The sequence below is a fragment of the Diospyros lotus genome, chromosome 1, assembly GCF_014633365.1.
Source record: "Diospyros lotus cultivar Yz01 chromosome 1, ASM1463336v1, whole genome shotgun sequence".
NCBI lineage: Eukaryota > Viridiplantae > Streptophyta > Magnoliopsida > Ericales > Ebenaceae > Diospyros > Diospyros lotus.
In genome coordinates this window covers 18,193,068-18,262,188 of record NC_068338.1, presented here as the reverse complement: position 1 = coordinate 18,262,188, position 69,121 = coordinate 18,193,068, and the positions used below count along the sequence as shown (strand labels likewise).

The following is a 69,121-nucleotide window of genomic DNA, read 5'->3' as shown; positions in this document are numbered from 1 at the left end:
ATTCAAAAATTAGGTTTAGCAATGTAATTAAAATAATAAAAAATTTATATTATCACACCAAAAAAAAAAATGTAAAAGTATTGGACCAAAAATATAGATTTCCTTTTTAAAGTTTTATTAAGTTGCTGCTTCTCTTTGGTTAAGAATATAATTTTTTTTATATATTTAGACAAATTTCTTAACTCATATTAAATAGATGGGAGGTAAATGTAATTTCAAAGACATTGGGTACATGTGACATAATAAAATTTGAAGGGTGTTGAGTGTAATGTATTCAGATTTAATTTATAAATCAAAATCTCCACATACACTAATATATTAATCAGTGTTCTAAAACACATTCAAGGCGATCGTCTAGGCGCTAGGCGGCCCTTGGTTGCCGTGATTAAGCCCTAATTGGCACCTTAGCCGCCAGCCCGATCAGTGCCTAGGCAGCCCATGCGGCGCCTAGCTGCCTGGGTCGAGCGTGGCATGGGCTGCCTACCTACCCGGGTCGCGCATGGTTTGGGCGCTGTGATTTGTAAGAGCCGTGTAGGATGAAGGTAAATGAAGTGTCCTCGCCTCTGAAGCTCAAGAACACGCCGTAACTGTCGTTGCTCCAAGAAGCGGAAAATAAGGAGGTGGGCTCTTTACCTTGTTTGGAAGTAGAGAATAATGGAACTCGTCTGGGACTAGGAGACGAGAGATTGAGGGGGAAAGAATGGAACTCTTCAGAGAGACGAGAGATTTAGAAGAATTGAACTCATCTGGGGGAGAGAGAGAGACCAAACATAAGTCAAAGTAGTGGTCAAAACATGGGCAACAACCAAAAAATTTGAGAGAAATTTGTGAAAAAAAAAAAGGTCAAGAAAAATACATTTTATGGGTTAAATTATTGTTAATATATAATTTAATTTGTGTGTAATTTATTATTAGATGAAAGCATAAAATAATGCAAGAAAACAACAAATGTTACAAAATAATACAAGTTTATGTGCTAAAAATAACAGTTTTTCTAGGCTCCGCCTAGGCACTAGGCTCCGGTCTGACACTTGACTAACACTTTTTAGAACATTGATATTAATATTTATAAAATTTATTTTAATAATAATTATAAAAAAACAAGTACAATCAAAATGGTCTTAACACTCTTTTTGAAAGAATGAACCTAAAATTTGAAATGAATTGAGAATTGAAGATTCATCTACTCTTTACTTTTTTTATAAGAGTAAATGTGAAAAATAAGTACCATTATGTTACATAAAATATACATATTAATTATTACTAAAATGTAATGGTACTGGTTTCCAAAATGGCATCCACCATTAAGATTTTAATAATAGACTTAACATAAGTCATAATCACTGTCAAATTAGGAGTCACAATCTCAGTCAAATTTGAATTCCGGGTCACAATTGTAACAAGTTCTACCTTAACATGAAATTCAAATATGGAATTATCTAAAATTCTTTCTTTCAACAAAAATCACAACTAATTAATCTCCTAATAAATACCAACCAAAACTGCACCACAGGAAATACCATCCAAATTCACACAAAGTTCACTGTAGTGGATATCTTCAGCCACACTTAAAGCATAGGCAGAGATTAGCCTCAACATATTTTTGTTGATCTTAATAACTCCGCATTTATCAATATAAATCCCCCTTGATAACTCCACTTTCATCTAAATTCATCCGTCTAAAATTGCATGCATCTTAATCTGCCATTGTGAGAATCAAATATTCTGATCCAATAATGGAATATCATACTTCATGATAGCCAGTATAAAGATTAAATAACCCCAAATAATGCAAGCAGTTCATAAAATAAATCCCAATTGAAAACGAACTAAAATACCAAATCTAGACATAAAAATAAAACTGGATTTGTTAATATAGCTGGTTGGATATGAAGCGGGTCGGATCCTAGCGAGTTGGGTTGACCCAGATCTGGGCTAAATCTAAGTGTGTTAGAACCTTGAAGCTTCCTGCAATGGGGAAAACCCAATCGGTAATGGTGGTTGTGTTGGCGGATGGCAAGCAACAAGGAAAACCGATGGTTGACGACAGAGGAGCAAGGTGGCAAAGGCTAACCGATGATCGATGGTGGAAGAGATAGCAGATCGGCAACAAAAAGCTTGACAACGACCGACGATGTTCCAATCGGCAAAGGTGCAAACAATAGGCAAAGACCGATGGTGAAGTTGGGGTCATCGGCGATGGAGGAGAAGGTGGTGGCGGGGGCTGAACGTGCTGGGCAACCTGAAACCAGCAGATGCAGATGATGATGATGCAGATCCAACTGTTGAGATCTACCAAACGTTGATAGTTTGATCCAACAGTTTTGATATCACTTTGTTACAAAATTAGATCAATAACAAACCACAATCAAATCAATCAACCATATAAGAACACATAATTTAACGTAAAAAACCCAAATTAAGAAAAACCACAGGCAGAAAGAACAAAATATCACTAATCAAATATTGGTAATACAAAAGTGATACAGTTGCAACTAATTCCAAAATATTAGACACCTATTTATAGACCTAAAATAATCTATAAATGAACACAGAAAATTATATCCTGATCAAAAAATGATGGATGAGGATATTCCTCCAGATGAGATAAATCTCATATAAAATCGAATTTGACAACATTATAATCACAGTCAAATTTGAAGTCATAATCACGATCAAATTAAGAGTTTCAATTTCAGTCAAATTTGAATTTTGGGTCACAATTGTAACAAGATAAACTTTCTTTTTATTCTCCTCCATACTGCAATAAAGATGCCCCTACTTTACAACCCTATCTTTTCTGTGTTTGTCACGGCTAGAGAAACTTTCAGACTTTCAACCATTGTTCCCACCCCCCACCATCTAAACTAGAAATTAAAATTGACCCAATCGTCATGCACAACCCAAACCATCTTTTTCTTATCCTCTCATTTCCTTTCCATGGTTCAATGTTTGGTCTGACAAAAATAAATCTTGATTAAAGATATGTATATTAAACAAAATCAATATAGTCAAATGTATTAGATCACTAATATTAAAAATAATCCCAAAAATTCCAAATTGTACAATTTTATTTCACGATTTACCACTTTTTTTTCCTTCTTGTTAGCAAAAAGTAGACATTCTAATTTATAATTGGGAGGGAGTGAGTAAATTGATCCTTCAAACAACTTTTATGTTGCATTTGGTATATGGAATGTGGCTCATATTCTTAAAAATTTAATTGATGAAAAAAGTGATTTTCACATTTGGCTAAATACAGACCGATGACATAGGGAATTAAAAGGCAAAATCTCAAAAAAATACACTATAGTTATCTAAGATGACCCAGGGAAAAGAACCATAAGTGGACCAAGATCAACCTCTGAAGAGATTGGGGGAACTGAAGAGTAGATAGGTGCATCCATATAACTTTCTGGATTAGATGAACCAACTGGTTCACCAAACACACCTAACCATTGGAACACTGATTATTGCGCTCAAACCAGATGTAGTAAACCATCCCTTGGAGAATAAGAAGATTTACCACCTGCCACAAACACTTGCCACTTTATCTTCTAAAGGCCCAACACATATCTCGATCCCAACAGCATGGAGGCTAACCAAATTTAGCTCATCTCTGGAAGAGGATTATGATCATGCTTCAAATATGGGCACTCAAATAACAGATAACTATGTCTTTCTGCACCTGTGTGATATAAGAAACATTGGTTTGAGAAAAACAAACACCTATTGAGGCAATCAAGAGTTTACAATCGCTCTTTGATAGCTAACCAAAGAATGAAGGGAAACGTTGGGATCCCTGAGCCATGCTAGACAAGATCACACCAAGGCACCTTATTTTTTTGAGGAGACATGGTCTTGAAAGCCTCTTTGACTGAGAAGATACCATTAATCGTCAGAAGCCATTGGAGGAGACCAAGCTGGTCCTTTGATAGCATTTAAGGAGTCATTGATTATAGGTGGTCATCTCCAATTCCTATTGTTAATAATCATAGACATCCAGGCTTTAGAAGATATTGCCACTTGCCGTGGAAGTTGACGCGAAAATTGATCCACCAAAATAAACAAAGGGCTCACCACCACCTATATAATAATTCATGGGAGTATTTGCCTAATATGCTCACTCAATTTCCTCAAGCTATCTTACTTCTCTCAATTTCTTGAGAATATGAAATTTTTAAGGGGGCGTAATTGTTAGGACCTTAATGTTGTATAGGGGGATTCCTTAATATTTTTGTTTGGTAATTAAGGAGTAGTTGTACTTAAGTAAGCTACTTGAGTTGTACTTTTTCATTGACGATCCAATTGGCGTCAACTAATTACCTGGATTAGTATAAAAACCTAATCCAGTTGAGGAGAAGGAATTGAAGTATTATTTAGTGAATTTCTAAATTTTCTCTCTCAATTTCTCTCTTTTGATTCTCCTTTTTCTCTCGCTTTCTTATGTTCTCTCTCTCTCTCTATCTCTCTTTCTCTCTCCCTCTCTATCTGAATTCTTCTCTCATTTCCTTAATGTTTATGAGAAACACCTACAAAGCATTACATTATTTGCTCCTTATAGGATCATATGATCCAAATAATGTCGAATGTAATGAATGGGACTTCTCAATACATGGTGAGCTAACTTGCTCCGTTCAACCTAATATTAGTTTTGATGATTAACAAAAACACATTTTATATTAAATATATTATTTGATGCCCCTAAATGTTATCTATTTTGAATTATGAGATATTATCTAAAGTCCTAGATATATGTTAAATTTAGTTTCTCAAATTATAGTAGTGTTATAAAGGTCGTATAATATTTTTCTTTAAGTGTTTCAAATTTCCTGGACCAAAAGTCGACTCCCATATAGGAGAAGTCGACTTCTCTAGTGCTAGTCGACTGGGACTTAGCCACAGTCGATATAGCCGAAGCTTGAGTTATATAGAGTCGACATAGTCGAGAGCTATGTTTTGACAATCGACTCCCTTCGGAGGGAAGTCGACTCTGGGTTTCCTTGGAGTCGACTCATTTCAAGTTATAGTTGACTATTGGATAGGACAGTCAATTGTCCTGATCCAACATTCAAATTTTTAACCCGATTTCTGCTCGTTTCTCTCACCATATATATATGCTCTGCAAGAGAAAACAAAGGTAGTGTATGTGTGTGCTCTATCAAGAACTATCTCTCAAAAGCAAGAAAGTGCTCAAAGTTCTAAATCCCAATCAAGAAGCACTCAAGCTCACTGATTTACTTTGTGTAACCATCTTCGGAGCTCTTGCAATCAAATAAACGAAAAGCTATATTGCAAATCCACTTGAAGGTTAACTGTATATTTGATTTAATTTGTGTACCTTGTATTTACAGTTGCTTCCATGTAATCTCTTGTGCTTTACTGGTTTTTTGTCCAACTGTAGACATTATTGTAAAATCTATAAACATTATCGGTGTATTCGTTGGTTGGTTTCGTAGAACCATTACAAAATCTAGGTGTAATAGTTTCCGAGGTAAACTACGGGTGAATCTCGGGGTGTTTAAGAATAGTGAAACCCTAAGTGTAGTTGATACCTTAGGAAGTGGATTAGGCATGGGATCGCCAAACCGCTATATGTCTTGTGTGCTTTGTTTTTATTTCTTGAGGATCTTGTGCAACTAATTCTCTATCTCAAAGTGATCAAAATATATGAATATATAACAAAGTATTTTTAAGTACAAAAATTAATAAAGAGGTTTCAAAGAAACTAAAAATTAGGTTAAAATTTTAGTAACTCAATTCACCCATTTCTTCAGTTGCTGATGTATTGCGTCAAGGACCAACAATTGGTATCAAAGCAGGATCCTTAAAATAGTTGAATCTTTCAATCTATAACAAAAGAAAAGATTCATTTAGAGTGGCATCTTTTACAACCCAACCCTTAACCGAAGGACCATCTACCTGTAGGCCATATTTCTTCGATGGATTGAATTATACTTATTGGAAGATGAGGATGGAGTCATACCTATTTTCAATAGACTATCAATTGTGGAAGATTGTCAGGGATGGAATTACAATGTCTAGTGAGAAAGAAGAAGAATTGACCAAAGATGACATTAGGAAGAAACAAATGGATCATAAGGCTAAGTACATAATATTTTGTTCAGTTCTCCGATGTGAATACGAAAAACTTTCCTCATGCTCAACCTCTCATGAAATTTGGAGAAAATTAGAAGTTGTATATGAGGGTACGAACCAAGTTAAGGACACTAAAATCAATCTTTTGATGACCCAATATAAGGAGTTTAAATTACTCAATAATGAAAGCATCGGTGATATGAATGGCCGTTTCCGAAAGATCATAAATGGTCTTAAGATACTAGGCAAGACAATTATTGAGGTAGATCAAGTTAAAAAGATTCTTAGGTCATTATCAATGGAGTGGCAACCACTAGTCACAGCCATGACACAAGCAAGGAATCTTAGAGAACTAAAAATGGAAGAGTTAATTGGAAATCTCCTAACACATGAATTGGTTCTAAATAAAATCAATGAAGATACTAAAGGGAAGAAGTCTTTAGTATTAAAAGTAAATGAAAAGAGTAGTTCTAACGAGGAGGTTGAAGATGATAAGACTGCTATGTTGTCTAGGACATTTGCGCAATTAATGAAGAAGAAGAGTAGATTTAGTAAAAGATGATCTCCTACATGTTTTAAATGCAAAAAGGTAGGTCATATGTAGTTTGATTGTCTTGAAGAGAAGAAGGACAAGAAAGAAAAGAAAGATAGGCGGGAAGGTAAGAAGAAATTTAAGAAACCAAAGAAGCAAGCCTTCACGACTTGGGATGCAGATGACTCTAATGAGTCCTCGCAATCCAAGGATGAGGTAGCCCATGTTTGTTTCATGACTCATGAACAAGAAGAAGAAGAAGAAGATAGTATGGAGATTGAGGAGTTTCAAGAAGCTTTTAAAGAGTTGTATAAGGAATACTAGAGAAATCTAAGATGGAAACCACAACCAAAGAGGCTAAATGAAATAAAAATGTGGGTTCCCAAAGGTGTAGCTTACACTATGAGGAGTCTAGAATCAAATAGGTCAAAACATTCCAATGATTATAATGCAAATGTGCTTTATGGTAATGATCATAGACCTAATGCATTGAAATTTAATGATGTTGGATTTAATGATGTTGGATTTAATGAAGCAAAAAACAAAGGACCCATCTATAGGTGGGTACCTAAAACAAAAACTTAATTTTTTATGTGCAGATGTGCGTCAGGACCACAATGGGCAATAAATGGTACATGGATAGTGGTTGCTCACGGCACATGACAGGAGAGAATGATCTTTTTATAGACCTCACTCCCAAAGATGGCGGATATGTCACATTTGGGGATAATGAGGTTGTTGGAATTGGTATGATTGGCCAGCCACAACTTACTACTATTAAAAATGTATTACTTGTTGATGGTCTTAAGCATAATCTTCTTGGTATTAGTTAATTTTGTGATGATGACTTTGAAGTGATCTTTAAGCAAGAACATTGTTTAGTTCTTGACTCAAATCTTAACATAATTATTTGTACTAATAGGAGAGGCAATGTCTATGTTGTCGATATAGAAGAAATTAATGCCAAATGCCTCGTGGTCAAAAATGATAATTATCTTTTATGGCATAGAAGGTTAGGTCATGTAAATCCTAAGCTAATCAAGAGGATAGCTAGGAAAGATCTAGTGATAAGCCTTCCTAAGATTAATTTTAGTGTGGACATGTTTTGTGATGCTTGTTGGCAAGGTAAGCAAACTAGAGTCTCATTTAAATCTAAGGATGAGATTTCTTCATCTAGGCCATTGCAACTATTACACATGGATCTCTTTGGTCCCACACAAACTAGAAGTTTGGGTGGTAAGCATTATGTGTATGTTGTAATAGATGATTTCTCAAGATTCTTATAGGTTATGTTTTTAGCATCTAAAGATGAAGCCTTTAAGTGTTTTATTAAACTAGCTAAGAGAATTCAAAGAGAAAAAGATGATAAAATAATTTCCATTAGAAGTGATCATGGAGGGAAATTTGAGAATAAATCTTTTATGGAATTTTGTGAAGAGAATGGAATCCTTTATCAATTTTTCACACCAAGAACCCCCCAACAAAATGGCGTAGTTGAGCACAAAAATAAAACTCTTCAAGAGATTGCTAGGACCATGCTTTTGGAGAATAATTTGTCTTCCTATTTTTGGGTGAAAATGGTTAATACCACTTGTTATATCCAAAATAGGTTCAATTTTAAAAAATGCATCAAGAAAATGCCATTTGAAATCTTCTATGGAAAAAGACCAAATGTGTCTTATTTTCGTGCTTTTGGATGCAAGTGTTAAATCCTAAACACCAAAGATAATCTAGGAAATTTTGATGCTAAAAGTGATCAAGCCATATTCCTAGGATATTCAAGCACGATGGCTTATCAAGTTTACAATCTTAGAATGAATTCCATGGAAGAATCTATCCATGTGAAGTTTAATGAATATCCCAAATCAAAAGAAATTAGAGAAGATGAAGAGGAAAAGATTTTAGAATCATTAAAAAGGCTAGAAAAGCTAGAAATTCAAGAAGATGTAGGAAAAGGGTCTTTAATGCCTCAATCTCAAAATCATGAAAACCACTTGACAAAGGTGATTTAGAGAAGCTTCCAAAGAGCTATAAGTTTATTCAAAACCATTCAAGTGAGCTAATCATAGGAGAACCAAGCTAAGGTATAAGGACTAGGGCATCCTTGCATCAATATATGAACAATGTAGCATTTATATCCAAAGTTGAGCCAACTTGTATAGAAGCAGCTTTAAAAGATAATTGTTGGATTAATGCCATGCAAGAGGAGTTAGACTAATTCAAAAGGAATGAAGTTTGGGAGTTTGTCCCAAGGCCAAGTGATAAATCTATAATTGGAACAAAGTGGGTGTTAAAAAATAAGCTAGATGAAAATAGCAATATTATTAGGAATAAAGCAAGATTAGTAGCCAAAGGATATTGTTAAGATGAGGGTATTGACTTTGAGGATTCATATGCTGCTGTGGCTAGATTAGAAGCCATCAGAATTCTTCTAACCTTTGCCTCTCACATGAAATTCATACTGTATCAGATGGATGTGAAGAGTGCTTTTCTAAATGGCTACATAAATGAAGAGGTGTATGTTGATCAACCTCTCGGCTTTGAGGATCCTCATTTTGAGGACTATGTTTTCAAGCTAAGAAAGGCCTTGTATGGTCTAAAACAAGCTCCTAGAGCTTGGTATGAAAGATTAAACAAATTTATCTTAGATGGAGGTTTTTCAAGAGGGAAAGTTGATTCTACACTTTTCATAAAGAAAGAAGAATAAAATATCCTCATAATTCAAATTTATGTAGATGATATAGTTTTTGGAGGATCAAGTGAAAAGTTGTGCAAAGAGTTTGCTAACGTAATGCAAAATGAGTTTGAAATGAGCCTAATGGGAGAATTAAATTATTTCTTAGGATTGCAAGTTAAACAGTCAAAAGAAGACATCTTTGTAAATCAGTTCAAATATCTAAAGGAGATACTAAAAAAATTTGGGATGGAAAATTCTAAAATTGTTGGCACATCTATGAGTTCTTCCACTAAGCTCAAGAAAGGTGATCAAGGCATTAGTGTGGATCAGAAGCTATATAGGAGCATGATAGGCTCTCTACTTTTCTAATGGCAAGTAGACCCGACATCATGTTTAGCGTTTGCCTATGTACTCATTTCCAATCAAATCCTAAGAAATCTCACTTGTTAGCTGTAAATAGAATTTTCAAATATCTAAGAGGATTTCAAAATGTAGGTCTTTGGCATTCAAGTGGGGATAATATTGATCTTATAGGGTATTTCGATGCTGACTTTGCCGGATGCAAATTGGATCGGAATAGTACTTCTGGCATTTGCCAACTCTTAGGAACCAAGCTAATCTCATGGTTTTCCAAGAAACAAAACTCTATTGCATTATCAACTGCCGAGGCTAAATACATCGCAGTCGATAGTTGTTGTGCACAAGTTTTGTGGATCCGTCAAGAGTTAAGTGATTTCAGGATTATGTTTGATACAACCCCCATTAGATGTGACAATATGAGTGCGATCAATCTATCAAAAAATCCAGTCTTGCACTCTAGAACGAAGCATATAGAAGTTTAGCACCATTTTCTTCGGGATTACGTGTAAAATCATGAGATTGCTTTTGAGTTTGTCTCAATGAAATTTCAATTGGCTGACATCTTCACAAAATCACTCCCAAAAGAGCATTTTAACTTTATTTGTAAGGAATTAGGAATCTTCACTCATCCATAATCTTCTCAAATAAATCTTCTTCATAATCTTCAATCATTCCGTGACAATATATCATCAAAATCAAAATATTTTTTTCATAAAAAACATTCAGTTGTTTCCAGTTTTGCAATCTCTAATCGACTCTCAATCAAGAGTAGTCGACTCCCTAATTGCAGTTGACTGACGGTTTCACGATCGAGTCCTTCTTCCAAGTCGACTAACTGTTCAGCATAGTCAACTCCTGAATATCAGTCTACTGACGGTCCATAACAGTCAACTTCCATTCAATCGACAATCGACTTCCCGACGTGAGTCAAGTTTAAACCCACAGTTTCTCTCATTTTCTCTCTTTGCTCCCTCATTCTCTCAAACCCTAGTGCTCGTCCTTTGCTCCATTTACGCTTTCAACACTTCATCAATCCTCCTAAGGTAATCATTCGTTATTGTTCTCTTTTTTGTTTCTATTTGTTTGTTTGTTTCCTTTTATACGGGTTCTTTAAATGGACTATATTTCATATTGCTAATAGTTTATGTTTTTATTTGCATTTATTATATTTGTTGATGTGGTGTTTTTGGCAATGTATTCGGTATATCAATATCTTCCATTCAAATATCTATATTTTTCGAAACATTTTCCCAACAGTCGACTTGTTCATCCCACAGTTGACTGTGTTCTTCCAGAAATCGACTTGCACTCATCTGAAGTCGATTCTTCTTTTTTTTCCAGATTATTCTCAAACATCCCAACCATATTTAAATATGTCATCTCATAAATGCCACCGCTCATCATCATCTTTCTCTCGTCAACCTCCCTCGGAACCACCAGCTCAACCTATCAACTTTCCATCTCAAAAACTCGAAGAATCTTTCAATAAGCTATTCCAAAAATGCCCAGTTCTCCATGGGAAAAACATTTATCGCCACTAGTTTGAAAATCGTGGGTTTGACTTTCTCCGTTGGTTTTATGAGGACCGGTCTTGATGTCCCTCATTGACATCCAATTCTCCGTGTACCATTTTCTTGTTCGCATCTTTAATTCAAACCCCGATGATGAATCCCACTCGTTCGTCAAGGGTGTTGACATTCTCGTCACTCCTGAGTTGTTTTCAAATCTTCTCAATCTTCATTTCGATGACGATACTTCTGACCAGTCCTATCACCAATCCCCTGGAAGACCGTGATGCAAGACATTACTGCTTAGGACAATTTGATTTTTGATGTTTCCCAATCCATTACTCTTCTCAAAGACATCAATCTTCATCTTGCCCATAATATTCTTTCTCACACTATTCTACTCCGTAAGGGACTTTAGATCAGTTCACTCCTTTTGAGGCCCGATTGCTCTAAGTATTCTTGCATCATCATCCTATTAACCTTCCCAGTATTATCGCCAATCACATCCACAGTGTTGCTACTCGCAGCTCCTCGTCGTTTCCCTATGAATGACTCCTCACTCTCCTCTTTACCAATCTCAACATTGAACTTTCTTCTAAATTCTCCGAGCCTTCCACTCGTTTCATGACAATAAATGAAGTTACAGTAAAAAGAATGGGATATAAACTTCAAAACAAGGTTTAGGTCTACCAAGTTAAAGCCCAACCTAGTGCTCCCTCGTCCATCCCATCAACATCAGATTCTGAGGATGATCTGACGCGGACTCCTGTCCATCGGCCTGGCAAATCTTTTGCTCCTCCTCCTTCTCCTCATGTCTCGTCTTGCTACATCATTCAGGGTATTAGAGAGTGTTTGGAGCTTGTTGTCGCCAATATAGAAAAGTTGAAGACTTCTATGTGGATCTTGCAGGATTAGTAGACAATCGAGTTTGCTCCCATTCGCAAGATGTTTCAGAGTCTCTTTCTGTCACCCGCTCAGCCCGAGATATCGCCACCATTTCCGGATCCGCCCTCTGAGTTACGCCCTAGGGATGCCTAGGGTTATCTGATGTATTTTGGACTACTATTTCATATACATTTTTTTTTTTTACAGCATCTACTATTTAGGTTGTTCATCTTTATCATTATGCTATCTTTTATACTTCATGCTTTGTTTCTTATACTCCTTGCTTCGTTATGCTGTCTCTTATACTTCATGCGTTGTTTCTTATCTCCACTTATTGTTTCCTTTTGATCATAACAAAAAAAAAGGGAAGGAAAAGAGCAAGCATCATGTAGGGAGCTATAGTATTGATGTAAGCACTCACGCCCGGATATCCCCAACCACCCAGACTACCCGAACGGGAGCGCCTATGGGAGGAGAAAAAGAATGAACACAAGACCAAAACTACCCTGGCATGCATACACGAAAGTAAGAATAGCGGAAGCAAAGCTAAAATTATGCATGCACTACGGGTGCCCCGCTAGCACAGCGGTCACATGATAAATAAATGAACACATACTTCTGTGCTGATATACACGAGACTCGAGGAAAGACTTGGCACAATACAAAATAATAGAGTAAATACTACTCAGACATCAAAGTTGATAGGGACTAACAGGACTGCCTGTACACTATATCGACTCTGCTGCTAGAAGTTGACTTCCTTGCCCTTGACTCACGCTGCTACTACCTGCAATGATGGAAAAACAAAGTGAGTCGAGAGACTCAGCAAGCATAAGAAAAGAAAGGCTAAAGGCTGCATAGAACTGATAAACTTCCCCCAGAACACCAACCCCCATGTGCACACAAGGCATGAGACGCTACAACACAATAGATTAGCATAATAAAAACACATATCGGTCCTTGGGGCCCACACAAGACACACAGCACCCAAGTCCCATACTAACCTGTCGATGCTCTGAAAGGCAACAAATATCTCCAGCAGCCTGTGTGCGCCATCCCGGGTCGGTACTCCTGCCACCCGTGTGTCCGTGTCGGTACTCCCGACACCCGAGCCATAGGCTCCCTTGGAACGGTCATCCTGTCCGAGAACTAATAAATACCAGTAACCATGCAATGCACATAGAAATGCAACGGCGTAGTGAGCATCAACGTGATACACTGACACCCATACATCCAGGCATCAGGCCATGCTCCACCCACATAGTAAACCACACGCGATGCATATGCCCGTGCTGGATGCAATCTAACCAAGCTAGAATGTCTGTGTCCAAGCATACTCAATAAATGAATATCCCAACATGCAACCCGTACCCATGTGCATATCAAATCATGAACAGTAATGTAATGAATCGAAACGTGCAGTAAATCACATACTGGTAGAACTAGTCAGTAGTGCCCGGCACCAGTCAACGACTAGTGACTAGGAGTGTCCACCCGACGGTCCACATCAAGGCCGTACAATAGTCTACCCCAACGTCACCAACAATCGACTCCTGCCCCACTGCTCAATAGCTCTAACCGATCCATAAATAAATCCGAGAAAAATCGTAAATAAACTCGCACGTCTAGGAACCTAGTCCCCAAGCTGGATTCGGCATCATTCCGAAAGGAATGGGGGCGATACAAACCCCCGTAGGCACTCAACAAATAAAACTCTAGAAGTCTCGAATTTAATTTAAATTAAAACAAATGAATAATAATTCAATAATTAATGCTAAGTGCCGAATTAGAGTAAGGGAGATGATAAAATCCAAGAAATCACGGGGTCTTTCACGGGAATTAAAGATCATGAGGAGAGGGTTAGAAGCTTGCCTTTACACGGCCATTTCTTGCCTTTCTTACACTCCCGCTGCGAAGTAAAGCATTTGCTGGCAATAAATTAAATTGCAGCTTTAATTAAATAAATTTACCGTGTAATATAAATAATTTAACCATCTAAAATCCTACGTAGACGCACCTTAAATAAAATTCCAATAAATCTCATATTTATTTTAAATTAAATAACGCCAATAATATCCTCCATTTATATATATAATTAATACGCGAAACCGAAACGAATTAAGGGAAGGCGAGGGGTTTACAAAATGGAAAGAAATCGCAAGGGTAGAGGAGAACTTGCCTCGTTTAAGCTGATTACAGCGTTTTCATGCTTAAACACTACCAAATTAATACACGCTATAAATTAATATACACTCCCAAAGTTAATAAAATTAGGACCAAAATGAAATTCTAACAGTACAGAATGTTTAATATCTAATTCTCTACTTACCTGGATAATTAAACAACGATTAAAACTCCTTTAATCTTGAAATTTTTCCCAAAAATTAACTCTACGCACTGCTCATCTTCTTCCATTTTTTCCTCTGTTCGTTGGTTCGAAATTGGCCTTTAAATTGAAGCAAAACGGAGGCTTCAAATGGCCGCCCCACAGCGCGCCATATGGCGCGCCCAGTAGCCACGCATGGTTGCCACCGCCTTACCCAAAACGACGCCGTTTTAGGCAAGGGTTTGGCTGAAAAATCAGCCAAAATCCTCCAACGCGCGTGCACACCTGCGGGGGCTCGAACCCGCGACCTCACCCAGCACACGCGCACTCGTGATCGCCCGCGCTAGCCAACTACTTTAACCATATAGTGCCTTCAATTAAATTTAAAGTGACTTTCAGTCACTTTCCAACTTTTGCACCAGCACCCTTAAACTTCCGAAAATTATCACATGCACCCGAACTTCCATTTCTCTCTTATTTCACTTATATCCTAACATTTCCAAAAATCCACCAATTGAATTTATTTTTGGTATATCATAAATACCCCCAATTAAATTAATTAAACCTAAATTTCCTATTTCCTCAAAATTACATAAATAAACATTTTTTTCCTTAACTCTCCAAATAATTTAATATTTCCTTTAAATTCCAAAACAAATAATTATTTCCTTGAAATAATAAATACTCAATAATCACCGAATAAAAAATTAAATCAATATCTCATTTAAATCCACAAATATTTGTTAATCTCCACAAACACAATAATTAATAATTAATCATTTTCAAATTTCGGGATATTACAATTGAACATTCATGTTTTTTTCTCTTGGCAGCTATGTTTGTATATATATATATTTTTTGGTAGTTGGCATATTGAGCTCTTATGGTGGTCTAATTTTTTTTTTTCAAAAATTACATTTCTAATTTATGTTATAAGTCTTTTAAATAGGGGGAGATTTTTTTTAAAAAAAATATTTTCTCTAATTCTTCTTATTAAAAATTTCAAATAATGTATCAGTGCAAAATTAATGGGGGATAATTTTTTAATATTTTAAAATTTTTGCCATCATAAAAAATGGAGAGAATGTTAAGCCAATTTGCTTCATTCAACCTAATATTAGTTTTGATGATTAACAAAAACACATTTTTATATTAAAAATATTACTTGATGCCTCTAAATGTTATCTATTTTAAATTATGAGATATTATCTAAAGTCTTAGATTAAAATTAGTTTCTCAAATTATAGTAGTATTATAAAGGTCGTATAATATTGTTCTTTTAAGTGTTTCACATTTTCTAGACCAAAAGTCGACTCCCGTATAGGAGAAGTCAACTTCTCTAATGCCAATCGACTGGGACTTAGCCACAATCAATATAGTCGAAGCTCAGGTTATACAACATCGACATAGCCGAGAGCTATGTTTCGACAATCAACTCCCTTTAGAGGGAAGTCGACTCATTTCAAGTTATAATCGACTGTTGGATAGGACAATCGATTGTCCTAATCCAACGCTCATATTTTTAACCTGATTTCTACTCGTTTCTCTCACCATATATATATGTTGTGTAAGAGAAAAGAAAGGTATTGTATGTGTGTGCTCTCTCAAGAATTATCTCTCTAAAAGCAAGAAAGTGCTCAAAGATCTAAATCCCAATCAAGAAGCACTCAAGCTCACGAATCTACTTTGTGCAACCATCTCTGGAGCTCTTGCAATCAAAGAAAAGAAAAGCTATCATGCAAATTCGCTTGAAGGTCAACTGTATATTTGATTAAATTTGTGTACCTTGTATTTATAGTTGCTTCCTTGTAATCTCTTGTGCTTTACTGTTTTTTTGTCCAACGGTAGACATTGTTGTAAAATCTATAAACATTATCGGTGTATTTGTTGGTTGGTTTCATAGAACCATTACAAAATCTAGATGTAATAGTTTTCGAGGTAAGATGTAACACCCATTGTTACTGGTGTTAGAAGAATGAGAAAGGAAGTGAGAAACTTCCAAAAATGCTTTTGAGAGGATGATGGATTATTGAGAATAAGGGCGCCCTATGAGATGAGCATTTTGGTAATTTGGATAATGAAATCCAATAAATGGTAATTTGGTAAATTGAAAATAATTCCTAGATGGAATTAAGTAAGAAAGTGAATTAATTTTTTATTTTTGTATTTATGTGGAGATAAATGGGATTAATAATTCACAAATGGCATTTTAGTGATTTTGAGTGAAATTCCATAAAGGAATTAAATTATGAAAAATGGGGGAAAATAGAGAAAATTCAATTATTTAAGAAAGCAATTGATTTTCCCTAAAATGGTAGATTAATGTGGTGAAGCCATATGGAGAGTGGAGATTTAAGCTTGGAGGCTAAGGCTTGTGTCTTTGAGGGACACATGGCATGTTCTCCTCCAAGAGAAAAATGGAATAAATTAATTCCCCAAAAAAAAGAAAAAATGGTCATGTGAGCATTAAATGGGAGATATGATTATGTAGGATTTAAATAAATTCAAAGAGAAAATAAATTAGTCTCTCATTAGTGTTGAAAATGTGAGATTTGAAATTAAAAGGGAATTGTGAGTGAAATTAGTCATTCATAGGTGATGGTTGGAAAATGGTCAAATTAAATAAATAGAAAAAAAAATCTATTTATGGAATGGAAGATAAGATCAAGGGTGGAGGAATTGTCCTGAATTTTCCAAGGGATGAGATTAAAAGTTAAATAGCACATATATTGTGCTTTCTTGAATGGTGGGGATTTGGTCTTAAAAAAGGGAAAGAAATCTAATGGTGGAGATTTAAGAAGACCAAATGGCATGGATTGTGCTATTTTTAATGGATGAGATTTACTCTCTTAAAGAAAATCCAATGGCTGGTATTGGATCTTGAAGTTATTAGATACAACAACAACAACATATCCAGCCTTTATCCCACTATGTGGGGTCGGCTACATGAATTCTAGACTTTCATGTATTTTTATCTTTTGTTATATCTTCATTGAGATCCATACACTTCATATCAAATTTTAATGTCTCCCTCAAAGTCTTCTTAGGTCTGCCTCTACCTCTTTTTTTGATTAATTGTTCCATTTCATCAACTCTCCTCATAGGAGCGTCTCTTGGTCTCCTTCTCACATGACCAAACCATCTTAGTCTAGTCTATCTCATATTCTCCTCTATTGGTACTACTCATATCTTATTATGAATAATTTCATTTCTAATTTTATCTTTTCTTATATGGCCGCACATCCATCTTAACATCCTCATCTTCGCTACACTCGTCTTTTGCTCATGTTGGTATTTGACTGCCCAACATTCTGAGCTGTACAACAAAATTGGTCTTATAGCTGTCCTATAGAATTTTTCTTTCAATTTTAATGGGATTTTATCATCACATAATACCCCCGATGCATTTCTGCATTTTAGCCAACCTGCCTTAATTCTATGTGTGACATCCTCGTGAATTTCTCCATCTTTTTGAATCACTGATCCCAAATATCGAAAATGGTCTTTTCTTTGTAAGATTTGATCTTCCAATTTTATTATAACATCCTCCATTCTTGCATTCTTACTAAATTTACATTCCATATATTCTGTTTTCTTTCTTCTTAATTTAAATCTCTTAGATTCTAGAGGTAAGCTCTTTTGTTTTGTAAAGAAAGTGAAGCCTTTTTGCTTCTTTAATCTTCTAGTCTTCTAAAATAAAAGTTTTAAGATCAAGGTTTAATATTTTTTTAAGGGAATGGAAGCAAGGGAGGTTTTGAAGATTAAAGTTTATTGAAGATCTTGAGGAGTCAAGGTAAGGGATGGCCCATGGGGAGGTGGCCTTGCAATGGGTTATAAATATGGTTCATAAATGTGTATGTTGTATTTTGCATGTTCTATTATGTACATAAGACTTATGGCCATATGGTAGATTGGGACATGGTCAGAATGGTGGATTGATACCACTAACCTTGGTGGGTTGTGAGGGCAAAGAGATCTAACCACACTTGCATGCATTTGGCATCATATATTCTTGTTATATTTATATTTATTTTGCATTGCACCCTTATTGAGCTTAATAGCTCATGGGGTTTTTACCCTCACATATAGGTGGTCAAAGCATGAGAAAAGTCAATGTAAAGATGGGATAGTATGTGGATGCATGAGAATGAAGATTCATGACCATTGTATGGCTTATGGAAGCCTATTTTTGTTATTTTTGGTTCATGTTGTAATAAGCACCATAAGTGGTTGTGATGAGTATTTTTTTTTTGTGTGTATGTTTTTTGTGGAAAAAAATGGGTATTTTGATGTATATATGGTGTGTATGAATTCTGGAAAATTTGGGTTAAAAAGCTCAAGAGAAAAAAAAAGAAAGAGAAGTAATGGAGGAAGGCAATGGCAGCAGCTAGGGCTACTAGGTAGCCCGCGGGGGCCTCAGCAGGCCGCAGGTGGGCGCAGGCGACAGGTTAGGCACGCGCGAGCACGTCCAGGCGCACGGCCGCGCGCAACATCACCAGCACACTACGAGGCCCCGTGCGTGCCCCAGGCGAGCCGGTAGGCCTTACCATCCAATTTTTTAAAAAAATTTCGAAAAAATGGAAATTTTTGGGCATTTCTTAATTGATTTTGGGTCCCGAAGGAATTTTCAAAATAAATGATTTTTTCAGGCACTTTTGGAGATAAATGCCGAATTTTTTGAAAAATGGAAATTTAGTATTTTTCCATGAATTTTGGAAAAACCAATGGGATGTTTGAAAATTTTAAATTATTTGGAGCCCGGTAGAATTCTTAGAAAGAAGAAGAATTGAAATATTAAAATGATGATTGAGCAAATTTAATGAAAATTAATTAGCCAAGTGTAGTATGGTTAAAGCCCAAGTTTGTTAGTCGATCCTGGGATTGAGGGAAGGGAATAACGAAGCCTAGTTCCCACCTAGGGCATTTCGTGTCGAAACATAGTTCGCCCTTCACAAATGGCCGGGCATGTGAGCAGTTCAGATGATTATCATTATTTTAAAAATCGGACCGGACCGGTCGGTCGGACCGGAAAAATCGGGAACCGGTGGCCTATCCAGTCCGGTTTGACATAAAAAACCAAATCTTCTTCAACCCGGTCAAAACCGGTCAAAATCCGGTCGAACCGGTGAACCGGGAACCGGATTGACCCCGATTTTTTTCACCCTGACACTTATTTTTAAATTTTTAATTCTTAATTAATTTTTAACAACATATATAACAATTATATATAAAATATTAGTTGTATATTAGTTAATAATAGCATTTCTCATGATAATATATAGAATATTAGTATTTCAAATATATATATTATTTAATTATAATATATATATATATATGACATCATCCGGTCGGACCACTCCGGTCTAACCGGTCGGACCAACTGACCCGTGACCCAATTAATAGACTGGTTCGCTCTCCGGTTCGATTTTTAAAACATTGATGATTATTCACGAGTGACACCGTAAGTGGGAGTGGGGTGTCACATAAGATATGGGAAAACCTCGAGGTGTTTAAAAATAGTGGAACCTTAAGTGTAGTTGATACCTTAGGAGAGTGGATTAGGCATCGGATTGTCGAATCACTATATCTCTTGTGTGCCTTGTTGTTTTTATTTCTTATGGATCTTTTGCAACTAAATCTCTATCTCAAAGTGATCAAAATATACAAATATATAACAAAGTATTTTTAAGTACAAAAATTAATAAAGAGGTTTCAAAGGAACTAAAAATTAGTTTAAAATGTTTAGTAACTCAATTCACCCCCCCTGTTGAGTTACCATTGTATTGCGTCAAGGGACCAACAGTATAATCTCTCGAACTTGTTTTTATTAATTATAGTTAAACCTAGGTGTCACTAGGAGTGCAACCACCCCCCTCAATAAAGAGGGTTAATGTCAACCAATTGGCTTCGGTGTACTCCCTTTCCTATAGCCTCCAATTGATGCTCTTCTTATTGAGTTGAAGATCTTAGTCTCTTAGGTTGCAATTGAGAATTTCAACTATCGGTCTTGCTCATTTGTTGACACCTGTCTTGGTCTCTATCATTTTTTTTTTTTTTTGTCATTTGCATTTTTCCATGGGCAACTCTTCTTGGTCATGCGATGCCCTAACATTATTTGTTTTTTATTATTGTTCCTACTTGTGTCATTCTCCATCTTATCATTGTTGTGGTTTACCTTATCATTGTTCTCGCTTTATAGGTTTTATTGATCCATCCACACTTGTACTATGCCTCTAAGAGTGTTTAGTTACTTAATTATCACGCAAGAGTTCCATTGAGTTATGTTTCTTCTTGATTAGTGGGGATGCCGTCCATTTCAATCATTCTTCATGGTCAATGAGGATAATTTCAATTCCCACAAATGACACCTATTGATATGGCACCAATTGATGACATTTGAAAATTGACTTGGATTGAAGCTATTAATATGAATGTTGATGTGGTTCCCCCGTACGAGACTTACACGAAAAAACATCGACTAGATTGCCATTAGGGGATTACAATGTTTTCCTCTTAGAGGTGGAATTTTAGAGATTATGAAAGAGGAAGAAGAAAAAAGAAACTTAAGATAATACTCTCTTTTTTTTACTTTTTCGAACTCTTCTTATTTTCTAAAAAGGGATGCACTACATATGTTGCCCTTTTGCTTTGCGAGGTAGAGGTGTCTTTTTGGGTATTGTTGCATGAAGCCTTTCATCATTAGAGAATTTTTTAGGATTGATTTATTTGTCCCTTTGTTCTTTTTTTGAATAGAGGTGATCACATATTTTTGAAATTGACACCTTTTTTTTGCGCGTGTGTATTCCTATCCCCAAACATCGTAACTAAATCATTTATTATGATGTGACATTCATTAACTATTTGCATTAATTACATAATAACGGTCACTAATGGCTGATTCTCGTCTTAGAGCCGTGGATTGACTAGGATGCCCCTAGGCCATCATCTTACGACATTCTTATCTTTTAAAAACTTTTTTTTGTTTTGGATTAATATAATACATGCAAATGTTATGATGTCAATGTATTATATCTCTTGACACAATAATATATACATATATATAGGTATTTTATTTTAAATATTTTAATCCTTTTCACACATTAATTTTCTTAAAATTATTATTATTTTAAATGATTACAAAATAAATAAAAATACTAATTTTTTCTAAACAGTCAGTTGGACTATATATAGGAAGTCATGAACCCAAACTTTAGGTGGTGTTCTCTTTGTGTTTCAGTTTTGAGTTTTCAATTCATTTTTAGTTTTGTGTTTTGAGTGTCCGTTTTGAAATTTTTGAAAACGTGTTCTTTTTGTTATTTTGAAAAACTGTTTCTTAAAACAAAAAATTAGAAAACGCGTTTGCTTTGAAAATTTGAAAAACATCATTTTATAATATTTTATTCAATAAATTTAATTTAAAATAAATTATAAACAATTATTAATAAATTATAAATTATTAAAAAAATTATATTACATATTCCTATTCAAATAAAACCAAACAAAACAAAAATCAAATCAAAAAAGAATTCAAAAGACAGAATGGATGGGGTCTCGCACGAAGGGAGGCGATGATGGTGGACGCGATGCAAGGGGAGTGACGGTGGGCAGTAGACGGCGGCTCACACTGCCGGTGGCGGGCGTGGTCGACGGCGGTGGTCGCGGTGGCAGTGGCTGATGCGGTCGACGGCGGTGGCAGAGGCGGTGCTGTGTGTTTTGGGTTTGTGATTTTTCGGTGTTTTGGAGAGAAGAGAGGAGAGAGAGAGAGAATGGATAGGGTATGCCAGATTTGGGGAGAGAGGGGTGGGTTGATGGCGGCTTTCGGCAGTGGTGGGCGAGGTCGACGGCGGCTCTGGTGGCGACGGAGATGGCGCGCAAGGTCGACGGCGGCTTTGGCAGCGACGGAGATGGTGCGCAAGGTCGACGACGACTCTGGCAACGACGGAGATGGCGTTCGCGATGTTTGGCTGAGGCGAGAGAGAGAGAGAGAAGATAGGAGAGAGAGAGGAGATTCGAGAATGGAGGCTGGGGTTGGGGTCGGGGCTGGGGGGAGCGTCTGCACTGCGTGAGAAGAAACGAATCTGTTTTCCGTGTTTTGATCTTTTACGCGTGTTTTGACTGAAAACAGCCAAAACGAATTTTTGTTGTTTTGGATTTTTTGTACAAAATTTTTACTTGTTTTTGAAGATGCGTTTTTGAAAATAATAAAGAGAACACGTTTTAAGTGTTTTGGAAAATTGAAAACAGAAAACGACCCGAAAACGAGAAAAAGAAGAGGCCCTTAGATTTCGAGACTTCTGCCTCATCATTGTACCAAGACTTCATTAACTAAGGTTCAAAGGTACATCATCAATTATTTTTTTTCCTTTTTTCCCATTATATTTTTTTTATTATATAATAATTAAACAACTTATTTTAGTGTTTTGAAGTTTTATCATTGATTTTTTTAAAATGTTTTAAATGATATGTCAGATTAATTATTATATTTTAAAAAATTATAATTTACTGTATTATCAAAATCGGATCATTTTAATTACAATTATATTTGACATCATCACATGACGATATCAAATTAATTATTATGCTTTAATTTTGAGGTAAATTAATTGTTATATTTTAAATGAAAATAAGTAATTTCTTTATAGAATTTATCTAAAAAATTTATGACATAAGTTGTCAAGAAAGTATCATTTGTGTGCGAGTTTTTGTTTAAATTATTTTAATTTAAAAATATTTAAATATTAAAATTTAACCCTTATAATAATATTTTATATATTTTATATTAATACAACACAAAATATAAAATATTTATACTCTGCTCTAAAGATTAAAAAATAAATAAAAGAAATAAAAGTGGTTGGCTGGCAAGAATACCTGCCCTAATTCAATTGAATTCTATGCAATCACTGCAGCAGATTTCTTTTTATTGATTTCCCAATCAAATCACATTTTTCCATTCCATTGCCAATTTTCTCCATTTCTGTGACCAAGCAAACGGGACTCATTTCTCTCTCCCCTTTTTCTTTTAGTTGTAAGTGCTTCTCTCTCCTTCCTTCTTCAAGCTTCCAGCCGCCGGAGGGTGAAACCCATAAGCTGAAAGCTGCAGAAAATGGAGTTGACACAATCTCAGAGGGTTGACTTCATGGTGGGCGTGACCGTGGCTCTGGTTGCCGTTGGGGCTGGCACTGCCTATTATTTCTATCTCTCCAATAGGAAACCCAAAGGTCTTGCTTTCATCCTTCGCCTTCTCATACTTCCTATTTCTGTATGTACGTGTTTACGTTCGGGTTACTGTGGATATGTTTGTTTCAAGGTAAATCGAAGCTCGACAGTCGTTTTTCGTGAGGGTTTTATTTTGTTGGTCATTGTTCTTTTGGTTGGGTTATTTGCCGCTTGGTCTTTCTTTGTTTTTTTTTTTTTTTTTGTACGTGTAAATTTTATGTTTGTCGATCTGAAGTTTAGATCTTATGTTTCTCGTTTTGTTCGTGCATTTGGGAAATGTGTAATGGGTGGTTGTCGCTTCACGGTGTTGAGATCATCCGTTCACATGTCAGAGGGGAGGCAAGCTCTTATCATATTCAAGAGTTCGTTTTTAGCCAGAAACATTGTCTGAATAGAAGGACGATGTTATATTATGTTTTTTCACCATAACATGAAATGATATTGCTCCTGGGTATTTGTGTAAAGTGGTGTCCGATGCAATATTTTGAACTTGTTTAAGAGATATATTTGGTTAGCCACTGATTTGATATGTAAAGTTCAAGGATTGTTCTCAAGACAGAACAGAGATGAAAACTGGAGATGGAAAACAGGAAACATTCTCCACAAGTAAACAGATCCTAAATGATTTCCTAGGTTGTGCTGGAACTCACTGTCGGCAATATGGCTTTCTTGTTTCTTGTTTCTTGTTTCTCTCTTTTTTTTTAAAGGAAACGGTTTTGTACTGTCAGGAATTTTCACAACCAGGTGAGATATCCCTTGCTTCCAAGTGTTATGGAGTTCGTTGAGTTGTTGAATATAGGAATTTACAATTTGTCGACATTTTAAACAATTACAATACAAGTGCGATGTTGCCTTGGTTTCAGCTAAAATCAGTGCTTGCTCAAGATCCAGCTAGGGAGTAGGCAAACAAGTTGAGTTTGATCATGATACTATTGACATTTGACATCTTGTAACATTTCTTCAATTTCTTTGTAGGATCTAGTTGAGGAGAAGGCATATGAGTTTAGCGTGATCAAGATAGTATTGGCGTTTTAAGTTTTTTAACATGTCTTCAAATGTCTTGTTGTATTTATTGTACACTTCTTATTCAACATTGATTGACTAAATTATGTTTGACTTCCTCTTCTCGTATGATACTTGAGTCTTTTTTCATGAAAGCAGAAGTGAAGGAATATTCCAGTTTCTATATCTAAATGTATTTGTATAGTTGTGCTATTTAATACGCTCCATTTACCTTCTCACACGCTTTAAAAATTTATTTATACACAAGTGGTTATCTTATCAGCAATTCTGGTTGTAATGTATGAAAGATTGTTCACTTTGGGTGATATGTTGACTTGTGTCCAGAGCTTGTTTGGAATAAATTCACTCGTGAGTGGTCATGGAATAAATTCCAGTTTCTTTGCAAAAGGAATAAATTCACTCGTGTTAAAAATTATTTGTCTTGTATTATGACCTATTTTCAGGTCTTTTTACAGTTCGTGTTTTGATAGCTAGTTTGGCTAACAAGTTAAAGTTTCATTTACAAATTTGGATAGGATTTTTACTCCAAATGAGCATGGTGGTGTGGTCATTTAGGTATTAGAAAGTTAAGGGGCTTTAGTAAAGCACTTCTAGGTGAGTGGTCATGGATGTTTTTGGTTGAGAGGGAGTCCTTTTGGAAGAGGGTTTGATGATAAACATGGTCTTCAAGGGCATTTGTAGTCTTTGAGTCCTGTTAGGTTTTTGTATGGTATTGGGCTTTTGGAAGGTATTATCAGGATTTGGGTAAGTTATTAGGTTTATGTCATTTTGGTTGGTAATGGTTATAGAGTTAGCTTTTGGATAGATAGTTGGTGTTGGGATTGGCAATTATATGATGTTCTCAGTTTATTTTAATTTAATTTATTATTTTATTTCATTTTATTTTTTTGGTTTAGCTAGTAACAGAGAACTGCGGTTATGGAGTGTTTTATGCTCATCACTTGCTCTTTGGTTACAATTTAGACTCCACCTTCTTCCTTGGAAATTGGATTCTGCTTCAACTTTATCTGATATCCTTAATACTTACTCATCAGTTGGGCTGGGGAAGGCAGATAGGTGCAGTTTTGGTCAAGTATGAGTTTTCTGTTTACTCCTTTGAGATTGTGTGTGAAAAAGGTAGAGTGGTGTTTCTTTCAAAATTTTTGTTGAGGTCTGGCTTTCTTTTTGTGGACTGCCTCTCCTGGTTCTACTTTTACCCCTGATGATAATATGAGAAAGAAGGATTTGGGTAGTGCTTGTGGAGTTGTTTGTGTGAAAGGGATGAGGAGCTGGTGAATCATTTAGGGGTCATTTGAGAGATCTTTCAGTTTCTTATGTTCAACTTTTATTTTTCATTTTCATCTTCTTTTGGTGTCCAGTTTTTGTTTTCATTTTAAAAAATAAAAATTGGATGTGCTGTTTGATAACCATGTTTTGTTTTTTTGTTTTCCAATGTCACCTCCCATTGGTGATTGGACTTGTCGGTGACGCCCATGGGAGTTACTGACAACTTAGGGAATTATGCCAGTGGCTCACAGTAGTTTGAGAATCATTGGTATCTAGTGGCCACCAGAGGAATAATATGAAAATGAATTGAAAATTGTGAAAACACCTTTTTCTTGTTTAAAAAATTTTCAAGGTTTTTGAAAAAAAAAGAAGAGTAAACCAAATGCCATTTTTTTCTTCATTATCAAAATAATGAATGAAAACTGAAAACTGACATTGAAAGTTCATTCAGAGGGGCTCTTACTTTTGCATTGTTTAGTGGGTAGATATATTTGGAGCATTTTTTTCCCTTCCTGTGTTCTGATATTCAGTAACTGATAGTGTTCGAAAATTTGGCCTAGGCGGCCGCGTAGGCGTTGGGCGGCTACTGGCCATGGCGATTTAGGGCTGGTCGGCACCCCTAGGCGCTGGCCTGACTCTCGGGCCACGGCGGCCACTTGGGTTGCGCGCGGCTTGGGCCGCCTAGGTCGTGCTCGTCCTGGGTCGACCTTATTTCTCTCTTCCCTTTCTCTATTTCCCCTTTCCCTTTCTCTTTCTGGTCGTTCATCGCGGGTCCTCTCTCTCTCTCCCCTTCGATCTCCTCTTGGTTGTTCGCCGCCGCCATCGATCTCTTCTCTTGGTCCTGCTCTCTCGTCGCCGCCGCCGACCTCAGCTGTTGGTCGTTCTCTCTTGTCGCCGCCAATCTCATCTGTTGGCTATCATCTCTCGTCACTGATCTCGGCTTCCTCTGGTTTGTATCCATCTTCCTCCGTCTCCGGTTATTTAGTAAAAAACATTGAAGAAGCTGCAGCAGCAAGTAGCACCAACTTGTTGCTTGTTGTAGCAGGGAGAATATTAAGAAAAAAATAAAAAAAATATTAAATTTTTTAGGCGCCGCCTAGGCACCAGTCTGCCGCCCAACTAGTGCCTAGCGCCTTTTAGAACACTGGTAACTGATGTTACACCCAGTTATTGTGTTTTTGGACGCTTGTTGAGTTGGGCTTACCCAAGTAGCAGGTTGTTTTGTCTTTGTAAGCTGTCCGTTTTGAGTTAAGTGGCGTATTTTGCTTAAAAGGAATTTGAGAGCTCTTGCAATTGTTCAAAGCTTTTTGCGTAATGTTCATACTTCCTTTTTTCTTGGTATGTGGAGAGTCTAGAGACCTTCTTTGTGTTTGAATCTTTTTGGTTTTAGTAGTTGAGTTTTGGTTTCAGGTTGCATTATTTTTTAAACTTTCTTTATTCTGTCATCTTTGGTTTGCCACCTTATTGGCAGGTCTTATTTAATATTGTTGCTTATTTTTCAAAGCAAAAAAGGTTTAGCGGAAGAAGGTAGTAGAGAATTATTATTTTGATATCTAATTTATCCTCAATGTTTCTTGTAGATTCTGAATGTGATACGCAATTTACCTTGTTTGAATCTCAATATGCTTAAATTTCCACTGCTACAACTATCTGGTAGAGTTAATTTGAAGCAAAGGGTCACATTTTGAATTTAATAATTTTTGATATGTTTTCTAGGTCAAGATAATACAGAATAACAATAACTAAATAAATAAAATGGAATGTTATATTACAGTAAACGTAATTACAATTATGATTCTTGATGCATTAAATGTAAGTTGGCAATTTGATTCATAAAAAGAAATGCTGTTATCTGTTTGTCTTTTATTTATTAAGTACTTTGCTTTTCTCTGTGTATTTTTGTTTTTATTTTACCTAATTTAAAATGTTACTATATTTGCTACTCAAGGTAATTTAGATTCTCTAAGTAGTTTATTTGGCTTCTTGCTTCCTTTTTATTGCCTTTTCACATGCTCTTTTACTTGAGTATTTTATGTAAGATAATATGATTTGCTTTCATTTCTTATGCATCCTGATTAGTTGCTTTTATTGTCAGTCTGATTGACACCTTGAGATGGCATGAAGAACTCACTAGTTTTGAACCTTTGGTGATTTGTATGTGCATGTGCCTGTGCCTGTGCCGCACCTGCGATATGGTCTCTAGATATCTAGTGGTTCTTCTAAAACTTAAACATGGGTTCAGTAGATATAGATGAGATAGTCAAGCAACCACCAGATTTCCAGTCATTTCTATACATATAATCTATATTCTTATACCAATTATTTCATTATTTGTGTTTTGTCATCATTACAAGATAAGCTCAATCTATGTAGTCTTTCGGTCTAGCTTTATACCATTAAGAAATGTTAGATTTGTTTTCTTTTAACTTGTTTGCATTTGTTATTCAATTCATCCCAACTGTTCACTTGTACAGATAAGTCTCTAGGGCCAACACATGGTTAATTGTTCAAGCATCATCTTAATGCATGTATTCTCTATTTCGTTTGATTAAGGATTTATAATCTTGAACAATTTGTATATTAGGTTTCTTGCTTTTGTTTGGATAACAAACTATCATTTTTCTTGTCCGGTTTTTAGCTTTCTTTTTTTCTTGTTTTTTTCCCCTCTCTTCTTCTTGGTAAGCAAAATAGAATTAAGAAGCCATGGAAAGGGGGTGAACCCTATATTAGGATCCTGGAAGGACTTGCAGGCTTCTTGGTCATAGAGAAGTCTTGTACAGGAAAGACAATAGTCAATAATTATCAAAAGAAAAAGGAAAACCCCATTGGTCAACCAAAGAAGAAAGCAAGAATTTCTCCCTTAGCATTGTGAATCTGTTTCTATATTCTCAATAGCTCCAAATGTGAATCGCAAAATATAAAGAAGGAATGGTCATCCTCATGTTCCCTGTGAAAGGACAGGCCTGGCCTAAGGCATATAAAACGTCCAAAACTGAGGTGTATTACTCAATAGGCACCAAAAAAGGGGAAGAAAAGGCTCTAATTCCAAATATTGAGCCACTATACATTGCAAAAAGGGGCGATCAATCTCTCTGCCCTTTTTTCACATGTAACATCCATCTATTTCCACTCTCCCCCTCCTTTGGATTCTCAGAAGTGAGGATCTGCTGAGAGCAGCTATTTGTAAAAAGGAAGCCATCCTTTGAGGGGCTTTCAATCTCCAAAGAGTTTTCCAAGGCAAGTCCTCTCTTCCTTGCTCACAAAGGGTCTCATAAAAAGAGTGAACTGAATAGTTCCTTTGGCCTGGCGTCTAATCAAAATAACTTTCCCTGCCCAACCCTAGGATGATCATTTGACAAACTGAAGAAGGTAGACAAAGAACCAACCTCTCAATCCCAGAAATGTCTGAATTGAGGGGACCATACCATGTTGTGAGAGAAAAAGGTAATTCCTCACTGAAGCCTCCCTATTGTTCACAAGGAAAAACAGGTTGAAAAGATTGCACATAAAGACCTATGGCTAGTCCACGAATCTAGCTTAATCTTGACCTTGTTATCCTCTCAATCCTAGAAATATTTGAATCAAGGGGACCATACCATTTGGGGAGGGAAAAAGGTAATTCCTTGTTGAAGCCTCCCTATTGCTCACAAGGCAAAAAAGTTTTGAAAATTTTCACCTAAAGACCTATGTCTAGTTCCTAGCTTAATCTTGACCTTGTTCTCCTCTCCCACCTATGCCTAGAAAATGTAAATTCCCATACCATAATGCCTTTTGAAGCCTGATGGTGTAAGGATTCCTTATCTTCCTAGTGGACCAACATCCCCCAGGTGAGCACATGCTTGCTCCCGCAAACTACTTCTTGTAATGAATGAGCTAGGGCAGAGATTAGGGCACAAACGAAGAGGAAGAAATTCTCTGAATATTACTTCAAGTGAAAGAAGAGAGAATCAAGACAAGATAAAATAAGGCTATGCTAATTATATACTTATCAAGAGCCTAAGCTACCGACATAACAAAGGTGCTAACATAAGCGCAAGTCCAAGACTTACTACTACAACATACAACAACAAATACAACATAATTAAAGAACAAAAACACAGATACAAAATTAAAGCTAGAAAATCTACTTCATGTAATATTTTCCTTCACGTTCCCCCTCAATTGAGACTCCCTTCTGACTAGCTGCTTTTCTGTAAAAGCTTGAGAAGCTGAGGCTACTTGAATAGGTGATTCCTTTAGGTTGATTCTGTCACACAAATACTAAAACCTGCTTCTTGGCAAATCCTTAGTGAAGTTGTCAGCTAACTGATGTAAAGTAGACACATGCTGAATTTCAACCTTTTATTGCACAAAGTGGACATTAATCTCCATATGTTTAGTGCGGGAATGAAATATTGGATTTTCAGCAATACTTTTAGCAGCCATATTATCACTCCACACTATTGGTGTTTGACCACACTTATACCCCAACTCTGAAAACAGAGATTTCAGCCATAATATTTTAGTCACCCCTTGCATAATAGCTCTTTATTCAGCCTCTCCAACTGATCAAACAACCACTGTTTTCTTCCTTGAACTCCAAACTATCAAATTCTGCCCATGAAATACACAAACACCACTAGTAGATCGCCTACTAACTTTACATTTGGCGTGATCCGCATCAATATATACAACCAGTGGTAAGTTAATAGGTGCTGGTGAGAAAAAGAGGCCTAAACCAAGAATGCCCTTGAGATATCTAAGCATCCGTTTACAAGCTATCCAATTATTGACTGCAAAAGATATATCTGGTCTAGTGTAGGTCAAATATTGTAAGGAGCCAATTATTGTACGATATAGAGATGGATTGTCAAAGGAATCACTCTCATTGGTTAGCAGTCTTGCATACTTGCTTTCTTCAATAAATCCAAAACATATTTAGACTGTGTAAGATAAATCCCAGTTTGATTTCTGTGAGCTTCAAAGCCTAGGAAATAATGAACAGATCCTAGAGTTTTTAAAGCAAAGTTTGTGTTCAAATTATGAATAAAGGCTCCAAGGGCTGTAGAATTAGAACCGGTGATCAATATCATCAACATACACTAGTGCAAACAACACAAATTGAGAAGTACGTTTAATAAATAGTGAGGCATCAGATACAACCCTTACAAATCCCCATGACTGCAAAGCAACTCTCAACTTAGTGTACCATGCTCGAGGTGCCTGTTTAAGGTCATAGAGAGATTTCCTTAGCTTACAAACATGGGAGGGATATCGAGCATCAATAAACCCTTCAGGTTGGGACATATAAACTTCCTCAGTCAAATTTTCATTCAAAAAGGCATTATTAATATCTACTTACTGTATGTCCCAACCAAAAGTAACAACCAAGGTGAATAAAACTTGAATAGTTGGATCCTTAACAATCGAACTGAAAGTTTCAGCATAATCAATCCCCTGTGGTTGAAGAAAACCCTTGGCTACCAACTTAGCCTTGTGCTTAAGCATTGTTCCATCAGGATTATACTTAATTTGATACACCCACTTGCAGCCAATGAGGTTCATATCTTCGGATTCGGAAAAGGGAACTAAGTCCCAAGTATGGTTATGCTGCAAAGCTATGAACTCTTTCTCCATAGCCTTAACCCATCGTGAGTCTAAAAAGGCCTCATGAACAGAACTAGGCACTAGGGAACTGGTTAGGGCATGAAGAGATGTAAACTAAAGTTGCTTGGAACCTGCCCTCGTGCTAACTTCAAAACCATTTAACCAACCCAAGGTTGTGGTCATCACTTTTGTGACGAGGAAGCTGAAGGACTCCATCACTAAGATTGTTGGACAAGATCAAGAAGATTCGAAATTCAAAATAGGAGATGGATAAGATAAGGATAAGACATTATCCTTGTAGAGTAGTTGTTGTAAATTTGTATTTCAAAGTTTGTATTTTAAGTTTGGTTTGTTTCTAGTTTTTAGGAGATAAAGAAATCTTCTCCTAAAATATAGAAGATAAGATAAGGGACCCTTGTGTATATATTCTTCCCTATTCCTCTAGAATTAATTAATCAAGCATTATATTTTTTGCATGTTTTATGGTATCAGAGCCAAGGCTTGACAAACATCATTAAAGCTCTTTGCTGTTCTTCTTCTCTCTCTCAAAGATCATGGCCGATATTCACTAGAATCCTACCCTAACTGAAGCCTCCGGTACAAGCTCCCCGAAACCTTTTCCTCTTTCTATTCCAGCCCCTTCTTCTTAGAATCTACCAAACAATTCTATCGATAACCATCCCATACAAATTACTCACCACAAGTTAAATGGTAGTAATTTTAGGGAATTGTTTCAATCTGTTTTATTGGTGATCAAAGGGAAAGGAAAATCCGGCTATCTCACGAGGGATATTCCTACTCCTTCGACCGATTCTGCCACCTATGGCACTTGGGAAGTTGAAAATTCAACCATAATGGCATGGTTGATCAACTTGATGGAGCCAAGACTAGGAAGGACTTACCTATTTCACAAAACCGCTAAGGAGATTTGGGATTCTATCTAGGAGATGTATTCCGACCTGGAGAACTCCTCTCAAAGCTTTGAAATATGGTTAGCTATTAGGACAACAAGGCAAGGTAACATGAGTGTTACAAATTGCTTTAATATATTGGTTGAGTTATGGCATGAAATGGATTTATTCCATACTATAAATTGGGAGTGTACTGCTGACAACAAGAGGTATTACAAGATGATTGAAAAAGATAGGATATTTGATTTCCTTCATGGACTTAATATTGATTTAGACGAAGTAAGAGGCAAGATTTTTGGAACAAAACCCTTGCCATCTCTCAGGGAGGTCTTTGTTGAGGTGAGGAGAGAAGAAAGTTGACGAAAGGTAATGCTTCATCAACTTAGTGATCTAAGTATAAACCAACAAAATTTTGCTCTTGCAATTGTTAAACCGAGGGAAAATTTCTCAAAAGGAGTAGGAAGGGAAAAATAGTGGTGTGACCACTGTAAAAGGCTGTATCATACAAAGGATACTTGTTGGAAGATCCATGGTAAACCTGCAAACTGGAAGCCTAAAAACAAGAGAGAAAATACCTGATCAGCCTATGTTGTCGAGGCACTTAGTGAGGGCAGAAGTAGGACAGATTTAAATATGTTAGAAGAACAAATTCAGGCCCTCTATCGATTGCTAAATCAAGGTACCAGGCCTACTAGCCCCTCTACACATCAGCTTACTGCACCTCTACACATTAGCCTACTGCACCTCTACACATCAGCCTATTGCATCCATGGCTCTGCAAGGTAATCCCCATCTCTCCTTGACAACACACAGACTGCCTAAGGACGCTTGGATAATAGACATAGGGGCATCCGACCATATGTCTAGTTCTACTAAGCATATGATTGAATACACTCCCTGTAAAGATTCAATTGATATTTCAATGGCTGATGGTACTATCTCTTCTATCGTGGGTCATGGGATCGTTTGTCTTTCAAATCTAAAGTTAGAATCAGTTTTATATGTGCCTGGGTTGAGTTATAATCTCTTATCAGTAGAATTACCAAAGATATGAATTGTAGAGTGATATTTCTTCCCTCATGTTGTGTGTTTTAGGACCAAGCATCGGGGATGATGATTGACAGTGCTGAAGCAAGAGTGTCACGAACCTAGGGTTCGTGATAGGTTAGAAGAGGAATTGGTGAATGAAATCAGAATTGTAGGAGGGGGAAAAACAGTAGAAAAAGGGAGAGATATTGAGAGAGAAAAGGGAAGAAGCAAGAGGAACGTGAGGGAGATTGGAGAGAGAGACTTAGAGAGAAAGTAGAGATTCAATATCAATTTCAGCATATCCCCTTCCTACAGCTAAGGCAATATATATAGCTTCACTTAGCTATCAAACAAAGCTCTCTAACCAACTGGCTACAAGACAAAAAGGGAAAATAACATAATAACAACACCTATGTGCTGTAATCGAATTATAAAAATACCCCCTAATTGTAATTGTAACTCAATTACAGCTTTACCCCTATAATATCCAAGGTCGTGACAATTTCCCCCCCTTGAAATGTTTCTTGTCCCCAAGAAACTTATTACTACCTAGTCGTTACTTTTTTATCCAATGCCCATCTTCACCCAACGGTTTCTTCTTCCTCTCTCTTCTGTTCTTCTATTTCTCCCTCTCTTTCTCTTAATATCTCTCCCACTTTCTATTGATTTCTCCCTTCCTTCAATCTGATTTTTTTCTCCAATTCATCTTTTAACCTATCACAAACCATAGGTTCGTGACAAATGGTATCAGAGCAGTCCATCATTGGCTGTGGTTTTGATTCAAGTTTCGACGGTGATACGAGTTGAATTTGAAGTAAAAATCCGAGTGGCGCAGCAGGTATGGGATCGGAATCGGAGCGACCTTGAAGGTGGAAGCGTGAATCGCTTTAGATTAGGTTGTCGACTTGAAGGTGGAACAACAGGGTGATTTGTTGTTATTTTCCGAGTTGTTGTAGTTGATCAAGAAGGTGAGGCGAGTGTAGGAGACTTTGCAACAAACGAGCCAGAAGGCGGAATCGGATCTGTTGCTTAGCTGTTCAGTTTGCTGGAGTTTGGAAATTCTTAGCATCTAATCCACAATCGCTACGAGTGACCCTCGAAAATTGATTCTGAAGCACGAGGTGGAACGTTGGTTGCTATTTGAGGCTGAAAGTGGAATGCGAAGCAAACCCAGCGAAATTCTGATAAATTACGAGACCGAGCCAGTGGTCCAATCCAAACGGACGGTGATTGGGTGAGGTGAGCACAAGCAAGCAAATCCGATCCAAACGGGTGAGAAGTGATTCTGGGTGTGGTGAACGCGAATTCAAGTAGGTGCATTGCTGATGCTGCCGCTTTGATCTGTTGGGGATTCTGACCCAGACGGTGAACTGTAGTGGACGTTTCGAGGGGATCGGAGTCCGTCGGAGGGTGAAGAGTGAGACGGATTTGAAAGGTGAACTCAAGGAGTGCGGGGGGTCCTCCAGCCATTAGTCGGTGATTGGGTTATTCGATTCCAGGCGATCTTAAGGCGCGATTCTGAAGTAAGGACATCAGTGGTGTCAAGGGTCGTTGCAAATCTGGATTGACGGCAGATGGGTTGAGCTGATGATCTGATTTTTGGATATTGTTGCAGGCGTGGTTATTCAAACAGGAAAAGCGAAGAGCCCCAGCCAATTCCGTGAACATCCTTAGCCTTCAATTCCAACGGCTTGTGTAAATTACAGTTGTCCTAGTGGCTGGATCCAAGTCGTTGTGTGTGATAGAAGCAAGCAAACCCAGGCGATCTTGGCTGTTGCTTCTTAGCAACAGATCTCGACCACCGCCCAGCTTCCGATCCCTCTTACTACCGCTAAATTTTGTGGGGTCTCAACCAAATATAAGAGGCTAAAGTCCAAGATTGCAAGACTAATTGGGTGGTAGGAGGTGGACAAACAGTTCTGGCCCAGATTTAGAAGGTTAAGGCAACTTGTTCGTGGCTCTGGTGAAGGGATTGAGCAGCGAATCAGTGAAGAGGAATTCCGCATGTGATAATTCCAATCAAATCCTAGACTGCTAGTAAGGTAAACAAAGGGTAATTTCAACTTTGAATTGGTTAACTTTGTTTGAATTAGAGAGAAAGAAGAGGATCCGGGGTCCGATTATTTTGCTGAATTGAGGCCGACATAGGTGAGTTTACAGCAGTTTCTTTGGTGACTACTGACATAAGAATTGAATTGGAAGGCAGGTGGCTCATCTTGCTGAGAAATTGAAGACCGTTGAGGGTTGATAGACAATCGTTTATCCTAGGTGCTTGCTATAAAGCAGATATAAGAAGGAGATGAGGTCTCAATTGCAGCCGAATGATGTTGCATTTTCAGTGGTTAATTTTCAAGCAAGAGAGCAGCCTCAATTGCAGCAGAAGAATGTTTCATTTTCAGCGAAAATGGAGCTTCAATGGCAGCCAAAGAAGGCTGCATTTTCAGTTGGCAGCAACAAGGAACATAAGAAGGGGCTTAGCCAACTGGACAAAGGAACCAACAGTGGGTTTGATGAAGAGTGCAAGGAATTTGATCGAATGTTTCGTGAGAAGTTGCAAGAATTTGCAATGATACTATCTAAGGAGTATCATTACAGTTTTCCTGCCGAATACTTTGATGACTATCATGGAAGTTTTAATAAGGAGGAGTTTCTTAAAATGGAGAAGCCGAAGAAGAAGACAAGAAGGTGGGAAACTGATTCATCATTGACTTCCGAGTATGCGCTTGGGTATTTTGAATTAAGCAGCAATATCAATAAGGATGTTGGCAGCATCAGAGATGATATTGGTGATGGATTACATCCTTCGAAGGGAATTTGTCATGAACAGATTGATAGGGCAGCCAATGCAGAGGGATCATCTGATATTGCTGAAAAAGAAGGCCAAATAGAGGGGAATTGCAGCCAACAAAAGGGAAAAGAAGTTCTCGATGGTGATGTTTTTGGGATTCTGCAACAAGAGCAGTCCAACTTTAAGGAAGAAGGGGAAGAGGAAGAAAAAAGTGAGGAATAGGGATTGGAGGATGACATTCAATCAATTGACAACCTTTCAAGCACTCTTACTAGTGCTAAGACACTTGGCCAGGTGTCAATCATTGAGCAATCGTTGGTTGGAAGTGAAGTTGCAGCATCTCCTAATGTTAATGCTCACAAACAGCCTTGGTATGAGTATTCAAGGAAAGAATACAAACCTCCATTGCTGCATTTTGAGGCTGCTGTTGATATTTCTGTAGCAAAACATGGCTGTGGGTTGAATGGGGATATAGTAACAACAACAATGGCTGTAGATCTGCCCTTCTTACTTGTATTGGACGGTGATGAAGTTTTCCCTACTGAAATTCTGGGCCAATTTATGCTTGGATTTGATCTTGTAAACCTAATAACGAAGAAGAAGAAGCCTAGAAGGAGAAAGAAAGAAAGAAGAATTAAACAGATGGAGAAAGCGGGCATTGGATGAAGAAACAATAGCTCGGTTGTAATAAGTTTCTTGGGGACAAGAAACTTTTCAAGGAGAGGGAATTGTCACAACCCAAGAGTTAATTAGAATAGCTATGCTGTATTTCTTTTACTTTAATTGTTGCACCTATATTCTAGTTATCAATTCTGTTAGAATTAGAAAGGCCACATGTGAGGCCTTAGGAAAAGGACAAAATAGTTTGTTGTAACTGCTGGAGGGGGGGATGATCTGCTGCATCCACACCCACGCCAAGCAGCACCTATATGTATTCATCCCATTCCATGGGAGAAGGGATGCTGAAAAATTATTGAATTGAATTCTATTTTCTTCCCTCTACCATTCTTCCTCTCTCGTTCTTCTTCCTCTCTCTTCTGTTCTTCTATTTCTCCCTCTCTTTCTCTTAATATCTCTCCCACTTTCTACTGATTTCCCCCTTCCTTCAATTTGATTTTCTTCTCCAATTCCTCTTTTAACCTATCACGAACCATAGGTTCGTGACAAAGAGATGGACTGTACGAGTTGATGAAGAATACTTCAGCCTCATCTCATTCGAATAAAATAGTCCTAACTGTTACCTCCAATGCTAAGATTATGTTATGGCATAAATGGTTAGGACACCCTAGCTTTCCCTATCTTAGATTCTTGTATCCTCTGTTTTTTTATCAATAAAGACCAAATTATTTCTTGTGAACAATGTACTCTTGCAAAATGATCAAGAGCCCATCACCCCATTCAATCTTATAAGCCTTCCAAACTGTTTCATTTAATCCATAGTGACATTTGGGGCCCCTCTAGACATCCTAATTTTTCTGGTTCAAGATGGTTTATAACTTTTATTCATGACCATTCTAGTGCATGTTGGGTATATCTTATGAAAAATAAATTAGAAGCAAGTAGCATATTCAAAAGATTTTACAAGTTTGTTTTGAATATGTTTCAAACCTTTATCCATATCTTTCAAACTGACAATGGTTGAGAATATTTTTCTCATGACTTGACCAACTACTTACTTGAACATGGTATTTTGCATCAAAGTTCGTCCTTGCACACCACAACAAAATGGTGTGGTTGAAAGAAAAAATCGGCATCTCTTAGAAGTGGCAGGGGCTATGATGTTCACCACTCATGTGCCTCATTCATTTTGGGGGGGAGGCTGTTCTTACAGCCGGATATTTGATAAATCTTCTCCCTTCTAAAACCCTTAAATTCAAAACCTCTCTTGAAACCCTTTGTGAATCCTATCCTAATACACCCTTCTTTCCTTCCATTGAGCCTAAAGTTTTTGGATGTGTTGTGTATGTTCACAACCACAGTGTGTCTCGAACCAAGTTAGATCCAAAAGCCCTAAAATGTGCTTTTATTTGCTACTCTCCTTCATAAAAGGGCTACAAGTGTTATTGTCCCATCAATCGACAGTTTTATACCTCCACCGATGTCACTTTCTATGAGGATCTTGCCTATTATTCGCACATTGGTTCTCGAACCAATCTTACTGATCCCTTTCTTGTTCCTTCATTTTTTCCTCCCCTCTTGCCAGCATCTTCTCAAGGGGGAGAATTAATATCCATCCCTGATAAGATGCTGGTAGCAGTAGACCTTAATCCTTCTAATTTACCTTCAATTTCTCCAATTTAGTCACCCATCTCTAAACCTGTGCAACCCTTATCTCCTCAATCTCAAACTCAACAACCTACCAGTCCTCCTTGGTTTGTGTATTCCCGAAAACCTAAAGGTCCATCTAAAGTCCAGGAGGGTTAATCATCCTCCCTCGATGATGGTCTATCAGAAAACAGTAAAGCAGGTGTTGATTTAACAGGGGATGAGACTGAATTAATGGAAGACATTGAGGATCAACCCATAACTAACAATGGTGCTATCCAAGATGATGGGCTAGACTGGGTAGTACCTATAGCTCTCCGAAAGGGTGTAAGATCTTGTGTTAAACATCCTAAATATCATTTGTCCAATTATTTAGCTTATGCAAAAGTGTCTCCTCAACTTAGAGTATTTATTGCAAGGCTTGACAATGCTGAGATTCTTAAAAATATTCAAGGAGCTATGGGAGATCCTAAGTGGAAAGCAGTTGTGATGGAAGAAATGAAGGCCTTGGTTGGAAACCACACTTGGGATATAGTTGAATTACCCTTAGATAAGAGAATTGTGGGATGCAAATGGGTGTTTACCATCAAGCACAATGCAGATGGTGGTATTGATAGGTATAAGGCAAGGTTAGTGGCACAAAAATTTACTCAAACCTATGGGATAGACTATGAAGAGACCTTTGCCCCTGTAGCTAAACTCAATTCTATTTGGGTAATACTCTCAATTGCTGTAAATTTGGATTGACCTTTATTTCAGTTTGATATAAAAAATGCATTTCTTAATGGGGACTTAGATGAGGAAATCTACATGAAAATTCCACCAGGCTTTGAAGATGAAATGGGTTGTGGAGAAAAGGTTTGTAAACTGAAGAAATCCCTATATGGTTTGAAGCAGTCACCTCGGGCTTGGTTTAAGAAGTTTAGCCTTACCTTAATCCGGCTTGGGTATAAACAAGGACAGACTGACTATACTTTGTTTATCAAAACCACAGAAATTGGAAGAAAGTCTATACTAATTGTCTATATTGATGATATCATTGTAACAAGTGATGATGAGCAGGGTATCAAAATATTGAAAGAGCAACTGAGAGCTGAGTTTGAGGTGAAAGACCTAGGACTCATGAGGTACTTCCTAGGAATGGAGGTGGCTAGAAGCAAGGAAGGCTTATTTATCTCTCAAGAAAATACACTGGGGATTTACTCAAAGACACAGGGATGCTAACATGCAGACCAACTGGTACTCCATTAGACAAAGGTTGGAAATTTGAAAAAAATGATGATGATATCCTAGTTGAAAAAGAGAGATACCAAAGGCTAGTGGGCAGGTTGATCTATTTGTCTCTTACCAGACCCGACATAACCTATGCGGTAAGCAAGATCAGTCAATACGTGCATGCTTCTACAAAGAAGCACATGAATGTTGTGTTTCATGTGCTTAGATATCTAAAAGGGACACCTAGGAAAGGGTTTATGCTTAAAAAGACCAAGGAACGAGGAATTGAAGGGTTTGTTGATGCAGATTGAGCAGGCTCTATAGAGGACAACATGTCAACAATTGGTTATTGAATTAAGATATGGGGAAATGTTGTGACCTGGAGAAGTAAAAAGCAATCAATGGTGGCTCAGTGCTGAGGCAGAATTCCGAGTAATAGCTCAAGGCATTTGTGAGGTGATTTGGTTAGAAAAGTTAATAGAGGACCTAAGGATACCTTTGACTCAACCTACAAGGGTATACAGTGATAGCAAGTCTGCTATTAGTATTGTGAGAAATTCAGTCCAACATGATTGTATGAAGCATGTAAGGATAGATAGGAATTTTATAAAGCGTGAAATTGAGGAAGGGGGGATAATTCTATTCTATGTTCTAACCACTGATCAAATTACAGATGTGTTCACAAAAGCTATGATGAAACAAGGGTTCGAATCTCTAATAGTCAAGCTAGGAATGATTTGCATCTATTCCTAAGCTTAAGGGGAAGTGTTGGATGAGATCAAGAAGATTCGAAATTCAAAATAGGAGATGGATAAGATAAGGATAAGTCATTATCCTTCTAGAGTAGTTGTTGTAAATTTGTATTTCAAAGTTTGTATTTTAAGTTTGGTTTGTTCCTAGTTTTTAGGAGAGAAAGAATCCTAAATCTTCTCCTAAAATATAGGAGATAAGACAAGGGACCCCTTGTGTATATATTTTTCCCTATTCCTCTAGAATTAATTAATCGAGCATTCTGTTTTTTGCTTGTTTCATGAAAAGGAATAGGGAGAGAAACGATATCCCCCTGCCTCAACTCCCTAGAAGTATGAAATAGCCTTTAGGAACACTTAAGACTGAAAACTTTACAGCTGAAATGCAATGATAGCTACAAGTCTTCCACCTCTCCTTGAAACCTATTCTCTCTAATTCAAAGTAAGAAGTTCCAATTCACAAGGTTACCTTTTGTGGTATCTAGTTTTCAAAGAAGACCCAACTCAAGGGATTTAAGACAATAGTTTACACATTCATTGGCAATGAGAGCTGCATCTATGATCTGGTGACCGCCACAAAGAACATTTTTGGCATTAGAGACAATCCCATCTGTTACCACCTTCAGAGTTCAGTCTATTAACTAAAACTTTGGCTAGGACTTTGTACAAGCTCCCAACTATGCTTATGGGACTAAAGTCTTTTAGATCTTTAGCATTTCGTTTCTTACGAACAAGAGATAAGAAAGAAGCAGTCATGCTCTTCTTGACCTACACATGGTGAAGAAATGCTGACAAATTGCACACCCCTCACCCCACTCCATTTTTGAAGAAAGGCTAAAGAAAACCCGTTGGTTCCTGGCACTTTGTGTTCATTTAAGCTATTTGCGGCTTCCACCACCTTCTTTTCTGTAAAAGATCTTTGCAAGCAAAGACTTTGGTTCTCACAGATGCATTTAAAGCTATGCCCTGGAGGAGATTCTATCCTTAGAAGTGGTTTTGTTCCCCTAATAAATCAACTGGCTAGTATGATTAGCCTATTGTAGGCATTGGCCATCCTATGAAAAAAATTCTAGCCTTCTTCTCCCTCTTCGAAGAACCCCAACCTAGATTTTTGTTTACAGCACCCTTTTTTAGAAATCAAGAGCCTTTCTACTTCCCTTTTTATGAGTTCTACTCTAGTATTCTTCCAATGCAGATGGTCTCTCAATTTCTTATCATTGAGACCTTTAATCTCCATGATAAATCAATTGTTCTTCAACCCAATCTTACCAATATCTGTTTACATAACTTTTTAAGGGCCTTAAAGGATCGGCATTGATCCTTATCTCTCTGCTTTAGTCATGAATGAACTCACAAAACACATCCAAAAAGTGCTGTCTTGGTGTATGTTATTTGCAGATGATATTGTCTTAGTGAATGACAAAAGGTGGCATGGATAATAAACTTGAATTATGAAGAAACACTTTAGAATTCAAAGATTTTAAGTTAGGTAGGTCAAATTGAATATGCCAAACTGAATATGTTCTTTTACATAGATTTGTATTGTCAATGTGACTTTTAGAAGTTAATTGACATTGTGAATGCGATGCTATCAAGCCTAAGTTGGTTAGGATAAGGTGTAGTAAAATGACAATGATGAATGATGAGGTCAAACCGAATATGTAGAATGCAAGTTTAGTAAAAATGTAAAGAGTGAAACATGACATTGTGAGACTTGAAGATCAAGTTATCTAAAGAAAAGATCAATTTAAATATCTTGGCTTAATTGTTCAAAAAAGTGGAGATTATGTGGGATTTTACTCATGGAATCAAGGAGAAGTGCATCCATCATTTTACATGATTGTAAAATCCCTTCAAAGTTAGAAGGAAAGTTTTATTTGACAACTACATGACCATCTTTGATCTTGTTGTTTGACTTAGAATGTTGGGCAATTGAGTGCCAACATTTGCAATATATGAGCATAGTTGGTGATGAGGATGTTATGGTGAATGTGGAGCCATAATGAAAAGATAAGATCAGATACCAGATGTTCAAACTAGAAATTTGTGGATGTACTTGTGAGATGAGTGGATAAAATGGAGGCAACTTGTAGCAAAAAGGACAGGAAGACTGGAAAGTTTGGTGGGAAACCACTGAATGTGATATAGGATATAATGCCCTTACAGAGGATATGACTATACATAGAGATGGTTTGAGCTTATAATTCATGTAACTGATCTATCCAGTGGGATTAAGGCTTATGATTGTTGTTGTTAGTTAACCAAGAACTAGTCCTACCTCCACCTCATGACTCTCCCATAATTCCTGACCAGGTCCGCATGCCCTTCACCTTAATCATCAAAATCAATCATAACTCCTTGTTTAGTTTTATAATTGTGCAATGAGACTGTGACTTCTGTAACCTGCATGTCAACTGACCCCATGATTTCCATTGACAGGCTCCTTGGACCCTGAAAAATTCAAGGAATTCAAACTTGTTAAACGAACCCAGCTCAGCCGTAATGTGGCCAAGTTTAGATTTGCTCTACCTACACCAACTTCTATTTTGGGACTTCCTATTGGACAACATATGATTTGCAGGTTGGTTAGCCTTATTTTTCTTGTCCACTATGGAGTGCAATGTTAATACCCAAATTTTTCTTGAAGTGGCATAATAGTTAACAACAAAGGGTTGAAATTAAGATTAAATATTAGGTTGTTACTTATCTTCAATGTTTTATGGAACAGAGGGAAAGATAGTCAGGGTGAAGATGTTGTCAAACCGTATACACCAACCACTTTAGATTCAGATGTTGGTTACTTTGAACTAGTCATAAAGGTATATGCACTATTAAATGTTCTACTGGTTTATTTAACAAGTTTTATTTATTTGTATCTTTTCTTATCCCTTTGAATAACTGTTCTGTTTTTCAATTTTCTGATTAATTAGATGTATCCACAAGGAAGGATGTCCCACCATTTTAGGGAAATGCAGGAAGGTGATTACTTGGCTGTGAAGGGACCCAAGGTAAGACTTTATACTTCTTAATATACACTACAAGTTATTGTCTTTGCTGCTTCTCCTTAGCTGCATGGCTAAAAGATTCTAGAATGGAATGCCAAGGTAAGTGAAACAGAAATGGTAACTTGATATTCTGCACATTATCAATGTATTTTCTAGCTTCATGGCATATACATGTTTGGGGGATGGATTACTGTCGTGAATCATGGCAGTGAATCAAGACAGAAAAATCAAGAAGAGTTGCCATAAATCAAGGAACGAAGATTTGCCACAAATCAGGGAATAGCTGTCAATTAGCATGTAATTAGTAGTCTAAAGATTAGCTGTCAATTAGCATGTAATTAGAAGTCAAAGATTAGCTGTCAATTAGCATGTAATTAGTAGTCAATTAAGCATGTGATTAGATGTAATTAGCTATAATTTAGGCCTTAATTATTGTACAACTTACTATAAATTTCAATAGAGGGAGGCTAGATCTAACATAGAGTTCTATTCATAAAAGAAGGGTTTTCTCTCTTTTTTATCTTGTTCAACATCTCTCTTTTCTATCTTGTTCAACATGGTATTGGAGCTTTAGGGAACTCTCCGTGGGCAACCCTTCCTCCAGCCTTCATTGCCGATTATCCTCCTAACCTCTAGCCTTCATTGCTGTTTAGTTTTCTGGTAACCTTCATTGCTGCAATCGCATCTACTGATCCGTAGCTCTTTCTTAGTCTCTCTTTAGCCTTGTTTCTTCGTTCAATCAAGATGTCTACTCAAACTGGGATTAGCTCTTGTGATACAAGAGAAACAACAACACCTCTAGGGATCCTACCTTCTGGAGAATTGTAGCAGATTCATGCAGCCTACAGATTGGACGGAAGAAATTACCTCAAATGGTCTCAACTTATCTGAACCATTTTGAAAGGGAAAGGAAAGATAAGTCACATCATGGGGACCAGACCAATGAAGGAAAATGCAGCCTATGCAACATGGGATGAAGAGGATTCCATGATCATTGCATGGCTGTGGAGTTCCATGGCACCTGAAATAAGTGACACTTGTATGTTTCTACCCACAACCAAGGAAGTTTGAGAGTCTATTCAACAAACCTATTCGTAAGTTAATGATGTAGCTTAGATTTATGAATTGAAGACCAAAATCACTGCTGCAAAAGAAGGGAACAAGTTTGTCACAGAATATGCCAATTTCCTAAAAGGACTTTGGCAAGAAATAGATCATTACTGGGTTATTGAGATGAAAAACAGTGATGATGCAGCCACACTGAAAACCTTCATAGAGAAAGACATAACTTATGATTTTTTAGTAAGGACTTAATGGGGAGTATGAAATAGTCTGTCACAGAATATGCCAATTTCCTAAAAGGACTTTGGCAAAAAATAGATCACTACTGGGTTATTGAGATGAAAAACAGTGATGATGCAGTCACATTGAAAACTTTCATAGAGAAAGACATAACTTATGAATTTTTAGTAGGACTTGATGGGGAGTATGAAATAGTCTGTCACAGAATATGCCAATTTCCTAAAAGGACTTTGGCAAGAAATAGATCTCTATTGGGTTATTGAGATGAAAAACAATGATGATACAACCACACTGAAAACCTTCATAGAGAAATTATGATTTTCTAGTAGGACTTAATGGGGAGTATGAACAGGTAAGAATCCAAATCCTTGGTAAAGCTGATTTACCTTCACTTAATGAAATTATTTCAATTATATTGGCTGAAGAAAGCAAAAGGGGTGTAATGTTGCACGCTAAACCAATCGAGGCTTTAGCATTGATGGCTAATGGAGGAGGCCGTGGATTCAAGAGAGACTAACTGGGTGGAGACAATGGTAAGACAGTCCCTAAGCACACGTGGAGTGACAACTGTGACAACCTATGGTGTACTTTTTGCAAGAAAGCTAGGCATACTAGGGAGATGTGTTGGAAGTTCAATGGAAAGCCACCAAGTAAAGAATGGGGAAATAAGGGTGGACAACTACATTGGAGTCAAGGGCAAGCCAATATGGCCATTTCACACGAGGAAGAAAAGATCCATGAACCAAAAGAACAGAAAGAATTCAACTAGAAGGAGATTGAAAGGTTGAGGCAATTCCTATGTACCTTGGACAAACCATCTATCTCAGGTAACTGCTCCTTGATACATTCAGGTAAACCTTCTATTTCTTATGCTTTAAATGCCTCTGATACTTATTCTTCAGATTCCTGGATCATTGATTCTGTCACCACTGTTCTCCCTGTCCTTTCACTCATATGCTCCCTGTTCTAGCCATAGAAAAATAGTTATTGCTGATGGTTCATTAATCACAGTAGCTGGCATAGGAGAAATTACAATCAACCCTACTCACTCTTAAAAATGTCCTTCATGTGCCTAAATTGTCCACCAATCTCTTTTCAGTATCTAAATTGTCTTCTGATGTCAACTGCAAAGTTATTTTTCTACCTTCTTGTTGCTTATTTCAGGACTAGGTCTCGGGACTGATGATTGGGCGTGCTAAGGAATGGGATGCATTATACTACCTTGACAAATATAAGAAACAAACTGCTTCCAAATGGAACCAAGCCCTAACATACCTCTCTGAACAGTATCAGCCCCACAAGGACACTATTTGGCTGCATCATTACAGGCTAGGACATCCAGCTTTCTCCACACTCAAGATTATGTTCCCTTCTTTGTTTACAAATCTAGATATTAGCAAATTTCATTGTTACATTTGTGAACTTGCCAAACATAAGCGTGTTGTTTTTCCTCCTAGTAATAATAGAAGCTCTTTTCATTTTGATTTAATTCATAGTGATATTTGGGGTCTTATCAACTATTCCAAATATTTTTGGTGCTCATTGGTTTGTCACATTTATCGATGATTGTATACAGGCTGCATGGATCTTTTTCTCCTTAAATCTAAATCTGATGTGAGTGACATCCTCCAAATTTTTTTCTCTATGTCAAAACTCAATTTGGGGCTTAAATCAAACGGTTTAGGTCTGGTAATGCTCGAGATTATTTTAACCAGACTCTTTCCATCTATTTCTATCAGAGGGGTATTATTCATGAATTTTCTTGTGTTCTACCCCACAACAAAATGGCCTTGCCGAAAAAAAGAACGGTCACCTTCTAGATACCTCTAGAGCCTTGTTGTTTCAGCATAATGTGCCTAAACACTTTTGGGGGGAAGCAATCCTTATAGCAACTTACACCATCAATCGACTGCCATGTCTCATGCTAAATTTTCAAACTCCAATGGCCATGTTATCTCACTTCTATCCGAGTTTGTCTTCCACATCTCCCCTTAGCCCTAGAGTCTTTGGGTGTGTTTCTTTTGTTCATGTTCACAACCATAATAGAGGGAAATTGGATCCTTTGAGCAGCTAAATGCGTCTTTGTGGGCTATCCTTCTAACCAAAAAGGATACAAATGCTATCACCCTCCCACTAAAAGGTTTCTCATCATTGCCGATGTTACCTTTGTTGAGCATGAATCCTATTTTTCTCAATTTTATCTTCAGAGGGAGACTTCAATTATGGAAGATAAGGATGTGCCTATGCCACTCCTTACCTCCTTTCCACTTGAAGTGTAGAAACCTGAAACTGCACCCAATCCCATGCTAGAACTTTTACCTAAAGTTGCAAATCCTGAAGATCTTGCTCCTAAACATACAATTACAAAACCTGCCTTTACCCTTACACTAGAAACCCAGCCTTAGCTTGCTTACCTTAAACTAGAATCTCCTATATCAAACCTCCCTGAACCCCATGACCCTAGAAAGGGATATACCATTACCAACAACCGTTTCTCACAGATTTACTCAAGAATTGTCATAAATCAAGACCATAAATCAAGGAAAGTATCTTTGCCATAAATTAAGGAAAGAAGATTTGTCAATTAGCATGTGATCAGATGTAATTAGCTATTATTTAGGCCTTAATTGTAGTCTTCACTATTGTACAATTTACTATAAATTTCAATGAAAGAATGCTAGACTTGATATAGAGTTTTTCTCTTATAAAGGATTTTCTCTTTTTTCTACCTTGTTCAACATTTTTTTTCTCTCTTTTCTATCTTGTTCAACATTGCTTCTCTCTCTTTTCCACATGGTATTAGAGCCTAAGAAACCCTAGGACTCTTCTTTCTGAGCCTTTGTCGCCGACTACTCTTTTACTGTTACTGATAGCCATCATGAGCAGCCTTCATTGCTATAATAGTATGTTATTCCTCATTCTTCCCTTGGCCCTTCCCATTAACCGGAGATGTCAGCCACGACTGATGAAGCTAGTTCCCACAATACAAGGGAAACACTGGCACCCATGATGCTTTAGCTGTCGGGAGAATTGCAACCAATCAATGCTACCTATCGGTTGGATGGAAGGAATTATCTTAAATGGTCCTAGTTGATTCGAACCATTTTGAAAGGAAAAAGGGAAGATTAACCATGTTATAGGAACTAGACCAAAGAAAGGAGATCCAGCCTATGTGGCATGGGATGAAGAAGATTCCATAATTATTGCATGGTTGTGGAGTTCCATGGCTCCTGAAACTAGTGATACATGCAATTTTTTGTTAACAACAGGAGGTTTGGGAGTCTATCCAACAAACTTACTCGAAGGTGAAGGATGCAGCCTAGATCTACGAGTTGAAGACCAAAATAGCTGCAGCAAAGCAAGATAACATAATTGTCACCAAGTATGCCAATTTCCTAAAGGGACTATGGTAATAAATGGATCACTATAGGGTAATTGAGATGAAGAACAGTGATGATGCAGCCACCTTGAAAGCTTTTATAGACAAAGGTCGCACCTATGATTTTTTTGCAGGCTTAAATGTGGAGTATGATTAGGTGAGGCAAGGATGACATACCTTCACTTTATGAAGTGATTTCAATTATTATAGTTAAGGAAAGTAGGAGGGGTGTCATGTTGGACCCCAAACTAGTTGAGGCCTCAACAATGATGGCAAAAGGAGGAAATCATGGGTTTAAGAAGGATCAATTGCTGGGAGAAATGGAAAAACAGGTCTCAAATCCATAGGCAATGACAACTGTGAGAATATGTGGTGTACTTTCTGCAAGAAACCATGACCTACTAGGGAGATGTGCTGGAAGCTACATGGAAAGCCACCAAGCAAGGAATGGGGAAATGGAGGTGGACAACATCAGCATAGGAGCCGGGGGCAAGTTAATATGGCAACTCCACAGGAGGAAAAATAGTCCCATGAACTAAAAGAATTCAACGAGGAGGAGATTAAAAGGCTGCGGTACTTTTTAAGTACCCTTGAGGCACCATCCTCTTTAGGTACATGCTCACTGCAAGGGATTATTTCAACCAAATCCTTTCTCACTATTTCCTTCAACGGGGAGTTATTCATGAATCCTCATGTGTTTCTACCCCTCAACAGAATGGGATTGCAGAACGAAAGAACAACCATTTTCTATATACTACTAGGGCATTGTTGTTTCACAAAAAAATGTGTAAACAATTTTGGGGAGAAGTTGCCCTCATGGCCACTCATGTCATAAACCGATTACCCTCTCGAGTGTTATATTTTCAAACTCCAATAGTAGTCTTATCCCACTTCTATCCTGCTCCTCCTACCACAAATTAGCTTAGTCCTAAGGTATTTGGGTGTGTTTCATTTATTCATGTTCACAACGCTCATCGGGGGAAGTTGGATCCTAGAGCTCTTAAGTGTGTCGTTGTGGGCTATTTTTCTACACAAACAGGGTATAAATGCTATCGTCCTCCAACTAATTTTTTTCTGGTTTATGCGGATATTACCTTTGTTGAAATTGAACCCTATTTTACTCACCCTTCTCTTCAAAGAGAGACCTCAAGTGTGGAAGATAAGAATGAGTTGCTCCTTCCTGACTTTCTTGAGCCAACTCCAGCTCCTAAACCTCTACTTGAACAACCTGCATTTGAACCTTCCCTTGACCTACTACCCGAACCTGCATTTGACTCTACCTCACAAGCTCATGAATCTAAATCCTCCCTCCAACCTGTTCTCCAAACTACCGGGGAGGAGACCACCACTGACAAATAGTTTCTCTAGATTTACTCAAGAAGAAATAATTTAGAATTCGAACCAAGGCTGCACCTATCATCAGTTCCAATGCTTGGAAATGAGCTAACATCTACTGACTCATCTTCTAATATTGATTCAATTGCTGATATTGACCTTCCTATAGCATTAAGGAAAGGAATTGGAGAGTGCACAAAACATCCCTTATATTCACTATCTCACTTTGTATCCTTTAAAAGATGTTCTCTATCTCATAGACGCTTTCTTACAAACATACACACAACATCCATTCCTACCACATTATCGGAGGCTTTAAATTGTGAAAATTGGAGGAATGCCATGAATGTTGAAATGCAAGCTCTTGAGAGGAATAATACATGGGAAATTGTGGATTTACCAAAGGGAAGAAACCTGTTGGGTGCAAATGGGTCTTCACAATGAAGTATAAAGTAGATGGGACACTTGAAAGATACAAGGCTAGGTTGGTAGCTAAGGGTTATACGCAAACATATGGAATAGACTACCAAGAAACCTTTGCCCCGGTAGCCGAAATGAACACGTTGAGAATTCTCTTCTCCCTAGCAGTTAACTTTGATTGGCCTTTGTTACAGTTTGATGTAAAGAATGCTTTCTTGCATGGAGACCTTGATGAGGAAATTTATATGGACATACCCCCAAGATTCAACAAAAACAGACCTGGGAGTAAGGTTTGTAGACTCAAGAAGGCACTATATGGCCTAAAAGTGTCACCTAGAGCTTGGTTTGGGAGATTTTCCAAAGTAATGCAGGCCATGGGTTATAAACCGAGCCAAGGGGACCACACTCTATTCATAAAACACTCAAGTTCAGATTTTGTCACAGTTCTTATTGTTTATGTTGATGACATTATAGTGACAGGAAATGATGAAAATGAGAGAAAGAAGTTGAGCAGATGTTTGGTTGAGGAGTTTGAGATCAAGGAACTAGGGAATTTAAAATATTTTCTAGGTTTTGAAGTGGCATGATCCAGACATGGGACATTCATATCTCAACACAAGTATGTTCTTGAACTTTTGAGGGACACAGGGAAAGTGGCTTGCAAACCAGCTAGCATCCCGATTGATCATAATTACAAATTGGCAGAAGCAAAGGGAGATAAGGATACCGACAAAGAAGCCTATCAAAGATTAGTTGGCAGGTTGATTTATCTATCTCACACAAGGCCGAACATAGCCTATGTAGTGAGCATAGTAAGTCAGTATATGCACAAACCCAAGGAGTTTCACCTGCAAATAGTTTATAGAATTCTGCATTATCTCAAAGGAACCTTAGGAAAGGGAATTTTGTTCAAAAAAGGGGCTAAACTTACCCTAGAGGCCTATACTGATGCAGATCATGCAAGTTCAATGGTTGATAGGAGATCTACCACAGGGTATTACACTTTCTTGGGAGGAAATCTAGTTACTTAGAGGAGTAAAAAGTAGATTGTTGTGGCTAGGTTGAGTGCAGAATTGGAATTTCAAGTAATGGCACAAGGTATGTGTGAGTTGCTATGGTTGAAAATTATTGTTGAAGACTTGGGACTCAAGTGGGATAGCCCTATGAAACTCTATTGTGATAATAAGTTTGCTATCAGCATTGCACACAATTCTATACAACATGACCCAACAAAACACATTGAGGCTGACCGACATTTTATTAAAGAGAAACTGAACAGAGGGTTTATTTGTACTTCCCATATACCAAGTGAGTCCCAGCTAGTTGATGTTCTAACCAAGGGACTCCCTAGTCTTGTCTTTCACAAGATTATAGCCAAGCTGACAATGAATAATGTTTATTTATCAGTTTGAGAGGGAGTGTCGTCAATCAAGACCATAAATCAAGAAAAGAAGATTTGTCATAAATCAATGAAAGTATCTTTGCCAAAAATGAAGGAAAAAAGATTTGTCAGTTAGCATGTGATTAGATGTAATTAGCTATTATTTAGGCCTTAATTATTGTACAACTTACTATAAATTTCAATGGAAGAATGTTAGACCTGATATAGAGTTCTACTCCTAAAAACGGTTTTCTCTCTTTTTTATCTTGTTCAACATTGTTTTTCTCTCTTTTTCACAAGGACTAATCTAAAACTTGAACCAAGGCTGCACCTATCATCAAAACCAGATTTTGAAAATGAGGTAAGGTCTCTCAGCTCACATTCTAAGATTGATTTTGGGACAAAAATAGACTTGCCCATAGCCCTAAGGAAAGGAACTCGACACTGTAAAAAATATCCCTTATATCCATTATCTCATTTTTTATCCTTTCAAAGGTGCTCTCCAGCTCATAAAAGTTTTCTTGTAAACATTTATACAGTATTCATTCCTACCACATTATCAGAGGCTTTAAAGTGTAAAAAGTGAAAGAATGCCCCTAGTTTTTGGTCGGTCTGGGATATGCCTTGGCCTTGGCTTGTAGCCATTTCGGCTTTGGTTTGTGTTCTATGAATCTCTCACTTGCAGAAAAAAAAAAAAAAAAAAGAACAATACTTGAGAAATTGTGGATTTGCTAAAAGGAAAGAAACTGGTGGGCTGCAAATGGGTTTTCACATTCAAATATAAAGCATATAGGTCACTTGAAAGGTACAAAACTCGGTTGATAGTTAAGAGATATACTCAAAACATACGGAATTGACTACCAGGAAGCTTTTGCTCCGGTAGCCAAAATGAACACAATAAGAATTCTTTTGTTCCTAGCAACTATTTTTTTACTGGCCTTTACGACAATTCGATATGAAGAATGCTTTCTTACACGGAGACTTTGAGGAGGAGATTTACATGGATATACCTCCAGGATTAAGTGAAAACAGACATGGAACTAAAGTTTTCAAACTCAAGAAGACACTATATGGCGTGAAATAGTCACCTAGAGCTTGGTTCGAGAGATTTTCCAATGTGATGCAAACCATGGGGTATAAACCAAGCCAAGGGGACCACTTTGTTCATAAAACACTTAGGTTTAGGTTCAATTACAATCCTTATTGTCTATGTTGATGATATTATAGTGACAGGGAACGATGAAAAGGAGAGACAAAACTTGGGGAGATGTTTGGCTATGGAATTTGAAATTAAGGAATTAGGGAATTTAAAATATTTCCTAAGTATTGAAGTGGCACGATCTGGACATGGGATATTCATATCTTAACACAAGTCTATTCTTGACCTTTTGAGGGACATAGGGAAACTGGCTTGCAAACAAGCCATCATCCCGATTGATCCTAATCACAAATTGGGGGAAGCAGAGGGAGACAAGGATACTGACAAAGAAGCCTATCAAAGATTAGTTGGTAAGTTGATTTATCTATCTCACACAAGGCCAAATATAGCCTATGCAGTGAGCATAACAAGTCTGTTTATGCACAAACCCAAAGAGCTTCACCTGCAAGCAGTCTATAGAATTTTGCACTACCTTAAAGGCACCCTAGGAAAGGGAATTTTGTTCAAAAAGAGAGCTAAACTTACCCTAGAGGCCTATATCGATGCAGATTATGCAAATTCAATAGTTGATAGGAGGTCTACCATAGGGTATTGCATTTTCTTGGGAAGAAATCTAGTTATTTGGAGGAGTAAAAAGCAGACTGTTGTGGCTTGGTCTAGTGCAGAATCGGAATTTCAAGCAATGGCACAAGGTATATGTGAGTTGCTATGGTTGAGAATTATTGTTGAAAACTTGAGACTCAAGTGGGACAGTCCTATGAAACTCTATTGTGATAATAAGTCTGCTATCAACATTGTACACAATCCTTTATAGCATGACTGAACCAAATACATTGAGGTTAACCGACATTTTATTAAAGAGAAACTGAACAGAGGGCTTATTTGTACTCCCTATATACCAAATGAATTCTAGCTAGCTGATGTTCTAACCTAAGGACTCCCTAGTCTTGTCTTCCACAAGATTATAGCCAAACTAGGAATGGACAATGTCTATTCATTAACTTGAGAAGGAGTGTTGTGAATCAAGGCAGTGAATCAAGAAGAGTTGCCATAAATCAAGGAAGGAAGATTTGCCACAAATCGAATAGCTGTCAATTAGCATGTAATTAGCAGTCAAAGATTAGTTGTCAATTAGCATGTAATTAAGCATGTCATTAGATGTAATTGACTATAATTTAACCCTTAATTGTTGTACAACTTACTATAAATTTCATTAGAGGGAGGCTAGGCCTAACATAGAGTTCTATTCCTAAAAGAAGGGGTTTTCTCTCTTTTCTATCTTGTTCAACAATTACTATGGTAACTGAAACTGAAATGAGAACTTATTATTCACATATTATAAATTTGTGATGTAGGGTGCCTTTGGGAAACCTAGCATGTTGTTGAGATATATTTTTGTGCTTTTTAGCCAGTTTATGGCAGGGGAAGCCTGTATTTTAATCTGATAAAAAATATAAGAATTGTGCGGATGTGAATTGAAGGTTCCTTGATGTTAGCTTGCTGAATTTTCTTAGACACGGTTTGAGAATCTTTGGCAATGATGTAACTGTGTTAAACTAAGGCCAAATGCTAGGCAAAAAGGCTAGGATTAATTTATGGCCAATGTGTTGGAGTTTTAGGTCCAAACAAGGGCGGTTCTTGAGCTATAAACAGGCATTCAAGAAGAATTGCTTTTTGTGGGCTGTTCTTGTTAGGGTTGAGTCCTGGTGGATGGAAGGATGTGGCTTATGCAAAGGGAAGAAGTAAAAATGATGTCGTAGTTTATTTGACGAAGCAGAATAACAAAGCACGAAATCTATGGAAAGATAAATGTTGGAGTTCTGCATGGCGCACTTTGAGTCTTGAAGTTTAGGGTTAAGCCTCAACATGTATTCTTTTTAAGGGTAGGATATTGCCAGAAAGGTTTAATTTTTACTTTGGTTGCATTAAACCAAGCACACCTTCTATGTCATTTTAAAAGTTGTACAGAATCCCTAATTTTTCCATATAGTTCATATGTAATTTCATTAGAACAACAATAATACAACATCAACAATCACAAATCACAAGCCTTAATTCCATTAGGTGGGATCATCGTCATGGAATTCTAGACCTTCAACCATCTCTATTGATGGTCATATTCTTTGTAAAGCCATCATATTCTATATCATATTGAAGAGTTTCTCACCAAGATTTCTTTAGTCTTTCTCGACCTTTTTTGGCTCCAAACTTTCTACATTTTATCATCTTGCCTTAGAGGTGCATTTATTGGTCTTCTTCTCACATGTTTAAATATTTTCAATTGTGTTTCCCTTTTCTTATTTTTAATAGGTACCACTTCAACCTTATTACATGTAACTTGTTTTTTATTTTATCTTTTCTTGTATGGCCTCACATTCATTATACCATCTTTATATTTTTTATGCTTGTATTTTTCACATGTTGGTACATAATTGCTAAATTTTATGAGCCATACTACAAATGTGGTCTTACGGTTGTTTGATAAAATTTTCCTTTTTATGTTTAAACAGATTTATTGTTGATATTCTATAGGTAGGTTTTCAAACATCAACTATGTAATGGAACATGAGCGTATTAATAATCTTCATTTACTGCCATCTTGTGAACCTTTTTCATATGAAGATGGTGTTAGAACTTTATCTCATTATTCCGCACTAAAGGGTTGGGTGAGTAAGAGCATCTGGTGTAAAATTTAGCCAGATTGTTCTTTTGCAGGGATTTGGATTGTCAATGACTTTTCGAAGTCAATTGACACAATGAATGCCTTGCCACCAAACCTAAGTAAGTTAGGATGAGATGTAGTTATGATGATGATGATGTTTAAATGGATTTCATGATTGCATAGAATGCTGGATGCATTTATCCACTTTAATCATTATCCTTGATTCTAATTTCCCACTCTTTTTGAACAATTGATCTGAGATATCTAAACTGATATTTTCTTATAATAACTTGATCTCCATGTCTCAGCATTACGTCATCTGCACTTTACTTTTGCTGTAGTTATATTTCATGTATTTAGTTTTGGCCTATTCAACTTAAAACTTTTGGGTTGGTGTCCTCTGTAATTTGAACTTAATATTCACACATTCTTTGTCTCATCCACCAAGTTAATATTGTTTGCAGTAACATACATCATGACACATCCTTTTTGGATGTTCTTTGTAAGTTCATCCATTATAAGAGTAAAGAGGCAATGGCTTTATGCAAATTGTTTATGTTATATAGTTGTAATTAGAAAAGTTTCAGTTTCTCCTCTGTAACTCCCAACACTCGTTTATGCTTGATGATATATGTCCTTAGTAACCTATACATAAGCAATGCATACTCCTTTAAAAATCTTCCACAGGACTTCTCCAGGGCCTTTGTGACAGGGTTTTTCCAAGTCATAAATGCCATGCACAAACTTATTTATTTATCTCTGAATTTTTCCAGTAGATGCCTCAGTAAGTGGATAACCTCCATTCTTGAACTACTAGGCATAAAACTAGATTGGTTTTCAGTGACCTTAGTTTTTCTCCTTAACCTTTGGTCAATTACCCTCTCCAAAAGTTTCATAGTGTGGCTCATTAGCTTGATCTCTCTATGATTTTACAACTTTTAACATCTTCTTTATTCTTGTGAATGGGCATTGAAGTGCTCACACCCCATTTATCTCACATCTTTTTCAATTTACAGATCACATTAAATAATTTTGTCAACCAAATGCTCTTGTTTCCCATGCTTTTTTATGCTTCAATCTGGATGTTATTTATTTGAATTGCTTTACTGTTTTTAATCTTTTTAATCTTTTTTCATAACTTGCTTTATCTCGTTTGAGCCAATTTGTTTATGGAACATGTAATTTCTATTTTGTTTGGAGTTACTAAGATGCCCTAACATATCATTTATATCTCTACATTCATTGAATAACGTCTAGAACTATTCTGTCTGTCTCTCCTTGATTGCCCCATTTACTAGTAGTACTTATGATTTTTTTTCTATTATCAAATCCCTTCTTGTTCTTTATCATGGTTTATCTAACTTAAATATATCTTTCCTTATGTACATATATATATATCCTTATATTTTGTCAAGTTGGTGGTACAAACTTTGGTAAGCTCGGCTTTGCTTCATTGTTTGCCTTGTGTGAGTGTGGATGGATGGCTTGGGTGCATGTAGACCCTTGGAGCAAATACAAAATGATGTGTACTTTCCAACACGTTGTGTTCCCCAATCATCAATCTCCATACCTATTTTGGTGCCAACATTGCAAAAATTTGTGTATAATACTCCAGCGTCACATTATTTATAATGGCTTTCATATGTGGTTATGACACCAGGGAAGATTCCAGTACCAACCTGGCCAAGTTAGGGCTTTCGGGATGCTTGCTGGAGGCACTGGCATTACTCCTATGTTCCAGGTACTGACCTGATATATAAATGAAGATGGATGGCTTTCTCTGAATGTGTACTCCTGGTTGTTTATTGTTCTGTTGACCACGCTGATTGCTCATGTTTGTTAGGTTACTAGGGCCATACTGGAAAACCCCAAGGACAAAACCAATGTGCATCTTATCTATGCTAATGTCACATATGAAGACATCCTTTTAAAGGTAAACCTTCCTCATTTGTGTTTGTTTGTCTGTTTTCTATTCTCTTGTGCTTGTATATGCACACTAAATATACCAGTATAAGGCACACAATCAGATATGGAGATATTATAAAGTGCATTTCAATTTTGGAGTAAACATTTCTTTCTCTGATGTATCATCATTTGACACTTTGAATGTTCAATGAAGATATGTATACAGTTGTGCCTTTATATGCTTTTTGTCTTGCCTACTCAAAAGACACAAAGGAGAGCAACCTCTTTCTTGTCACTGGACTCGTACATAAGACAGTAAATTTTTTACATGTTTTTTTTAACCCAATGAAGAAGTATTGCCTTTTGTGATTTTATTTCCATGCTCACCATCATTAGGTACATGATATATATGGAGGTAAGTGGGGTACTTCGTAATCTTAATAATTCTACAGCATCCCAACTTCATTCATTTAAAAATGAAACGATTTGGCATTCAGCCATGGACCCTATGTTAGGCATGTAAATGCTGGTCCATCCTACAATTCCTTTTTGGTAACTCAATCAGTATGATGGATCTCCCAAACTTGAGAAAGCTTTCATTCTAGAATTGAAAGAATAACAAATATGAAGACTTAGCCATATTGATTGCTCTTGGACGAATCAGCTAGACCATACACCTGTATTTCCACATCTAATACATACAAGATATTCCCGACTTCTGTTTGACTGTAATGTTTATTTTTATATCTGATGATTCTTTAAAGGATTCTGAGGACTTCAACAAAATTAAGTGGGTTTGACTGGAGTTAAGTAGTTTTGCTTATCAAATTCATTCTTTTTTTCCTTTTGCAGGAAGAATTGGATAATCTGGCTTGTAATTATCCTAACCGCTTTACTGTCTTCTATGTTTTGAATGAGGTACCATTCTTTTTTGTCTTCAGATCCTCTGTAGTTTACTTTCTTGGTTTTGATTTATTTTCACCATGTCACAAGTATGGATTTCATCTACAAATTTTTTTTGATTCTGAATAAAATGGAAGTTATTTTACCTAGATTTACATTCATTCTAACGGAAAAATGGAAAAGCTTCATGGTAAAGGAAAAATATATTTTCTTTACTGGTACCCTTATCTTTTTGCTGTTGTTATGAATGAACTCACAAGTCACGAAACACATTCTAGAAGAAGTGCCTTGGTGCATGATTCTTGTAGACGATATTTTCTTTGCAGATGACTCAAAAGGTGTGAATAATAAATTTGAATAATAGAGAAACCTTAGAACCAAAGATGCTTGTTGAGTAGGTCAAAAGCTGAATATGTAAAATGTATATTACAATAAAAGTGTGGATGATGTCATTGTTTGAATTGTAGATCAAACTTTTTCAAGAAAAAGATCAGTTTAGATACATTGGATCAATTGTTCAAAAGGAGGGGGGGGGGGGGGGGCAGATATTACTCATAGAATTGCAATAGGATGGTTAATGTGGAAAGTGCGTCCGACAGTTTCTGCAATCATACAATTCAGTTAAAGCTAAAAGGGACATCTGGTTGAACAACTATAAGATCATCCTCATTGTGTGCCTATGATGTTGGGCATTTAAGTGCAACATATGCAAAATATGAGCATAATTGAGGTGAGGATGGTATGGTGGATGTGTAGCCATAGAATAAAAGATAAAATAAGAAACGAGATTATACATATTAAGATTGGAGTGATGCCTGTTGAAGATGATTTACATGAGACATGATTAAAATGGTTGGAGCATGTGAAAAGAAGATAAAAAAACACATCTGTGAGACAAGTGGAAAAATGGAGGGAATTTGTAGCAAAGAGGGAGAGAAAGACCAAAAAAAAGTTAATGGGAAACCCTTAAACACGACATAAGATATGGTGGCCTTGCAAAGGAAATGGCCTTTGATAGAGATACTTGGAGGTTACGTAGCTGACCTCGCTTAGTTGGATTAAGGCTTGTGACTCTTGTTAAATGTCTTCTACAATATAAATGTGAAGCAGCAGTAAGCAATTGACTGAGAAATACCATTTAGTCCCTCTATCTCTTGACAGGACAACAGTGCAACAGCAAGGAATGAAAGATGACATCTTGAACTGGTTATCCACAGAAAAAATAGAGGTTTAGATCTTGTTGTGTGCTTGGGCGATCTAACATAAAATGCATGTCATAGGTCCTAAGAAATATTATTAAGAATCGGTATACATGATTGGGTGATCTAAAATAAATTACCATTTAGTCTCTCAAATCTCTTGAAAGGACAACAGTACAATAGGAGATGCACCCAGTGTCTTCCAACAAGGAACAAAATGTGGCATCTTGAGCTGATCATCCACAGCAAAAACAGAGGTCTACATCTTGTTGGGTGCTTGGGTGATCTAATATAAAATACATAGATAGGTCCTATGAAATTTTAGTAGAAACCAGTAAACATATGTAGATAGGTCCTATGAAATTTTAGTAGAAACCAGTAAACATATGTAGATAGGTCCTATGAAACTTTGAGCTTGCCCCTTTCAGGTCAGACAAATATAGGACTTTATCACAAAATTGTCCTGATCTTTCTTCAATTGCAGCGAATAGTCTCTCTCTTTATGAAGGGCTGCAATGTATTGCTTCATTAGACTAGACCTCTATTGACGCAATGTGTAGCACGTGTGTAGAGAAAACACACAAAAGAAACCTTGAAAGAAAGCAAGTTTCAAAACTGAAATGTGTCTGTCAAGTAGGCGCAAAGTTGAATATAGCTTGCTGATAGAACCGAATAGGCTTCCAGAAAGTTCAATTAAAAACTATTTACAAATCCTAACTAATAAGTATATATAGTGTTCGGCTAATCCATCTAATATTGTAAATAAAATCTAATTAGAATCCTAATAGAAATAAAACCCTAACAAATATGAAGTAGAATTAAAATCCTAAAACATATGAAGTAAAATAGAAGTAAAAGTCCTAAAAGAATATGAAGATATGAAGTTTTGGCCCTTGTTTGGGCCGGTTTTTGACTGGCCGGGTTGGGCCGGGCTGGCCGCTTTTGGGCTGGTTCGGACTGGCTCTTGAACTGCCTTCCATCTTGTCTCTTGAACCGGTTTTAGGACTGGTTAGTGACTGCATCATCTATGCATTTGTGTTATTTGTATTTCGTTCTCCCTTAAGAAGTATGTGGATTGGATAGACCGTTGTTATTGGATAAGTAAACCTTATGCACATAAAAGATCACCTGGGGTTTTTCAATTGTCACTTCTCCAAAGTCTCCTTAAAATGTACATTTTCTACATACTACTCCTACAAGCATTCATGGCCAACTACCTCTTGTTTGTAGTTACCAATAAAACCACTCTATGAAGCATTTGTGACTCAATTATGCAAAAAAGTTGCCCACTGGGCATGCATGTTGCTCAGGTGCTTATGATTGTTCAGGAATTTCAAAGCTTGAAAAACTCCAAGTTGCACTAGGTAATGCTCCCTTTGCTTTTAAGCCATTGCATCAAATTCTTGGTTATCGGTGCCTCGGTGGAATAGTTATATCTTGCTTCTGAGTTTCTTGTGGAGGATGCTACTGGAGGTCCAGTTTGAGATAGAACAACTCCAATTCCTATCCTGCTACTGTCACATCCTACTTGAAAAAGTTTCTCAAAACTCGGTAAGGCCAAACTGGTGTTGTATGCATTTTCCTTAAGGCTGGCCAAAGCTTATATCTGCTTCTATGTCCCACTTAAATTTCCCTTTATTTATGCACTCTGTAATTATTAGTGCAACAATGGTACTAAAGTTTTGAATGTACTCTTGTAGAATGTTGCCAAACCATTAAGTTTTGAACTTCAGCCACAGTTTTTGTTATAGCCCATATTCTGATAGCTTTGACCTTCTCCTTATCCACAAGTACTTCATTATAACTTTACCACATATTCCAAGAACAAGAAACAACCTGTTAGGAAACTGCAATTCTTCAGGTCTTTAAAGTCTCGAGTGTTCCCTTTACTCTTACTATATATCAAGATGTGATTTATATAAACAATAATCAACTTCTTGCTAAAAGGGTTTTGTATATGATTCATAAAGGTGCGTGGTACTGGATATACCTGAATGGCCATAACTAACCACTAATACAAGCCTTCCTTGGCTCTAAATGTTGTCTTCTCCTTGCCCTTGGATCTAATATGAATTCCATGATACCCACTATCATGGTCAGTCTTGGAAACAACTTAGAACCTCCTAACGTGTTCCACATTTGATCTAAAGGATGGAATAAGAAAACCTGCAATCTTCTTGGTGGTTAAATGATGAATGTGCATCCTCCAGCTTCTATCCCTTCTGTTGTGTAGGCAAAGCTTGTACGATACATGGTTCATAGTCCATGCACAATGTCTTTTTTCAGTAACTCCTGGACTGTATCCCTCAAAATCTAATTCTCTTTCCTTGAGGTATATTGAGAGAGATTTGGTAGGCTTTCTCTAGGTACCAAATCTATGTGTTGCTGAATGTTTCTCATGGGTGGCTATTGAAGGGCGTTCCAGTGTGTGAGATCTCCTGCTTTGCAAGGGTTAGGGGAACGTGCACCTTACTGTTGCTTTAGCCTTTGCCTGTTACAATCATAATTAAGATTTACCCTTCCATTTTTCCCTATTTCTTTCCATACCTAGCTCTCTGTTCACCGTCAGTTGATCCAGCAATCAACTTATCTCTCTCGAGTTGACTTCTCTCGGTCTTTGTTTTGCACAGTCAACTCTTCTCTTCCATAGTCAAGGTGCTTTGCATTCTAATTTAGACAGTCGGCTCATGATGAACTGCCAACTCCACTAGTCAACCTCTGTTAAATTCTGAAATGGTCAGTTGATCTCACTATCTACTGTTTCCCTTCTATAGTTGGTCTTTCAAAACCCTGGGCCTTCCACAATCAACCTTGTCTGATAACTGAATTTTCAACCTCTGGAATTTCATAATAGACTATGCAGTTGACTATTGGCTTCGGTTGCCTGTTTAAATTTTGGTCAAATTCCTCTCCTCAAGTCTCATACATCATATAGGTGGCCTCAGTTGCCTGTTTAAATCTTGGTCAAAGTCCTCTCCTCAAGTCTCATTCATCATATAGGTCTACACACTCATGACACATACCACAAACTCTTCCCTTGCCTCTACGTGTAGTCCAACATGTATCCAATCTACATCAATATGGTACACTCAGTCCTCAAGCAGCATTTGGTGGGATGCTTCATTTGCCTCTGTTTTTGGACATCTTTTGATAATGTGGAAATGTCAATCTTTTTAACTCAGTTTAGAGTCCATCAGGGAGAATAAAGGAAGAATACTAAGAGAGATGCAATTATTATCGATGGAAGTTCTCCTCTATAAAATGCCATAAATACCTTCATATAAGCTAGAATTCTAAAAGTAATAGGATACGTAACAAATGATGAGACTGACAAAAACAAACCAGACAAGATAAAGACAATAAATGATAGAAATTCTCCAGGAAAATGATGGTTGGTGTTACTGTTTTCTTCTCAAATCTTATTATGCTCCCGAGGGTCTTGTGTCTGACTCGTTGCCCATATTATGCTTGCATACTTCTATCGGTAAATATATTTTTTGATCATAACTTGCTTAACTTCATCCTCAGCCGCCTGAAGGATGGAATGGTGGAGTTGGGTTCATATCTGAGGAAATGATTAAAGCTAACTGCCCTGCACCAGCAACCGATATTCAGGTGAATCAATTTCCCCTCTCTCTCTCTCTCTCATATTTTTCTCACGCGGCTGTTTTGGATCTAACATGTCTATTGATGCTGCAGATACTAAGGTGTGGGCCTCCACCAATGAACAAAGCGATGGTTGCTCACCTCAATGCTCTTGGATACACTTCTCAGATGCAGTTCCAGTTTTGAGCCTTTCATGGAATTTCTGTTTGTCCATCCAGTGATATTGATATCACTTGCGTTAGAGCATGTTACCCTATTGTTTTTAGTTGTAGTAGAGAGCCTAACACACTTGGTCTTTGACTTAGAGAGGGCTCATCTACTGTCGGTACTGCAAATCAAAATGGAATGGCTTTCTTTAGCTCACTATTTACTGCAGGTTGATGGGGATGGACATTAGACAGTCTGCTGGTAAAACAAGTGCTTTGACCTAAAGCCATTTTGATGGCCTTTTTGCGTTTGCTTTCTTTACAGAATGCTGAAACTGGCCATTTCAATTGAATCCAATTCGAACTATTTATATCCTCTGCCAACATTACAGATCTGGAATTGAAAATCACCACCTTTTTTGGGGTATTTGGTTACCCTACCCTTGTTGAGGGTCAACTCACCATTTGGAACTAGTTTTCCTTGGATTTTAAGTTGCTGATTATCCCAGAGTTAATTTGTCTAAAATATAAAAAAGAGTTGAAAAATATGAAGTCATATCATTACTTTCATTCATATGTTTGTAAAATACTTTCATGAACTGATAAAATGTTATATTAATTCTTAAAAAAATACATGGCAGGACGATTAAAACTCCATGCATGAAATTAGTGTACTTTATTATGTTATGGAATGCATGTACCTTAAGATGAAGTCAAAACAAAATAGGTTTCGGGAAACAATTTAACATTGTTTAAATCGGAAGTTAACTTGGGGCATACAACCTGTCTACATGCAATTAATTATCTCATAATCTGGGGCTCACATTAGCTGCCAGAAACATCTATCCATTTGAACAGAAATGGAGATATCGGCTACATGAAATCTAGATCTCCCGATCGTTAATTCAGTATGACAGAGACGTGTGTTTGGGGACCAAAATGGTTGAGAAGAAATATCAAAGTGAAAAAACAATTCTTGCAAGGCTGGGGGGATAATTGAAGTACTGACTGAGCTGTTTACAAAGGGTGTCCAGAAATTTAACTTGTAGTAGTTTCTGGATTATCTATTGATTCTTCACTTTCTTCTGCTTCTGGTTTAGCTTCAGAATCTTCCGAATCGCCAGCAGTTTCCACATTCCCTATCTTCGAAACACGGAACATTGCCAGATGAATGTCACCTGGTGAAACAAGGAGAAAGGCACATATATATATGAGTTGAAAAACATAGGCAAATGTGCAGGTGCTCTGGCATTGGCAACTAAAATTATGCTTTACTTTGACAACAACAATGTGACTTTTGGAGCATGAACATGTGCTCATTCTAGGCTAGGCTAGGGTTTGGTTAGAAGATGTTAACATAAGATGCTCAGGGATGATAGATAATGACACACTTGGACAAGATAAGGCAAAATTGATAGGAAATTTGTGGGAGAAGAAGATGACGATGCATGGAATTAAATTAAAAGCAAAGGGTTGTTTTCTCAGCTCAAGTCATGACTTTCTTTCTGGTCACAAAGGAGCAATCTTACTATTGCTACACCCTAATGCTGATAAACAAAATTAATATAGCATGCTTTCAAGGATCTTAAACATGACAAAACAGATCAGGGCACTGGTTTGTTATTACCCATTTGCAACCAGATTTTAGAAACAATCTTCGATGTTGTGCCCACGTCAAAACCAGAAAACTAAACGAAAAGAATGAGTACCAAAGGTAATGCAATTTCCAGATGATGCTGTAGCAGCAACACCAGGTCTGAGCCGTTTGTCATCAATGAATGTGCCATTTGTGCTGTCCAAATCCATCACCAGAAGACTCCCCTCCTTCTTCTTAATGCGCGCATGCAGACCAGATACTGGTTTAGTTTTGAAAAAGAAATCTGAATGAATACACGGGGGACTTGCAGTTGTATTTCTATATAACGCAAAGAAGATTATGCACGTAGAAGATTATTATACTCACTCAAAATCTTTCAGTAAGTTTGAGTTAGAAAGACGGATGATATAAATTACCTTAAATCAAGAAAAATATTCTATATGTGCATGATCTAAAAGCTCATGCAAGTCTAACTTAGATGTTTCAAAGCCCATTTACATGAAAATGGCACATCTTTAACTGTGGAAATGGCTTGCAAGATTGTTCTGTTAAAAGTAGTTACTGCTCAATTAGTTTCCATAATCCTCTCATTTACAGTATTGTAGAAGCATGGACACTTCTAAGAAGGTGCCCTGCCTGGTTTAGCAGTGTGCAACACATCAGTAATGAGCAACAAGAAGTGAATGATTAAAAATATGCGAAATTTGGTCTTTTGGAATACCTGTTGCAACGGGAATGACCATATCTGCTTTCTCAGGGAGACGCCCAACAGTGACCTCATTCTGAAGAATTGTAAGGAAATACCAGTTTAACTTGTTAAGCATGATATTGGAGGAATAACCATATACTTACCGAAGCTATTTCAAATGCACCTGGCATCGAAACTTTGAAACCTAAGTGTCTCGAGTCACCATCACCTGTACAATCCAATGTTCAAATCATATATTGTAATCTCTAACATATAAGCAGATAATTGATAGGCAAAGAGGCTTCAAGTAGAGATCTTCAACAGATTTTGTATCTTCTTTGTAATTTCAAGAACGAATCCTGTTCTAGTATTCCTATTTGTTAAACTTCTTTTCGGCTTTGTTATATTTAAGATCCACAAACAAAAAAGCCTTTTTTTTCATTAAAATATCGAACTGTCCGAGTTGTGATATGAATATCATACAATGTTAAAGGTGAATCATGAAATAACTAATGGAAAAACAAAATTGAAGGTGGAATCACAAATGAAATTTTCCATTATAACCTGACAGGAATGTATAACAAGCATAAATTTGTTAGAGACATAGCATAAGTTTGTAAATGAAACAAAGGACAAAGACTACGGGAATTACTACAGAATTGGCCTCACATGTTCTATGAAATGTGCAAAAAGGATCATTCTGATGAACACAAGCAACAACAGTTCCAGATGAAATTTTCACAACAAAGTAATCACAGACAAGCAACAAGCAACAGACTGAAGAAGACAAGAAAAATTTCTAGAAATGGGTTACAAGAGAACAACAAAAAACTAAAATATGGTGAAGAGAATTGACCCAAAGTGAAAAAAGCCCAATTTAGCTTCATTGACAAGCTAATTGACATCCCAGAAGTACAGAAACATAACACTTGCATACTGATAAGTACAAAAAACTAAACACCAACAAATCAAAGTTCAATTTCTCTCTAACCATGGGAGAAAATGATCGTATATAGTAGTAATAGTAAGAGAGAGGAGAAGATGACTAACCCACAGGCTCAAGAAGCCATCTTTCAGCATTATCTGTTGCAGTGGCTTGAGACCCAGAAGCATTTATGGCAACGAGGCTCCTCCCGTGTGTTGCTTTGCTTCTAATACACTGTAATTTTATGGGTGAGTTGTTGACGCCGCCAAGAAAAGGGGCAGACGGTCTCAAGTGGAAGAAGAGGGGAGAAGACGAAGACGAAGAAGGCGGCCTTGGAATTGGAAGCTTGGGGAAGGAAAGAGGCTGCGCTGAGATTTCCATTTTCCTGAGCAGAAGATGGAAATGGGTTCCATTTATTAAAGCTCTATGATGGGATATTGGATAACACTTTCTTCTTGTGGTGGTTTTCGATGGAAACCTCGCCAAACAAACAGTGCTATGCCAGCTCCTAATGATTTGGGTAAGTTTTTAAATTTATTTATTTGATATTTTAGGTGTTATATAAATAATATATATATATATAATTTTGGAGTCATTGCTGGGCTATGATTTTCTAGTTTTATCTTGAGAAGAGAAATGCTATTCTATTATAATTTGATGGTACTTTGAAAAACATAATATTTTTTTAATTATTCATTTTAAAATAAAAAGGTTGAGAATTACAGGATCATTATATAGTTAATAATTGGCTTAGAGGGGAGAAAGCCCATTCAATTATTCTTATATATTGATAAATTAAGAGCATGTCTCCGTGCATAAGTTTTTTTATTATATTATTATAAATATATTAGGTAAGATTTATTTTTTTAAATAAAAAAACGATTTCCACAACTTTAGTTCATAACTCTCGGATCATAAAGAAGCATTATTCTTATATTAATTAATTAATAGCACACAATTGGACAATGTTGGCAAAAAAAAAATTAAGAAGTAAAAAGGATTAATTAATATAGTTATATCACACTATTATTAACGGTTAAATCTAACTTAGCACCAAAAGAAAAAAAGAAAAGAAAAAAAGCACTGTTTAATCTAAAGGTCACAATATTATGAACAAAAATATGGCCCTGTCAGATCAGAACACAGCATCTTTGAATGTTGATAGCTAAACTCAGTATCATTTGTGTGCACCATTTTGGCTTTTATTTATGCGCCCATCCTTGGATGATAATTCTGGTTGCCTGAAAAGAGAAATCAACTAATTAACATACTGGAATTAAATTTAATAAAAAGTGGGCCGGGCCAAATGGAAGAAAGGAGGGCTTACTCATCACGGACTGGGTTTGGATTTTGCAAAGCTTCATCAAAACCACACTCAATTGTGCACTGATCCTGCGATGAGGTATATAGTGGAGGAGGGGTATAAACATCAAACACTTGGAAGCTTGTAGTATTCTGTGATCTTTTTGAACCTTTCCTTGCTGATTTGAATCTGCCAACAATCTGATGAAGAATCTTCCCGCAAGTTGAACAGCATCTGCAAGAGAGAGTTCCAAGATTGTTATCAAAAGTTCAAGAAATGCATGATCTATAATATACATGCTTATGTTGGAGATCAAATCCAATAAAATAGAGTGCTTTACAGATTTCATACAGATTATTCATCCGCTAATTATTAATGCCGGTTATTAATTCAGTCAACCAAGATATGTTTGTTATTGATGTGCTAAATATTGTTGTTTGTGTTTATATCAGAGTTTTATGTTCCGAGCCTAACCCATGGATTTTTTAATCCAAACACAATAAATTAAGCCTTTATTTTATTATATACTTTTTTATTTGATCCACTGAGTTTTAGACTATTAAACTGCAGGCTAGCTAATAAAGCTATTTGCAATTTGGTCGACGAAATCACTCGGTTTGCAATCCAGCAATCTGAACACACAGAAGCAATGAAAAAGGGGGGAAATACAGAGCAACAACAAAGAGAGAGAGAGAGAGAGAGAGAGAGAGAGAGAGATTCAGCAGAGATGAATACAATATATATATATATATATATATCGCAAGGCCGCGAGAAGGTGTGGCCGGCATTGAGAATTCATATTAATGTGCTTAATTACAAGCTGCTTAATTATTCGAGAATATCCCTCGATTTCCTCCTGATCGATAGTGTAGCAGAACAAATACTACTTAATTCATGCGTCCTTTTGAGTCAGAAGAAATTCACCACACACACGCACATGTATATATATGTATGTATGTCTGTAGGATCAAGAGAATACTACTACTACTACTTGTAGTAGATTTGAAGCTTAACTGAAAGAAATCAAGAAGAAGAAGAAGAAGAAGAAGAAGAAGAAGAAGAAGAAGAAGGAATTACAGAGAGAGAGGCTTACATGAAACTGTTTTCGCGCTTCAGTCGGCAGACGTTCAAGCAGTGATCGCACCACATCTTGATCTTCAGCTAATTAACGTGATTGGATGATCGCTGATCATCTACGAATGAATACGGAATATATATATATATATATATATGTGCTTGACTTGCACTCCAAGGTTTTCGGCGAAGGCTCGCTCAAATTTAGAAATCGGATATTTCTTGTTTGTTTAACGTTAATTCCTCCTATCCTATTTATAGTAGGCAGGCAGGCAGGCAGGCTCCCATTCCAAGTTTCACTTGCTAATGGATTGGAAATTATGAAAATTTAAATTCTTTCTTAATTTTTAATTTTAGATTCGATAGCGTTTAATCTTATTTAATTTCGATTATAAACCGTCATTTAAGCTCATCAATTGTTGTTACTAAAATACGAAATGATAAACATGTTAACCCAAATAACGAGTGATAAAAATTATCTCTTGTAATAAAAAATGAAATAAAATGCAATTTAAACTATTTTTTATTTGAGAGAGTAATAAAAAATAGGTGGAATGGAATTATTTTAAACAAAAAATAATATTAATACCCATTGGAATATTATCAAAACTCAATTTCTTTCAAATTTTTACATTGCAAAATAATTTTAATTTTTGAAATATTTTACCCGACAAATTACTTTTTATCTTAATTT

At 36.8% G+C, this 69,121-nt stretch overlaps 3 protein-coding genes across 3 annotated transcripts; 1 reads left to right on the top strand and 2 right to left on the bottom strand.

Moving 5' to 3' along the window:
• Window positions 1–23,334: 23,334 nt before the first annotated feature.
• LOC127800562 (NADH--cytochrome b5 reductase 1-like) lies at window positions 23,335–63,218 on the top strand. The gene is made up of 9 exons (XM_052335255.1): window positions 23,335–23,608; window positions 42,878–43,019; window positions 43,167–43,257; window positions 43,369–43,446; window positions 56,742–56,822; window positions 56,925–57,014; window positions 57,839–57,904; window positions 62,617–62,703; window positions 62,788–63,218. The coding sequence occupies exons 1-9, from the start codon at window positions 23,494–23,496 to the stop codon at window positions 62,878–62,880; spliced, it is 843 nt and encodes a 280-aa protein (XP_052191215.1). The 5' UTR covers window positions 23,335–23,493; the 3' UTR covers window positions 62,881–63,218.
• Window positions 63,219–63,628: 410 nt separating this feature from the next.
• On the bottom strand, window positions 63,629–66,517 carry LOC127800569 (uncharacterized). The gene is made up of 5 exons (XM_052335268.1): window positions 66,176–66,517; window positions 65,290–65,354; window positions 65,159–65,219; window positions 64,550–64,696; window positions 63,629–64,018 (listed from the first exon to the last, which is right to left on the bottom strand). The coding sequence occupies exons 1-5, from the start codon at window positions 66,429–66,431 to the stop codon at window positions 63,879–63,881; spliced, it is 669 nt and encodes a 222-aa protein (XP_052191228.1). The 5' UTR covers window positions 66,432–66,517; the 3' UTR covers window positions 63,629–63,878.
• A 316-nt stretch (window positions 66,518–66,833) lies between these two features.
• Window positions 66,834–68,574, bottom strand: LOC127793528 (uncharacterized). Its single transcript, XM_052324276.1, has 3 exons — window positions 68,447–68,574; window positions 67,378–67,587; window positions 66,834–67,291 (listed from the first exon to the last, which is right to left on the bottom strand). Exons 1-3 carry the CDS (start codon window positions 68,500–68,502, stop codon window positions 67,228–67,230), a joined length of 330 nt encoding a protein of 109 aa, XP_052180236.1. The 5' UTR covers window positions 68,503–68,574; the 3' UTR covers window positions 66,834–67,227.
• Window positions 68,575–69,121: the final 547 nt, after the last annotated feature.

Bases quoted from the DNA above. Each gene is read 5' to 3' on its own strand.
- LOC127800562 (XM_052335255.1), top strand. From the start codon at position 23,494: ATGGAGTTGACACAATCTCAGAGGGTTGACTTCATGGTGGGCGTGACC. The intron at 43,258-43,368 runs GTATATGCACTA...CTGATTAATTAG, and splicing joins ACTTTGAACTAGTCATAAAG to ATGTATCCACAAGGAAGGAT. The intron at 56,823-56,924 runs GTACTGACCTGA...CATGTTTGTTAG, and splicing joins GCATTACTCCTATGTTCCAG to GTTACTAGGGCCATACTGGA.
- LOC127800569 (XM_052335268.1), bottom strand. From the start codon at position 66,431: ATGGAAATCTCAGCGCAGCCTCTTTCCTTCCCCAAGCTTCCAATTCCA. The intron at 64,697-65,158 runs GTATTCCAAAAG...AAACTAAACCAG, and splicing joins GGTCATTCCCGTTGCAACAG to TATCTGGTCTGCATGCGCGC. The intron at 64,019-64,549 runs GTACTCATTCTT...TTGTTTCACCAG, and splicing joins TGGAAATTGCATTACCTTTG to GTGACATTCATCTGGCAATG.
- LOC127793528 (XM_052324276.1), bottom strand. From the start codon at position 68,502: ATGTGGTGCGATCACTGCTTGAACGTCTGCCGACTGAAGCGCGAAAAC. The intron at 67,588-68,446 runs GTAAGCCTCTCT...TCTCTCTTGCAG, and splicing joins AAGCGCGAAAACAGTTTCAT to ATGCTGTTCAACTTGCGGGA. The intron at 67,292-67,377 runs GTAAGCCCTCCT...TTCTCTTTTCAG, and splicing joins CCAAACCCAGTCCGTGATGA to GCAACCAGAATTATCATCCA.